Here is a 72,089-nt window from a genome sequence, read left to right on the forward strand (position 1 = left end):
TTTCTCTATGAGTTTGTCTACTCTAGATACCTTATATAAGTGGAATCACACAGAATTTGTCTTTTGTAAATTAGCGTGTTTCCTTACCATACTGTGCTCAAGATTCACTCATGAACCTTGTTCATGAGTTCATTCATGATTCACTCATGAATCTATGTTGTAGCATAGATTAGAAACTCCTTTCTTTTGTACGGCTGAATAACATCTATCATCTATCTTACATTTTTGTTTATTCTTTCATCCATTCATGAATATTTGGGTTTCTTTGGCTATGGTGGAGAGTGTGGCTATGAACAGGGGTATACAAATATCTGAAATTCTGCTTCTGATTCTATTGGCTATATATCCAGAAGTTGAATTGCTCTACTTATATTCATTTTTATTGTGAAGTATAAAACATCTAGGGAGGAGTGCACAAGATAGAAATGAACTCAGAGGAGTTTTCACAAAGTCAACATCTATGTAATTCCTACCCAGTCATGATCATTTTCTCAGAATGTTCTCCAAATCCTACCCCTTCCCTCATACTTGTTAGTAGTCATTCCTAATTCTCTCCTCCACATTCACCTGGGAACAAATCTACTTTCTGTATTTACAGATTTGTCTATTCTTGACACTATATAAATGGAATCATATATGTATCCTTTTGTGGATGGCTTTCCTCATTTAACATTATGTTTTCCAAGGTTTATCCATGTTGTAGTATGCATCAGTACTTCATTCTTTTGTGTGGCTAAATAACATCCTATTATATGGATATACTGCTTGTGCTTACACATTCATCAAATGATGGACAGCAGTTGTTTCTACACTTTGGCCATTATAAATAATACTGCTATGAATATTCATACACAACTTGTTATATGAACATATGTTTTCATTTCTGTTGGATATATACATGCAAGTGGAATTTCTGGATCATGGAATGTAACTATCTGCTTAACCATTTCAGAAACTGCCATACTATTTTTTCCACAGCACCTTACCATTTTATATTTCCACCAGCAATGTATGAGGGTTCTGCCGTATTCTCACCAACACTTATTATTTTCCTCTTTAAAAATCTGCATTCCTGGGGGTCCTGGGTGACTCAGTCAGTTAAACACCTGACTTTTGGTTTTGGCTTCGGTCATGGTCTCAGGATCATGATATTGAGCCCCCCTCTTGGGCTCCGCAATTAGCAGGGCTTCAGCTTCCCTTTTCCCTCCCCGTCTGCCCCTCTCCCTACTCATACTCTCTCTCTTTCTCTCTCTCTCTCTCTCTCTCTCTCTCTCCCTCTCTTAAGTAAATGCATCTTTTTCAAAAGCCTGCATTCCCCTAAGAACTAATGATGTTGCATATGTTTCATGTATTTGTGGTTCATTTGTATATCTTCTTTGGAGAAAAGTCCATCTGGATCCTTTGTCCATTTTATGATTGTGTTGTTTGAATGCTTATGGTTGAGTTGTAAGCATGTTCTGGATAGAAATCCCTTATCAGATAAATTATGAGCAAATATTTTCTCCCGTTCTATAGGTTGTCTTCACTTTCTTGATAATGTCCTCTGATCAGCTCCCTGGTGGTCTAGTGGCTAGGACAATGTCCTTTGAAGCACAGAAGTTTCCAATTTTGATGAAGTCCAATTACCTATTTTTCTTCTTTTATTGATTGCCCCTTTGGAGTCATAACTAAAAAATTGTAAAACTGTAAACTAATCCAACATCATAAATATTCATATCTGGGTTTTTGTCTAAGATTTTTGTAGCTTTAACTCTTGCATTTAGGTCCATTTTGAATTAGCTTGTGTCTATGGTGTGAGGGAGGAATTAAAGTCCATTCTTATAGCACCATTTGTTGAAAAGTCTATTCTTACCGTCACTGAATTGTCTTGGCACCCTTGTTCAAAAGCAACTGATCATTGTTGTATGAGTTTATTTACGGACTTCCAATTCTGTTCCATTTATCTGTACATCTATCCTTATACCAGTAACACACTGCCTTGATTACTACAGGTTCACAGTAAGTTTTGAATTGAGTCTTCCAACTTAGTTGTTGCTTTGGCAAGATCTTTCGGGCTATTTAGGGTCCCATGTATTTTTGTACGAATTTTAAGATCAACTTATCATGTAGGCAAATTATTTACACCTTAGATCAATTTTGGAAGTATTTACACATTTGAAATACTAATCTTCCAGTCTGTGAACATGATGTATATCTCCTTTTCCTCTGTTTGCTTCTAAGATATTCTCTTTCTTGTTGCCTTTGAGCAGTTTTATTAAATACTAAGTGTGTATATTTGTCAGAGTTCTCCAGAGAAAGAGTATATAAATATAAATATAGATCTTAAATACCTACATATCTCTATATAGATATCTATATAGATAGATATCTACCAAGAGAGATTTAAAGAGAAAGAGAAAAGGAGAGAAAGGTGAGATATTTATTTTAAGGAATTGGCTCATATGATTGTAAGGGCACATAAGTATGAAATCTTCAGGACAGGCTAGCAGGCTGGATACTGCAGTCTTGAGTTCAATGTTTCAGAACTACAACAAAATTTCTCCACTACAGTCTGAAGGCAGAATTATGTCCTCTTCAGGGGACCCCAGTCTTTGCTCCTAGGGCCTTCAATTGATTGGATGAGGCCCACTCACATTATGATATGTAATCTGTTTTACTCAAAGTCAACTGATTTCAATGTCATCACATATAAAAAAAATACCTTCATAGCAACATCTAGGTTAGATGTTGCTTGACAAGACAACTTGCCATTACAAGCTATCCTAGGTGGACATATAAAGTTAACCATTTCATTGTGATTTTCTCTTTTTTAACATTTCATTGGGCCTTTAAAATCAATGGCTCAATGCTTTTCATCAGTTTTAGAAAATCTTCAGTTATTATCTCTTCAAAAATTGCTTCTGCTTCATTTTTTTCTCTTTTTCATATGAGACTCCATTATCATAAGTGTTAGACTTTCGGTATCTCTTATGCTCCCTATATTCAAAAAATTATTTTGTCTCTATTCTTCAGTCTAGTTATTTATCTGACATATTCCATTTCACTAAGTAACTCTTCAGCTGAGTCTAATCTTCTCAAGCCCATCCATTGAGTTGATTTAGTTCACTGTATTTTTTATTTTTTTATTTTATTTTATTTTATTTTATTATTTTCTTTTTTTTATTGCTGTTCAATTTACCAACATACAGAATAACCCCCAGTGCCCATCACCCAATCACTCCCACCCCCTGCCCTCCTCCCCTTCCACGACCCCTAGTTCGTTTCCCAGAGTTAACAGTCTTTACGTTCTGTCTCCCTTTCTAATATTTCCCACACATTTCTTCTCCCTTCCCTTATGTTCCCTTTCACTATTATTTATATTCCCCACATGAATGAGAACATATGTTTGTCCTTCTCCGACTGACTTACTTCACTCAGCATAATACCCTCCAGTTCCATCCACGTTGAAGCAACTGGTGGAGATTTGTCATTTCTGATAGCTGAGTAATATTCCATTGTATACATAAACCACATCTTCTTTATCCATTCATCTTTCAATGGACACCGAGGCTCCTTCCACAGTTTGGCTATCGTGGCCATTGCTGCTATAAACATCAGGGTACAGGTGCCCCGGTGTTTCATTGCATCTGTATCTTTGGGGTAAATCCCCAGCAGTGCAATTGCTGGGTCGTAGGGCAGGTCTATTTTTAACTCTTTGAGGAACCTCCACACAGTTTTCCAGAGTGGCTGCACCAGTTCACATTCCCACCAACAGTGTAAGAGGGTTCCCTTTTCTCCGCATCCTCTCCAACATTTGTTGTTTCCTGCCTTGTTAATTTTCCCCATTCTCACTGGTGTGATGTGGTATCTCATTGTGGTTTTGATTTGTATTTTCCTGATGGCAAGTGATGCAGAGCATTTTCTCATATGCATGTTGGCCATGTCTATGTCTTCCTCTGTGAAATTTCTGTTCATGTCTTTTGCCCATATCATGATTGGATTGTTTGTTTCTTTGCAGTTGAGTTTAAGAAGTTCTTTATAGATCTTGGAAACTAGCCCTTTATCTGATATGTCATTTGCAACTTTCTTCTCCCATTCTGTAGGTTGTCTTTTAGTTTTGTTGACTGTATCCTTTGCTGTGCAAAAGCTTCTTATCTTGATGAAGTCCCAATAGTTCATTTTTGCTTTTGTTTCTTTTGCCTTCGTGGATGTATCTTGCAAGAAGTTACTGTGGCCGAGTTCAAAAAGGGTGTTGCCTGTGTTCTCCTCTAGGATTTTGATGGAATCTTGTCTCACATTTAGATCTTTCATCCATTTTGAGTTTATCTTTGTGTATGGTGAAAGAGAGTGGTCTAGATTCATTCTTCTGCATGTGGATGTCCAATTTTCCCAGCACCATTTATTGAAGAGACTGTCTTTCTTCCAATGGATAGTCTTTCCTCCTTTATCGAATATTAGTTGGCCATAAAGTTCAGGGTCCACTTCTGGATTCTCTATTCTGTTCCACTGATCTATGTGTCTGTTTTTGTGCCAGTACCACACTGTCTTGATGACTACAGCTTTGTAGTACAACCTGAAATCTGGCATTGTGATGCCCCCAGCTATGGTTTTCATTTTTAAAATTCCCCTGGCTATTCGGGGTCTTTTCTGATTCCACACAAATCTTAAAATAATTTGTTCTAACTCTCTGAAGAAACTCCATGGTATTTTGATAGGGATTGCATTAAACGTGTATATTGCCCTGGGTAACTGACATTTTCACAATATTAATTCTGCCAATCCATGAGCATGGAATATTTTTCCATCTCTTTGTGTCTTCCTCAATTTCTTTCAGAAGTGTTCTATAGTTTTGAGGGTATAGATCCTTTACATCTTTGGTTAGGTTTATTCCTAGGTATCTTACGCTTTTGGGTGCAATTGTAAATGGGATTGACTCCTTAATTTCTCTTTCTTCAGTCTCATTGTTAGTGTATAGAAATGCCACTGACTTCTGGGCATTGATTTTGTATCCTGCCACGCTACCGAATTGCTGTATGAGTTCTAGGAATCTTGGGGTGGAGACTTTTGGGTTTTCTATGTAGAGTATCATGTCATCGGCGAAGAGGGAGAGTTTGACTTCTTCTTTGCCACTGTGAATGCCTTTAATGTCTTTTTGTTGTCTGACTGGTGAGGCTAGGACTTCAAGTACTAAGTTGAATAGCAGTGGTGAGAGTGGACATCCCTGTCTTGTTCCTGATCTTAGGGGAAAGGCTCCCAGTGCTTCCCCATTGAGAATGATATTTGCTGTGGGCTTTTTGTAGATGGCTTTTAAGATGCTGAGGAATGTTCCCTCTATCCCTACACTCTGAAGAGTTTTGATCAGAAATGGATGCTGTATTTTGTCAAATGCTTTCTCTGCATCTAATGAGAGGATCATATGGTTCTTGGTTTTTCTCTTGCTGATATGATGAATCACATTGATTGTTTTACGAGTGTTGAACCTGCCTTGTGTCCCAGGGATAAATCCTACTTGGTCATGGTGAATAATTTTCTTAATGTACTGTTGGATCCTATTGGCCAGTATCTTGTTGAGAATTTTTGCATCCACGTTCATCAGGGATATTGGTCTGTAATTCTCCTTTTTGGTGGGGTCTTTGTCTGGTTTTGGAATTAAGGTGATGCTGGCCTCATAGAAGGAATTTGAAAGTACTCCATCTCTTTCTATCTTTCCAAACAGCTTTAGGAGAATAGGTATGGTTTCTTCTTTAAACGTTTGATACAATTCCCCTGGGAAGCCATCTGACCCTGGACTCTTGTGTCTTGGGAGGTTTTTGATGACTGCTTCAATTTCCTCCCTGGTTATTGGCCTGTTAAGGTTTTCTATTTCTTCCTGTTCCAGTTTTGGTAGTTTGTGGCTTTCCAGGAATGTGTCCATTTCTTCTAGATTGCCTAATTTATTGGCGTAGAGCTGTTCATAATATGTTTTTACAATCGTTTGTATTTCCTTGGTGTTGGTAGTGATCTCTCCTTTCTCAGTCATGATTTTAATTATTTGAGTCTTTTCTCTCTTCTTTTTAATAAGGCTGGCTAATGGTTTATCTTTCTCATTAATTCTTTCAAAGAACCAACTCCTGGTTCTGTTGATCTGTTCCACAGTTCTTCTGGTCTCGATTTTGTTGAGTTCTGCTCGAATCTTTATTAACTCCCTTCTTCTCCTGGGTGTAGGATCTATTTGCTGTTTTTTCTCTAGCTCCTTTATGTGTAAGGTTAGCTTCTGTATTTGAGTTCTTTCCAGTTTTTGAATGGATGCTTGTATTGCAATGTATTTCCCCCTTAGGAATGCTTTTGCTGAATCCCAAAGATTTTGAATGGTTGTATCTTCATTCTCATTAGTTTCCATGAATCTTTTAAAATCTTCCTTAATTTCAGGGTTGACCCTCTCATCTTTTAGCAGGATGGTCCTTAACCTCCACGTGTTAGAGGTCGTTCCAAACTTCTTGTTGTGATTTAGTTCTAATTTCAAGGCATTATGGTCTGAGGATATGCAGGGGACAATCCCAATCTTTTGGTATCGGTTCAGACCCGATTTGAGACCCAGTATGTGGTCTATTCTGGAGAAAGTTCCATGTGCACTTGAGAAGAATGTGTATTCAGTTGAGTTTGGATGTAAAGTTCTGTAGATATCTGTGAAATCCATCTGGGCCAGTGTATCATTTAAAGCTCTCATTTCTTTGGAGATGTTGTGCTTAGAAGACCTATCGAGTATAGAAAGAGCTAGATTGAAGTCACCAAGTATAAGTATATTATTATCTAACTATTTCTTCACTTTGGTTAATAATTGATGTATATATTTGGCAGCTCCCACATTCGGGCATATATATTGAGGATTGTTAAGTCCTCTTGTTAGATAGATCCTTTAAGTATGATATAGTGTCCCTCTTCATCTCTCATTACAGTCTTCGGGGTAAATTTTAGTTTATCGGATATGAGGATGGCTACCCCTGCTTTCTTTTGAGGACTATTCGAATGGTAAATGGTTCTCCAACCTTTTATTTTCAGGCTGTAGGTGTCCTTCTGTGTAAAGTGAGTCTCTTGTAGACAGCAAATAGATGGGTCCTGCTTTTTTATCCAGTCTGAAACTCTGCGCCTTTTGATGGAGTCATTAAGCCCGTTTACGTTCAGAGTTACTATTGAGAGATATGAGTTTAGTGTCATCATGATATCTATTCAGTCCTTGTTTTTGTGGATTGTTCCACTGAACTTCTTCTTAAAGGGGAATTTTAAGAGTCCCCCTTAAAATTTCTTGCAGAGCTGGTTTGGAGGTCACATATTCTTTTAGTTCCTGCCTGTCTTGGAAGCTCTTTATCTCTCCTTCCATTTTGAATGAGAGCCTTGCTGGATAAAGTATTCTTGGATTCATGTTCTTCTCATTTAGGACCCTGAATATATCCTGCCAGCCCTTTCTGGCCTGCCAGGTCTCTGTGGAGAGGTCTGCTGTTACCCTAATACTCCTCCCCATAAAAGTCAGGGATTTCTTGTCTCTTGCTGCTTTAAGGATCTTCTCTTTATCTTTGGAATTGGCAAGCTTCACCATTAAATGTCGAGGTGTTGAACGGTTTTTATTGATTTTAGGGGGGAATCTCTCTATTTCCTGGATCTGAATGCCTGTTTCCCTTCCCAGATTAGGAAAGTTTTCAGCTAGAATTTGTTCAAATACATATTCTGGCCCTCTGTCCCTTTCGGCGCCCTCGGGAACCCCAATTAAACGTAGGTTTTTCTTCCTCAGGCTGTCGTTTATTTCCCTTAATCTATCTTCGTGGTCTTTTAATTGTTTGTCTGTTTTTTCCTCAGTTTCCCTCTTTGCTATCAACTTGTCTTCTAGGTCACTCACTCGTTCTTCCACCTCGTTAACCCTCGTCGTTAGGACTTCTAGTTTGGATTGCATCTCATTCAATTGATTTTTAATTTCTCCCTGATTAGCTCTAAATTCTGCAGTCATGAAGTCTCTTGAGTCCTTTATGCTTTTTTCTAGAGCCACCAGTAGCTGTATAATAGTGCTTCTGAATTGGCTTTCTGACATTGAATTGTAATCCAGATTTTGTAACTCTGTGGGAGAGAGGACTGTTTCTGAATCTTTCTTTTGAGGTGAGGTTTTCCTTCTAGTCATTTTGCTCAGTGCAGAGTGGCCAAAAGCAAGTTGTATTGGGAAAAGGGGAAAAAGAGAGGAGAGAAAGAAGGAAAGAAAAGAGAAAGAGGGAAAAAAAAGGAAGAAAAAAGAGAAGAAAAAGAGAAAGAAAAAGAAAGAAAGGAAAAAAGGGGGTGGAGTAAGCAAACAAATCAAAAAGCAAAACAAAACAAAACAAAACAAAACAACAACAAAAAAAAAGAAAAAAAGAACCACGGGGGAGTATCTTCTGATTCTGTGTACTTTAAGTCCCTTGGCTTCCCCTGGAAATTGTCTGTCTAGCTGGTCTTCTGGGGGAGGGGCCTGTTGTGCTGATTTTCAGGTGTTAGCACTTGGGGGAGCTGCTGTGCCCCTGCCTGGTGCAGGGCTCAGTGGGGGTTGTTTACCCCGTGAGGCCCCAGAAGGAACAACCACAGTGGCGCCAGCCAGCTCTGGAGCCCTGGATTCAGTTCCCGCAGTAACTCCGGAGCTCTCCGTCTGCAGGGCCTGGAGGCTCCGGGGCGGGGCCGCTGATCTGCTCAGCTGGGGCAGGAGCATCCTTGCTGTCCTGGGCCCTCCCGGCCTCTGCCTGTCCCGGGGAAGGCCGGATCCTGGGCTGTGTCCCCGGTGCCCTGGGCTCCCCGTCTGCGCTGTTGGATTCGCGCTCCCGCCCCGCAGTCCCCTCCGCGGAGCCGCCGCCCGAGCCCCTCCGAGCTGCTCCTGGAACCGCGCAGCGCCCTCTGCACGGAGCCTCTTCCTCTGCCGGAACCCCTCCGAGCTGCTCCGGGTCCCGCCGCGCGCGCTGCAGCCCTTAGGGAGCTCGGCGCACTCTCCTGGGCGCGCAGTTGCTGTTACTGTCCCGGGGAGCCCGAGGGCATCCCCTCCCTCCTGGGTCCTGCTCCAACTCCCCGCGAGCCCCTTTCCGCCCGGGAAGGTCGGTGCAGCTCCTGCGTCTCCGGGACGGGGCTCTCCTGTCCTGGGGGCACTCGCCCCGGCCTCAGCCCGGCTCCTCGCGGGGCCCCTCCCCCTTGGAGGCCTTTTGTTTCTTTATTTCTTTTTCCCCGTCTTCCTACCTTGATAGAAGCGCGAACTCTTCTCACTGTAGCATTCCAGGTGTTCTCTCTTTAATTCTCAGGCCGAATTCATAGATTTTCAGGATAATTTGAAGGTTTTCTAGGTAATTTGGTGGAGACAGGTGATTTGGGGACCCTACTCTTCCGCCATCTTGCCCCTCCTCCCCTAGTTCACTGTATTTTTTAAATTTAAAATGTTTTATTTGGTTCTTTTTTGTAGTTTTCAGTTTTCTGTTTATGTTTACTGCTTATATTTCTTTATCTTTATAGGCATTATTTTAAAGTTTGGTTTTCATAATTTTATGATCAGAATTTTCTGTTTCTCACTTTGTTGTGTATTGTTTTTCTTTTGTTAATTTGTTTGGTTTTGGTCACCTAAAATGTGTGCTCAACTTCTCAGGCTCTCAAACAGCCTCTTCCAATATCAGCAGATATACTCTGGGGAAAAGTTGATCCAAAACAGAATTGGTTTGCTTTTTTGCCCTCTCAGTTCTTGACTCTACAAGTCTTCAATATCAGTTAGCTTTCTTATGTCTCCAAATAGATTTTTTTAAAAATATTTTGCTCACATCTTCTAGTTTTCACAGTAGAAGAGTTGATCAGCATTAGCTAATCTGCCACACAGAAGGTGGAAGTTTTCCTAAATATGACTTTAATGAAAATTTTCAAACTTCTTCCAGCCACTGTGTTGGAACTTGTTTTCTCCTTTTTCTGCCCTGAAGTTCAATTAATACCCAAAATAGGCCAAGAGAGAAAAGAGAAAAATGAAAAACAATGCACAACCTGGATAAATCCTCTGAACAATCAAGAACTAAGTCATTTTGCATTAAAAATAAAATGTGCATTAATTAAACTGAGGTAATCACTATGATGAATACTGAACACTAATTATTTCAAAAATTTGTTTTATTACTAAATTTTTATTGGTTAATCCTTCCTTTCCCCCCTTGATCTAAGTGTCACTTCTGTCATATACCAATTTCTTATTTATGTGTACTTCTGTTCTACTGATTAATTTCCCTCTCTCTCTCTTTCTTCTATCTCCCTCCACTCCACTATTACACAGTTTTTGTTTTCATTTTTATAATAACCTAAAAACTAGTAGCTACACTGGATCCTTATTTTCCTTTAAATTGCTTTGATAATTCTTCACTGTTTTCTGTGGATTTGTGAAAAACCTAGTTGTCATTTGGAGTGTAATTGCACTGAATTTTATAAGTAAATTTGAGATTTATACCCTGATAGTATTGAGTCCTTGCTTTCCACCACTATGTATATCTTTAATTTACACTATACTTTGAACATTTAATGAATAGATTTTTGGTAGATACCATTCATGAAATTATAGAATTTCCTAGTTTTCTATGATTTTATATTAATTTTATTAAAAGCTTTTTCTGGGGCAGCCCGGGTGGCTCAGCGGTTTAGCACTGCCTTCAGCCCAGGGCCTGATCCTGGAGACCCGGGATCGAGTCCCACATCGGGCTCCCTGCATGGAGCCTGCTTCTCCCTCTCCCTGTGTCTCTGTTTCTCTGTCTCTCTGTCATAAATAAATAAATAAAATCATTTAAAAAAGTTTTTCTGTATCTATTAAGATACTATTTTATTTCTCTTCCCCTCTATTAATTTTATTAATAGATTTTCTAATATTAAACCATTCTTAATTTCAAGAATAAAACTTACTTGAGTTACTTTTAAAAATATGTTGCTGGATTATGTTTGTTAATATACTACTCAATATTTTTGCATATATGTTTCTGATATTGGCCTGTTATTGTTGTTTACTTTATTCTTCTAATCAATATTGTATATCAGGGTTATAAAATTATCATAAAATTAGGAGAAACACTCTTTCTATTTTCTGGCAGTTTTAATAAGAAAGGAATTATCTGTACATGGAGGGTTTGCAAAACATGCCTTTTTACATCCTCTGGACCTGGTACATTCAGGAAAGAAGAACTTCATAGTGTTATTAATTCAGTAGATTTAACGTTTGTAGGACTATTCTGAGTCTTTGAGTAAACTGATTTTATTTTGTAATACATATTTACCTGGAAAATTTTCTCACTTTATCTTGGTTTTATAATTTAGCGGAATGAGAAATATTCTATTATTAACTTCAAACATCCCTATCAAAGTAATACAATAGCCCCTTTTTCATGCTAATACTATTTAATTATGTCTTCCATTTGTTCAACAATATTATCAGAAGTCCCTATATCTTAATAATTATTTCAAATATTTAGTATTTCAATTTTTAGTCCTGTTGTTTGTCTTTTTTTAAATTTAATATCTGCTTTTCTATTTATGGTTTTCTTCTTTCTATTTCTTTTGGCTTTATACTAATGTCCTTTGTCTCACTTTTCAAAGTGAATGCTTGTCTCAGTAATTTTCAAACTTTCTTCTTTTCAAATACATTTATTTCAGGCTATAAATGTCCTTCTAAATACCGGCTTTTTCTGCATTCTACAAAGTTTTGATTTAGAGTTCTTCAGTTATAAGCATTTGATAATCTACATTATAGTTTCTTATTTGGATCTTATTTTTAAGATTTTATTTATTTATTCATGAGAGACACAGAAAGAGGCAGAGACATAGAGGAAGAAGCAGGCTCCTTGCAGAGAGCCTGATGCAGAACCCGAACCCAGGACCCTGGGATCACAACCTGACCTGAAGGCAGATGCTCAACCACTGAGCCACCCAGATGCCCCTTATCGAATCTTTATTTAAAATTTTTCTTTACATGTTTCTAATCCCCATATATGGCAGTTGCACATGTAAGCTTTATTTGGTTCACAAGTTGACACATTCACTGGCATGCAGGGAACTCCCTCACAGTATGAAACTGCCGGAAGGCTTTGGTGATAATGGTGGCCACCATCTTGAAGGGATGAGGGCAAGGGAACTCCAGGGTGAGTGGGAATCAGAGATGGGTCTCCTGTGTCTAGGTGATGTACCTCATCCTCACTGTAGGGAGCCTTTGAGTCAGAGACCTCTAAAGGACAATAGTGGCTAAGAGTTCTACAGTTATAGGATTTTTCTTATCAATGGTTAACATGTCCTGTAGTTTCACAGGGTATGCAAAGCAGGAAGACTCTAAATGGCTAAATATCTACTTATTTGGGCTATGTTTAAAACAATTAGATGTGTAAGAGCACCTGGGTGGCTCAGTCAGTTAAGGTCCAACTCCTGATTTCAACTCAGGTCATGATCTCAGGGTGGTGAGATTGAGCCCCACATCCTTAGTGGGGAGTCTGCTTGAGATTCTCTCTCCCTTTCCCTCTGCCCCTCCTCCCACTCTCCTTCTCTCTTTAAAATAATAAATAAATAGTTTTTTTTTTAATTAGATGTGGGGGATCCCTGGGTGGTGCAGCGGTTTGGCGCCTGCCTTTGGCCCAGGGCGCGATCCTGGAGACCCGGGATCGAGTTCCACATCGGGCTCCCGGTGCATGGAGCCTGCTTCTCCCTGTGCCTGTGTCTCTGCCTCTCTCTCTCTCTCTCTCTCTCCTCTCTCTCTGTGTGACTATCATAAATAAATAAAAAAATTTTTTAAAAAAATTAGATGTGTTAAAATTTGAGTTTAGTGCCAGAGAGAATTTGGGTTAATGGATTTCACCCTGCTGTACAGGAATAAACAACCTAGAGGCCAATATGCAGAGGCCATCCTTGGTTCATTTATATAACATGTAAAATAATGGCATGTGCACTAGTTCAGTATAGCATGTTCCCTGAACTGCTAGGCTCAGTTTTGTTTTGTTTTCTTTTGTTTTTTTAATCAATGGACCGTTATGCTGAAATAGTTTATATTACAAGAATACTGGGCAAATTCCTAAAGAACCCTTTTAAACTCTACTACTAATTTCACAATAAATGGTAATAGAGTAGTACCTGGAAGCCTATGGTCAAGACCTGGTCTTCCTATATGAGCCAAAGTCACTAAAATGTAAGATGTTTGAGGGGAATAAAAGTTGGAGCTAGATCATCTGATCCAATGCTTCATTTTAAATATGAAGATGAGTCATAGAAAGTTAAATGAATTATTTATAGTCACATAGCTAATTAGTGACAGTAGCACAAGTATAATCCAGATCTCTTTAGTTCTTAGTTTAGTACTCTTCCTATTGTGCCATAACAAGGCAAAGCTACCAGTTGTATTAAAAATTTCATAAATAGCATCTACCAATTTATTTTGCTCCTATAATACTCTACTTATTTATTTAAGCTACATTCCTCATTTTTTCTTTATCAAACCTCATGTTACAAGTAATGGAAGCAGAGTATAAGTGTAAACACATACAAAGCCAGGGTTCACATCTAGGTGTTGGCTCCCCAAGCTCTTCCTCTTTGTGCTACACAATAGTAATAGTGAGGATATAGTGATAGTAGAGATACAGTTAATGCTATATTGCTATGCTGAAAATCCATAATGACCAGCATTTTTTTCTTACTAAATCAGTTATATCAATGTGTTCTATGAAAAGAGCAACACTGAACAGGCTTATCAATTCCAATTATTTCTTAGCAATGGGTGGTCATTTCAGTAGGTGTTTTTCTGAGTACAAATTTCTGCTTGCTCCCTTACAACTCTAACCTCACAAGAAAGAGATGGTGTATTATGAGATATGAAGAATATATACAGTGGGTTTTATTTTGTTGTGCTCGTTGCTGTTTTGATTTCAAACAAAGTATAGTAATAGCATTTACCATGTACTCTTATCACTAACTCTTGTCACTCAGATTTTTAAACATATCAGTCTTTATGAGCATGTGTGTTTGTTTTACTATCTCGAGTTATGAAACTGAAGTTGGGAACGCTTACAAGTTGCTTCAATGTTCTTTTTAAGTTTAGACACATTTTCCTCTTCAAGCGACATCTTAAAGCTAATTTTGGCTACTAAAATTTTGAAAAGCTGAGTATACAGTAAGCACAAAATTTACATTTACACACAAATATAAGAAAAGCAAGAGGATCTGCTATGAAAGGTGAATATTTCAGAAATACTTGAACCATGCATATTTCAAAGTAAGTTATGCTGATAACTTGTCAATCTTTGAACATAGATCATCTGTAACTAAAGCACTTCACCTGAGTCATGTTAATTTTATAGAATAAGGTATTCTCTTAGTTTATTAGTCCTCTTTTATTGCTTTTAGTACAAAGCGTTCCACAAGAAAAATAACACTGATGACCAGACAACAGCATTTCATAAGTGTCTCTGGCATTAATCAGTGTGCTTGAATCCAAGGAGCTATTATTTTATCCACATTTAAATCCTGATTGCATTTTATTCTGTCTTGGCAACGCTCACAATGTGATCTTCATTAGAATGTATTTTAAGCTTTCACATGCTGGCATGGCCATTATTTGTATCCTGCACTGTGAGCAGTAAATCATGTGGAAGATGCCTAGATGCAGAGTTCCAGGCTCCAAAATTTGCCTTCTTTTCATTTTGTTCTTAGTGTTTTTCAAGGACTGAAAGGGGGTTTAAAATATAATTATCTCTGGAAACTAAGCACCTTAACTGGAGAACCTCAGATCCCTATATTTGCAGATAAAGATATCTACATTGAAAAAAAAAAAAGATATCTACACTGTTCCCCTAGTACCTTCACTCGGGTGAGTAAACATAAAGTACTTTGGATATATCCAGGTGTCTTAGTCCATGTCAGAACTCTGCAGAATTATTTCAACTTTTTTGGGTGTTTGGAGCAAATGTGAATGGGCCTGATGTTCTGAAGCCCTTCCTATACCACCTGCATACTTGTGTCCCCACTCTGGAAGCTCTTTTAATTCTCTTCAAAACAGGCTTCAAGTCCTCACACTTTGTACAATCCCCTTCAGCAGTATGAAGCTCAAATATAAGAAGCCATTTATGATGAGTTTTCCAATATTTGTGGGTTAGATCAAGTTTGGCATCCAGATCTGACTTCTCATACCATATACCTTTTTATTTTGCTTGCCATTCACGGCTTATCAATGTCACATTCAATAGGTACAGTTTCATATAATGTTGAAAATCATGAGATTCTGAATCAGATAGACTTGAGTTTGAGTTCTTTATCTCCCTACCTTATAAGTTTCTGACCTAAGGCAGTGTTTCTCAACACAAGGTAATGTTATACCCTGCACATGCCTAGAATACTTGGCAGTATCTAGAGATATTTTTGGTTATCAGAGCTAGTGAATACAACTAGAATCTACTGGGTAGAGACTAGAGACGCTATTAAACATCTCAAAATGCACAGAATAGCCCCCTAAAGCAAAGAATTATCTGAGTCAAAATGTCAATAATGCCCAGGTTAAAAAATCCTGATATAAGGCAAATTATTTAACCTTTTTGAACTTCCTCATATTTAAAATGGGAAGAATAGAGCCAGCTCTCAATTTATGGACCAAATGGACTATTTGAGCATTAACTTTGATTAGGGTTCAGTGAGTGACTCAGAATGTACACCATTTGGGGAGGAGATTTGTTAATTTTGTCTATTGACATGTAAAAGAGGAAGAAAAATAGCCCTATAGTTAAGCAGGAATAGAGGAAGAGGGCCACAACTCCTCCTGCTAGGCCTCTCCATCTTGTACCATTCCCCAATATAATCAGGTTTATGTCAGGCTAAATGTCAGAAAATAACAGTCATTTCCTGGTAACTTGAGTTAGTGTACTCAAGATAGTGCCCCCTCCTTCTCATTGTGTTTCCCATCAGTGACTCTCTAATGGCTAGAATTTCAAATTAAGAAGGAAAGAACACTATGAAAGTGCATTACAAGAGATAGTTTTCTTCTAGTTGGTCCTCTCAGTACCTTACACAGCATACCATGGAGGCAGCTAGCTATCCTTCTGAAACAAAATATACCCTGTAGTTGATCACATGAGACAATTATAATAACTATAACTTGTTTAGCATTATGTGCAAGGCATTATGCTATCTAAGTGTTTTGCATTATTCATTCATTTTAATCCTCACACAAACAATATGAAGTTACTAATAACTTCTTTTTACAGATGAAGAAATCTGGGCACTGAGAAGCTAAGTAACTTGCTCAAAATTATTATACAGCTAACAAAATAGAAAGGCCAAGTTTCCAATCCAGGATATCTGGCTCCAGAGACTCCAGTGCTATTAATCACTATACAAATCAGAGTCTCAAGTAAGGAATACAGAAGAAACATGGAGTATAATGATCTGTATTCCAAATAAAACTTGCTAAAAAGGCAACTGGAAGGGAGGGGTGTCTTGCTGGATCAGTCAGAAGAGCATGTGACACTCGAGCTTGGGGATGTGTGTGAGAGGTCCATATTGAGAGTACAGATTACTAAAAAAATAATAAATAAACAAAAAAGGAGCAATTGGAGTTTCACAAATTGGGTGGGAAAAAGGTACAGGTCAAATGCATAAAAGCAAGTCAAATTTTAAAGTGGAAGTTAATGAACAATTAGTGAACTGTACATGGGCTTTGAATTCAGAAAGATTCTGGGCTTAAATTCAGGTTTTTTAGATAAAAGAATTTAGTGACCTTGGGCAAATTACTATGGTCAATGATCCTTACTTCTTTGTTTTATATACTTCATTTAGTCTCCCTTTTTACTTTTTTCCTTTTTAGTATATTTTTTATTGGAGTTCAATTTGCCAACATATACCATAACACCCAGTGTGCAACCCGTCAAGTGCCCACCTCAGTGCCTGTCACCCAGTCACGCCATCCTCCCTTCCACTAATCCTTGTTCATTTCCCAGAGTTAGGTGTCTCTCATGTACTGTCACCCCTCTGATACTTCCCACTCATTTTCTCTCCTTTCCCCTTTATTACCTTCAACTATTTTTTATAGTCCCCAATGAATGAGACCATATCAATGTTTGCCCTTCTCTGATTGACTTACTGCACTCAGCAGAACACCCTCCAGTTCCATCCGTGTCAAAGCAAATGGTGAGAATTTGTTGTTTCTAATGACTGAGTAATATTCTATTTTATACCTACACCAATCTTCTTTATCCATTCATCTTTCAATGGACACCGAGACTCCTTCCACAGTTTGGCTATTGTGGACATTGCTGCTATAAACATTGGGGTGCAGGTGTTCTGGCATTTCATTGCATCTGGATCTTTGAGGTAAATCTCCAGTAGTAAAAATGCTGGGTCATAGGGAAGTTCTATTTTAACTCTTTGAGAAACCTCTACACAGTTTTCCAGAAGGACTGTACCAGTTCACATTCCCACAACAGTGCAAGAGGGTTCCCCGTTCTGCACATCTTCTCCAACATTTGTTGTTTCCTGTCTTGTTAATTTTCACCATGCTCATTGGTGTGAGGTTGTATCTCATTGTGGTTTTGATTTGTATCTGCCTGACGACAAGTAAGGAAGAGCAATTTCTCATATGCTTGTTGACCATGTCTGTCTTCCTCTGTGAAATCTCTGTTCATATCTTTTGCCCATTTCATGATTGGATGGTTTGTTTCTTTGCTGTTCAGCTTAATAAGTTCTTTATAGATCTTAGATACTAGCCCTTTATCTGACATGTCATTTGCAAATATTGTCTCCCATTCATTAGGTTGGCTGTTAGTTTTATTGACTGTTTCTTTTGCTGTGCAGAACTTTTTTACCTTGAAGTCCCAATAGTTCATTTTGCTTTTGTTTCCCTTGCCTTCATAGATGAGTCCTGAAAGAAGTTGCTGCAGGCAAGTTCAAAAAGGGTGTTGCCTGTGTTCTTCTCTAGGATTTTGATGGATTCTTCTCTCACATTTAGATCTTTCATCCATTTTGAGTTTATCTTTGTGTATGGTGTAAGAGAATGGTCCGGTTTCATTCTTCTGCACTTCACTGTCCAATGTTCCCAGCACCATTTATTGAAGAGACTGTCCTTTTCCCAGTGGATAGTCTTTCCTGCTTTGTCGAATATTAGTTGACCATAGAGTTGAGGGCCCATTTCTGGGTTCTCTATTCTGTTCCATTGATCTAGGTGTCTGTTTTTCTGCCAGTACCACATTGTCTTCATGACCACAACTTTGTAGTACAACTTGAATTCTGGCATTGTGATGCCCCCGGCTCTGGTTTTCCTTTTCAATATTCCCCTGACTATTCAGGGTCTTTTATGATTCCACACAAATCTTAAGATGATTTGTTCCAACTTTCTGAAGAAAGTCCATGGTATTTTGATAGGGATTGCATTGAACATGTAAATTGCTCTGGGTAGCATTGACATTTTCACAATATTAATTCTTCCAATCCATGAGCATGGAATATTTTTCTAACTCTTTGTGTCCTCTGCAATTTCTTTCAGAAGTATTCTGTAGTTTTTAGGGTGTAGATCCTTTACCTCTTTGGTTAGGTTTATTCCTAGGTATCTTATGCTTTTGGGGGCCATTGTAAATGGGATTGACTCCTTAATTTCTCTTTCTTCTGTCTCATTGTTAGTGTATAGAAATGCCACTGATTTCTGGGTATTGATTTTGTATCCTTCCACGCTGCCGAATTGCTGTATGAGCTCTAGCAATCTTGGGGTGGAGTTTTTGGGTTTTCCAGGTACAGTATCATGTCATCTGTGAAGAGGGGGAGTTTGACTTCTTCTTTGCCAATTTGAATGCCTTTTATTTCTTTTTGTCCGATTGCTGAGGCTAGGACTTCCAGTACTATGTTGAATAGCAGTGGTGAGAGTGGACATCCCTGTCGTGTTCCTGATCTTAGGGGAAAGGCTCCCAGTGTTTCCTCATTGAGAGTGATATTTGCTGTGGGCTTTTTGTAGATGGCTTTTAAGATGCTGAGGAATGTTCCCTCTATCCCTACACTCTGAAGAGTTTTGATCAGGAATGGATGCTGTGTTTTGTCAAATGCTTTCTCTGCATCTATTGAGAAGATCATATGGTTCTTGTTTTTTCTCTTGTTGTTGTGATCTATCATATTGATTGCTTTATGAGTGTTGAACCAGCCTTGCATCCCGGGGATAAATCCCACTTGGTCACAGTGAGTAATCTTCTTAATGTACTCTTGGATCCTATTGGCTAGTATCTTGTTGATAATTTTTGCATATGTGTTCATCAGGGAGATTGGTCTATTATTCTCCTTTTTGGTGGGGTCTTTGTCTGGTTTTGGAATTAAGGTGATGCTGGCCTCATAAAACGAGTTTGGAAGTATTCTGTCCCTTTCTATCTTTTAAAACAGCTTTAGAAGAATAGGTATGGTTTCTTCTTTAAACGTTTGATAGAATTCCCCTGGGAAGCCATCTGGCCCTGGACTCTTGTGTCTTGGGAGGTTTCTGATGACTGCTTCAATTTCCTCCCTGGTTATTGGCCTGTTCAGGTTTTCTGTTTCTTCCTGTTCCAGTTTTGGTAGTTTGTGGTTTTCCAGAAATGCGTCCATTTCTTCTAGATTGCCTAATTTATTGGCATATAGCTGTTCATAATATGTTTTTAAAATTGTTTCTGTTGTGATCTCTCCTTTTTCATTCGTGATTTTATTAATTTGAGTCTTTTCTCTTTTCTTTTTATATAAGGCTGGCTAATGGTTTATCTATCTTATTAATTCTTTCCAAGAACAAACTCCTGGTTTTGTGGATCTGTTCTACAGTTCTTCTGATTTCTATTTCATTGAGTTCTGCTCGAATCTTCATTAACTCTCTTCTTCTGCTTGGTGCAGGTGTTATTTGCTGTTCTTTCTCCAGTTCCTTTAGGTGTGAGGTTAGCATGTGTATTTGAGTTTTTTCCAATTTTTTGAGGGATGCTTGTATTCTGAAGTATTTCCCTCTTCGGACTGCTTTTGCTGTATCCCAAAGATTTTGAATATTTGTATCTTCATTTTCATTAGTTTCCATGAATCTTTTTAATTCTTCTCTTTCCTGGAAGAATTTTAATTCTTCTCTATTTTCCTGGTTGACCCTTTCATCTTTTAGCAGGATGCTCTTGAACCTCCATGTGTTTGAGTTTCTTCCACATTTCTTCTTGTGATTGATTTCAAGTTGCAAAGCATTATGGTCTGAAAATATACAGGGGACAATCCCAATCTTTTGGTATCAGTTGAGACCTGATTTGTGACCCAGTATGTGGTCTATTCTAGCAAAGTTCCATGTGCACTTGACTAGAATGTGTATTCATTTGCTTTTGGAAGTAAATTTCTGTAAATATCTGTGAAATCCATCTGGTCCAGTGTATCATTTAAAGCTCTTGTTTCGGGCAGCCCGGGTGGCTCAGCGGTTTAGCGCTGGCTTTGGCCCAGGTTGTGGTCCTGAAGATCCGGGATCAAGTCCTACATCGGGCTCCCTGCATGGAGCCAGCTTCTCCCTCTGCCTGTGTCTCTGCCTCTCTCTCTCTCTCTCCCTATCATAAATAAATAAATAAATCTTTAAAAAAATAAAAAAAAAATAAAGCTCTTGTTTCTTTGGAGATGTTGTGCTTAGAATATATGTCATTTGCAGAAAGTGCAGTGTTGAAGTTTCCCAGTATTAGTATATTATCTAAGTATGTCTTTACTTTGGTTATTAATTGGTTGATATACTTGGCAACTCCCACATTAGGGGCATTAATATTCATGATTCTTAGGTCTTCTTGTTGGATAGACCCTTTAACTTTGATATAGTGTTCCTCTTCATCTCTTACTACATCTTTGGGATAAAGTTTATCTGATATGAGAATTGCTACCCCTGCTTTCTTTGAGGACCATTTGCATGGTAAATGGCTCTCCAACCTTTCATTTTCAGGCTGGAGGTGTAAAATGAGTCTAAAATGGGTCTAAAAGGAGTCTCTTGTAGACAGTAAATAGATGGGTCTTGCTTTTTTATCCTGTTTGAAACATGTGTCTTTTGATAGGATCACTTAACCCATTCACATTCAGAGCTACTAATGAAAGATATGAATTTAGTGTCATCATAATACCTATTTAGTCCCTGTTTTTGTGGATTATTCTTTTGGGCTTCCTCTTTCTTTTACAGAGTCCCTCTTAATATTTCCTGCAGAACTGGCTTTGTGTTCACATATTCTTTCAGTTTCTGCCTATCTTGGAAGCTCTTTATCTCTCCTTCTATTTTGAATGAGATCCTTGATGGATAAAGTATTCTTGGCTGCAGGTTCTTCTCATTTAGGACCCTGAATATATTCTGCCAGCCTTTTCAGGCCTGCCAGGACTCTGTGGAGAGGTCTGCTGTTAATCTAATATTTCTCCCCATATAAGTTATGTCTCTCTTGTCTCTTGCTGCTTTAAGAATTTTCTCTTTATCTTTGGGATTTGCAAGTTTCACTATTAAATATTGAGGTGTTGAACGGTTTTTATTGATTTTGGGGGGGACCTCTCTATCTCCTGGATCTGAATGCCTGTCTCCCTCCCCAAATTAGGTAAGTTCTCAGCGTGGTTTGTTCAAAAACACTTTCTGGCCCTCTGGTCCTCTTGGCGCCCTGTGGAACCCCAATTGTACATAGATTTTTGTTTCTTAGGCTGTCATTTATTTCCCTTAACCTTTCATCATGGTCTTTTCATTGTTTTTCTCTCTTTTCCTCAGCTTCCTTCTTAGCCATCAACTTGTCTTCTATGTAACTCACTCTTTTTTTCTGCCTCATCAACCCTTTTCATTAGGAACTCCAGTTTGGATTGCATCTCATTCAATTGATTTTTAATTTCTGCCTGATTAGATCTAAATTCTACAGTCATGAAGTCTCTTGAATCCTTTATGCTTTTTTTTTTCAGAGCCACCAGTAGCTTTATCATTGTGCTTCTGAATTGGCTTTCTGACATCGAATTGTTTTTTTTTTTTATTTTTTTTTTTACTGGAGTTTAATTTGCCAACATATAGCATAACACCCAGTGCTCATCCCGCCAAGTGCCCCCCTCACTGCCCATCACCCAGTCACCCCAACCCACTGCCCACCTCCCCTTCCACTACCCCTTGTTCATTTCTCAGAGTTAGGTGTCTCTCATGTTTTTTCTGACATCGAATTGTAATCCAAATTCTGTAACTCTGGCAAAGAGTACTGTTTCTGATTCTTTCTTTTGTGGTGAGTTCTTCCTTCTAGTCATTTGCCTAGTGCAGAGTTGCTGTATGAGTGGGCTGAATCAAGAATATCAACCACAACCTAAGTAAATTTCACCCTAGATGATTCTGCCGAAGTCAGAGCCCAGAAATTGAAAACAAAGATCAGAACGAAATAAAACAAAAGGACCACCAAAGTGAGAAACAAATTTTAAAACAAAGTAGTAAAAAATAAAAGGCCAGGAATCTTAAAGAAGAGAAAAAGAGAAAAAAAAGGAGAAAAAAGGGGGGGACTGGGAGATGGTGGTGGTGAAGAAGCTATAGTGGAGGGGAATGCAGTCTACCTGAGGGGTTCTCGAGGGTGATCCTCTTGTTTCTGAGTATATTAAGTTCTGTATTTTAGGAGATGCTAATTCCCAAATTTATATAAACCAGAAATACTTGTAGAGAGTCCCAACATTGACCACCAAAACATAAATGAGATAAAGGAGGGGGGCTGAATTGGAATAAGGAATCTCACAGAATGAACCAGCACCGTATACCACTTGGTTCTGGGTGCATACTGGTCATGTTTTAGAAGGTATTAACTTCCACCATTGTAGAACAAAATGAGGCAGAGAAAACAAAAAACACAAAGCAAAAATAAATTATATCTCATGAAATTAAGTTGAATATGCTAAAGGGAGTCTAAAAGTGGAAAATATGTATAGGACCTGAAATTGTAGAAATATGAAAGTCAAAAAGGAAGGAACTTAAAAATGAATAGGTGGTAAAATATTGTAGTTAAGGTGGGAAAATAGAAAAAAATTGGAAATTTACAATCTGATATAAAAATGAGTTGCACTGGAAAAAGGAAGAAAAAAAAGGGGAGGGGTAACCTCTGGTTCTACTGTGTATCCCTTAACTTCCCCTGGAGCTTTCCAGCGCTGCTTGGTCAAGAACTTGCTCTTCCCCTGCCCTTCCAGCTGGTCTTCTGGGGGAGGGGCCTGCTGTGCTGATTCTCAGGTGTGTGCATCTGGGGGAGCTGCCCCGCCCCATGCCAGGTGCATGGCTCAGTGGGAGATGTTTACCACGTGAGGGCCCTGTTCCCTTGTGTTGCCGCTCCATCCCAGGCACAGGGTGACACCAGGAGGGACAACCCCACTAGCAGCGACCAGCTCTCCAGCCCTGCAGTCAGCTCCCATAGTAACTTCTACAGCTCCCAGTCCACAGGGTTCTGGATGCTCCGGGGGTGGGGGCCGCTGACCTGCACAGCTCGGGGCCCCGGCGACAGGAGCGTCCTCGCTGTCCTGGGCCCTCTCGGCTTCTGCCTGTCAGGGGGGGCGCGGGGGGCTCCGGATCCTGGGCTGTGTCCCTCAGCGCCCGGGGCTCGGGGGCCTGCGTGGCAGGAATCGCTCCCGAAGCCCCGCTGCGCTCGAGCTCCAGCCCTTTACCGCTGGGCCCACGGGGTGTGTGGCGCTCTCCCCTGGGGACACCTCCTCTGTTAGTGACCCCGGGAACCTGGGGGCTCCACTGCCCCTCTTGCGGTTCTGCTCAATTTCCCTAAGGGCTTTTCCATCTGGGAAGAATCTGGTGAGCATTTTTACATTTCCCACCTCTCCGGGGCTGGGCTCTCCTGTCCTGGAGGCTCTACCCGCCCCCCTTAGCCCGGCTTTTCGTGGGGGCCCCTCCCCCACTGGATGCTTTTTTTTTTTCCTCCTTCCTACCTTGTTAGAAGCAAAAACCCTTCTCTCTGTAGTGTTCCGGCTGTTCTCGCTTTAAATCTCAGGTCAAACTCGTAGGTTTTCAGGATGATTTGAAAGTTATCTAGGTGATTCGGTGGGGCTGGGTGACTTGGGGTCCCTACTCCTCCGCCATCTTGCCCTGCCCCCCTTTTTCTAAGGTTTAAAATCCTAGCTTCTCCTGGCCAGAGAAAAGGTGACCAAATAAACAAAAATTTTTTCTGCTGTAATATTTTACAAGTGTGCATAACATTCATTTTTTCTTGATCTCTGTTGTTTGGACTTGCAATATTCTGTGAGATAGTATAAGATCAAAATAAAATTTATACTGTGGAGTAATAATCATGAGAAATTGAAGGGATATTTGAAATTATATTTATCATCTATAGTATGGAAGACAGCATATGATGTTATAAGACTGCCTCTTTTTCCTCTAAAAATTAAATTAAATGCAAAAATGCATAAGATTACCAAGATAAGAAAAAAATATATATTGGGGCATTTGTGTTTATTCAGTGTTACCATTTTCTGTTAATTTTCAACATTTATAGCTGCAACTTTAAACTATACAAAACGCATCACTCCTGGAAATCATTTATTTATAAATATGTATACTCATGCAGATAAAATTTATATTTTGGGGGTCACCTGGGTGGCTCAGCGGTTAAGAGTCTGACTTGAGCTCAGGTCATGATCCTGGAGTCTGGAGATTGAGTCCCACATCGGGCTCCGTGCATGGAGCCCGCTTCTCCCTCTGCCTATGTCTCTGTCTGTCTTTCTCTCTCTGTTTCTCATAAATAAATAAAATAAAATCTTAAAAAAATTTATATTTTGATTATGTAATATTTTAAATATCTGTATTTCATGATGATTGTATGTTATGATATACCTTGGTATAGCAAACTGTGCTATAATGTGTTAAAGGATCCCTTATTGCCTAGTGGCTATATAGTTGTTCTCCAGAAGCAATGATAAACATGATTAGGAATATAACAATGATTTAAACCATTGATGACATGATTATTGAAACCATTCATTTTATTTGGGGTGCTTTTAAAAACTCTTTGTTTTGACAAGTGGTCTGCCAAAACAGACAACTCACAACAAAGAGCCTGTTCAGGGGAATTTATAAACAAATGGTAAAAATTCAGCAGTGCTGTGGTAATCCAGCTTTTTGATGATTTACATATTTTTTCTGTTCTTTTAATGATTGAATAATCTAAAGACTATTATCTTATTAAGAATGTTCCTCCGAGGATTTTTCTTTACAATTAAAAAAGCAGTTTGCCAAAATGGGCAGTATTTGAACTAATTCTTCTATTTGCCAGCCACCAAATGAATAGAGGAACATCTGGATGCCTGTAGCCTATTCAAATTTGCTTCCAGAAAATCAGTCTGCAACCAGGGATTCAGGTTCCATTTATCTAACACCAAAATAAAAAATGAGAAAAAGGTCTGCTATATCTTTAGTTTTATGTGTGAGAACAAATGTACAGTTATTTTAAAAATAGTTGTCTATAATTTTGTCTCTTTTAACTTGTTAGGCATCAGAGAGATATATTAGTTTTCATCTAATTACTTGCAAGTCTATCATGGAGCTTCTTATATTTCTTCCTTAAAAATAAACATCTCTACTACAATTTTCAAGTTTGCTTGGTGCCAAATTTGAAAGCAGTGTTAGCTAATATGTATTATGTAAAAGGTGTGATATAGAACTTCTAATCTTGTGGAGTTTTAATATTCTATCTTTTTATTATTATTATGATTTAGGGAAAATCATTGGGCCACAAAATGATGTATAATATATATTGTATTTATTTTTTAAATTATTTACTTTGAAAGATAGAAGGGTCCTTAAAGTCACTAGATATCAGACCATTCTAGTACTATAATCCTATCTGCAACATTTCTGCAAAGTGACTGTTTTTCAAATGAATACTTTATTCCATCATTCCATCCATCAATATATAACCTCTGGAGACAGCAGTTTTTTATTTTTTTTAAAGATTTTATTTATTTATTCATGAGAGACACAAGAAGAGAGAGAGGTAGAGACATAGGCAGAGGGAGAAGCAGACTCCATGCAGGGAATCTGATGTGGGATTTGATCCCAGGACCCTGGGATCATGCCCTGGGCCGAAGGTAGATGCTCAACCACTGAGCCACCCAGACATTTCAAAGTTTTTTTCTTATACTGAGATGAAAGCTGACATGTGTCTCAATTTTTATCCAGTAGTCCCAATGTCTTCTTTTGGGAGTTTACAAAAGTAATTCAGTATCCTTCCTTTGGCTTCTCTTTTTAAGATTAAACATTACTAGTTCTTTTACCTGTTCTTCATATGAAATGGTTTTAAGTTCTGTCATCAGTTTGACTGCTTTCACATAAACAAATTCTAAAATACAGTTCTCAGAACTGAGTGCCATATTCAGGTGTGGTCTGAGCAAGGTGATCAATTCTCTTATTTAAAATCTATGCTTGCATCATAATATAATATAAATTGTAATACCTTTTTTGAAGGTTGACTCATTTTGTATTCACTTTAAACTAAAAATTCCAAGTTTTTTCTTTTTTCTTTTTTTAATGTGTATCATTGTTAAACCATGTCATTCTCATGCTGCACCTGTATAGTTGGCTTTTTGAATTTAATTCGAGGACATTATACTTGTCCTTGCAATAATTTACCTTGTTAGAGAAGAGAACTTCTTTGGCATGTTGTTGGAGATCTCCTTTTAGGTTGTCATTATTCCTCTTTAAGTTGATGTTACTTTGTTAAATTGCATGCTTTGTCTTAGCTTTTCAACCAGTTATAATTTCCTTTAATATTAGTATCATCTGTTCCACATTTCTCTATCCTGTTGTAATCTGGTAAAAATCTAATATCTAGAGACACAATTGTGGGGCATATCCTTGGACTACCAATTATTGACCCTGTCAGGATAGAAAATGAAACTGAAAATGAATTTTCTTTTGCAAAATTTGTTGAGCCAGTACAAAAAATCTTCTGTGGCTGCTTTAGGACACGGTTCTGAAACTTCTAGGTACTACTTCACGTGTTACTGCATTGCTTCATGAAAGCAAATCAGTTGTTATTTATTGACTTCTTACTCTATTGGGAGTACCATGATAGGCAAGTAGGACACCAGGAAATAACTATATTAGCCCTTTTACTGAGACACTTATATTGTATTTTCACGGTCACAGATTGTCTTACTCCAATGTTAGTTAGACACCTTATAATTCCATGGCCCTGATCACAAGGGGGATTTTCTGTGAGATTATGAACAGCACATTGTGAACATATCCTGTCAGATTAAAAACAACAACCCAAACTCTAATGTAGTGCTTTTCAATTTTTTTTACCATGAAAGAAATACATCTTACATTGAGGATTATTATCTATCTATCCATCTATGAATGTAGATGTATATGTGTACACACATAAGTATGAATGACAAAACAAATATTTTAAAACATAATATTTACCCTCATTGTTGGGTTTTCTTAGCCTGTTTATTCTATTTTATTTAAAAAGTTTATTTGGTGACCACTATATTGCTTTTCTGATCCACTAATAGTCTGTGACTGTTCCAAGGTAGAATCTCTGATGTTGATGGGTCCACCACATCATATTTGTTCCTGAGGTAGGGAGACATATACTCAAAGGTTGTAGAAATTTACCACTAGTCTAAGCACAATGAGTGTTTACAACTCTCCATATTGTCTAGAACACAATCTCCTTTGTGTGATCTAGCATATATTTTTTTGTAGATTAGGACTCTCCAAGGAAGACATTTATTTGTAGTGTCTCCCTCAGGAAGAAGAAATATAAGTCGAATGTTGGGGACAAGGATGCAAATGAACATTTCTAAAGTGCCTATTATGTCTCAGGTGCTGTTTAAGGTATTTTGAAAATTTGTTTATTTTGGCCTTCAAAAAGAAGTAGGGATCATATGCCAAAATAATGGGATTGTCCCCTGCATACTTTCAGACCATAATGCTTTGCAAATTGAACTCAATCACAAGAAGAAATGTGGAAGAAACTCAAACACATGGAGGTTCAAGAGCATCCTGCTAAAAGATGAAAGGGTCAACCAGGAAAATAGAGAAGAATTAAAATTCTTCCAGGAAAGAGAAGAATTAAAAAGATTCATGGAAACTAATGAAAATGAAGATACAACAATTCAAAATCTTTGGGATACAGCAAAAGCAGTCCGAAGAGGGAAATACTTCAGAATACAAGCATCCCTCAAAAAATTGGAAAAAACTCAAATACACATGCTAACCTCACACCTAAAGGAACTGGAGAAAGAACAGCAAATAACACCTGCACCAAGCAGAAGAAGAGAGTTAATGAAGATTCGAGCAGAACTCAATGAAATAGAAATCAGAAGAACTGTAGAACAGATCCACAAAACCAGGAGTTTGTTCTTGGAAAGAATTAATAAGATAGATAAACCATTAGCCAGCCTTATATAAAAAGAAAAGAGAAAAGACTCAAATTAATAAAATCACGAATGAAAAAGGAGAGATCACAACAGAAACAATTTTAAAAACATATTATGAGCAGCTATACGCCAATAAATTAGGCAATCTAAAAGAAATGGACACATTTCTGGAAAACCACAAACTACCAAAACTGGAACAGGAAGAAATAGAAAACCTGAACAGGCCAATAACCAGGGAGGAAATTGAAGAAGTCATCAGAAACCTCCCAAGACACAAAAGTCCAGGGCCAGATGGCTTCCCAGGGGAATTCTATCAAACGTTTAAAGAAGAAACCATACCTATTCTTCTAAAGCTGTTTTAAAAGATAGAAAGGGATGGAATACTTCCAAACTCATTTTATGAGGCCAGCATCACCTTAATTCCAAAACCAAAGACCCCACCAAAAAGGAGAATAATAGACCAATCTCCCTGATGAACACAGATGCAAAAATTCTCAACAAGATACTAGCCAATAGGATCCAAGAGTACATTAAGATTATTCACTGTGACCAAGTGGGATTTATCCCCAGGATGCAAGGCTGGTTCAACACTCATAAAGCAATCAATATGATAGATCACAACAACAAGAGAAAAAACAAGAACCATATGATCTTCTCAATAGATGCAGAGAAAGCATTTGACAAAACACAGCATCCATTCCTGATCAAAACTCTTCAGAGTGTTCAGAGTGTAGGGATAGAGGGAACATTCCTCAGCATCTTAAAATCCATCTACAAAAAGCCCACAGCAAATACCATTCTCAATGAGGAAACACTGGGAGCCTTTCCCCTAAGATCAGGAACACGACAGGGATGTCCACTCTCACCACTGCTATTCAACATAGTACTGGAAGTCCTAGCCTCAGCAATCGGACAAAAAGAAATAAAAGGCATTCAAATTGGCAAAGAAGAAGTCAAACTCCCCCTCTTCACAGATGACATGATACTGTACCTGGAAAACCCAAAAACTCCACCCCAAGATTGCTAGAGCTCATACAGCAATTCGGCAGCGTGGAAGGATACAAAATCAATACCCAGAAATCAGTGGCATTTCTATACACTCACAATGAGACTGAAGAAAGAGAAATTAAGGAGTCAATCCCATTTACAATGGCCCCCAAAAGCATAAGATACCTAGGAATAAACCTAACCAGAGAGGTAAAGGATCTACACCCTAAAAACTACAGAATACTTCTGAAAGAAATTGCAGAGGACACAAAGAGTTAGAAAAATATTCCATGCTCATGGATTGGAAGAATTAATATTGTGAAAATGTCAGTGCTACCCAGGGCAATTTACATGTTCAGTGCAATCCCTATCAAAATACCATGGACTTTCTTCAGAAAGTTAGAACAAATCATCTTAAGATTTGTGTGGAATCATAAAAGACCCTGAATAGTCAGGGGAATATTGAAAAGGAAAACCAGAGCCGGGGGCATCACAATGCCAGAATTCAAGTTGTACTACAAAGTTGTGGTCATGAAGACAATGTGGTACTGGCAGAAAAACAGACACCCTAGATCAATGGAACAGAATAGAGAACCCAGAAATGGACCCTCAACTCTATGGTCAACTAATATTCGACAAAGCAGGAAAGACTATCCACTGGGAAAAGGACAGTCTCTTCAATAAATGGTGCTGGGAACATTGGACAGTGAAGTGCAGAAGAATGAAACCGGACCATTCTCTTACACCATACACAAAGATAAACTCAAAATGGATGAAAGATCTAAATATGAGACAAGAATCCATCAAAATCCTAGAGGAGAGCACAGGCAACACCATTTTGAACTTGGCCTATTGCACTACTGGGGATTTACCCCAAAAATACAGATGCAGTGAAACGTGGGGACACCTGCACCCCAATGTTTATAACAGCAATGTCCACAATAGCCAAACTGTGGAAGGAACCTCGGTGTCCATTGAAAGATGAATGAATAAATAAGTTGTGGTCTATGTATACAATGGAATAGTACTCAGTCATTAGAAACGACAAATACCAACCATTTGCTTCAATATGGATGGAACTGGAGGGTATTATGCTGAGTAAAGTAAGTCAATCAGAGAAGAACAAACATTATATGGTCTCATTCATTTGGGGAATATAAAAAATAGTGAAAGGGAATAAAGGAGAAAGAAAAAATGAGTGGGAAATGTCAGAGAGGGAGACAGAATATGAGAGACTCCTAACTCTAAGAAACGACCAAGGGGTGGTGGAAGGCGAGGTAGGCGGGGGGATGGAGTGACGGGGTGACAAGCACTGAGGGGGGCACTTGATGGGATGAGCACTGGGTGTTATGCTATATGTTGGCAAATCGAACTCCAATAAAAAAAATAATAAAAAGGATTCGTTTAAAATAATTATGTATATCTAATTACATTTATTGACTTAGAGCCATAAGATATTTTTAAGGGAAAAAAAGGTTATAGAACAATATGTATAAAATGCCATTTTATAAATAAATAAATAAATAAATAAATAAATAAATAAATAAACCTCAGAAAAAGATTGGTCTTATCTTCCACATACAGGAGATCACACACACATATATACACACAATTATAAATTATTTTAGTCAAAGATAAAGCACTGAATGAACATACACACATAATTACAAATTATTTTAATTAAACAGAAAACATTGAATGAATGCATTGAAAGCATTAAATCAAATTGCAAGCAAAAGAAAAAGTGGGTCAATCCAAGTAGTAATGGATATCATATTCTTCTTTTAAAAGTGAGGAATATAGTAAAAGGCCATGCTGTAAATATATTTCTTCTAAATTACAATATGTTTTTCTTTTATTATCTTAGCTCAAAGCAGCTTTATAAAGCACTCATATCCCTGCCCCCCGGGATAGAAAGTGATTATATGTGAATTATTATTTGCTAGTATTTTAGCTTGTCATGTAACTCATTATTATAAGGAAATCAAATAAATATGCTCACTTTGCTTTTCTTATAAAGGCAAAAGGATGTCCAATTTGAATCATTTGCAAGGTGTCATTTTTTTCAAGAAAACTCAGAGCATATCCTTCACTTTCAGTGTTCCTTATAACAAATCTTCTTACTTATTATAAATCAGGGGAAAAGTGGTTTTTCAGTTGAGACTTGTTTCTACATGTCTAAATATGGAACCATACAGGGGCATGATAAATTCCATAAAAAATAGCTGAAGGTCTTAGACACATGTATGACTTTTCTGTGCATGGATTTTAAGAATTATTATTTCAAAGTTCTTTTTTTAATAATAAATTTATTTTTTATTGGTGTTCAATTTGCCAACATACAGAATAACACCCAGTGCTCATCCTATCAAGTGCCTCCCTCAGTGCCCACCACCCAGTCACCCCCACCTCCTGCCCTCCTCCCCTTCCACCACCCCTAGTTCGTTTTCCAGAGTTAGGAGTCTTCCATTTCAAAGTTCTGTTGCCATGTATCCCTCATAAGAGGTTAAAACATGTTTCTGTATTTGAAAAAAAGAGAAATGTGGGGCAGCCTGGGTGGCTCAGTGGTTTAGCGTCGACTTTGGCCCCAGGGCATCATCCTGGAGACCCGGTATTGAGTCCCACGTAGGACTCCTGCATGGAGCCTGCTTCTCCCTCTGCCTGTGTCTCTACCTTTCCTTCTCTCTGTTTCTCATGAATAAATAAATAAAATCTTTTTTTTAAAAAAAGAGAAATATTTCTGTATTTTCATAATAAATTTTAATTCATTCTAATTATTTTTCCAGTGAAATCTATGATCAACTTATTCTTTAGTGAAAAATAATGTTGTGGTGCTTGGCTCACTGACTACAGAATGTGATTTGTATTCAACAAAAAGTAAGTTAAGGGCCAAATGCACATATCAAAATTAATGTGGGGCTTTCAGAAATGTAGAAAGTTTTATCTTTTAATTTTTCAAATAATTTCATAAGATTAATTTTAATTTTGATAATATATATACATATAAAATATGCTTATTATAAAACTTTAAAAGACCAGTAACATTTTAAACAAACTATCTGTCTAAATCCTTTCTTCACCAGATATCATATTTAATATTTTTTCACTTTCTTACCATATTTCTATATATTAACATACATACATATTTAACATATATTTTAAAAGAAATTACAGCAGATGAGAAAGAGAACTAAATAGAGTAAGAACATTGAATTATCAGGAATGTCTCATGATTTTAGAGCTAAGGAAAATACTGTGAGTATTGTTTCAGTCGCTTGTGATAGGCAGGTTCTAACATGAAACCCAGTCCCTGTCTCCTGCAATTCACAACTTTGTGTGATTTCCTCTCCTCTATGCCAGGCTGAACCTAATGACGCTTCAACAAATATAATACACCAAAAGTGATGAGATATCACTTATGTAGCTAAGCTACAAAATACTGTGACTTCCATTTTTCTAGCACCCTCTCTGTCTTATTCTTGCTCTTTCTGAGTGTTTGCTCTGATGAAGCAAGCTGGAGAGATCTGCATGGCAAGGGACTGAGGATGGCCTCCAACCAGTCATAAAGCAAGGAACTGAGTGAGGCCCTCACTCCAATAACCAATAACCCTTGAAAAACTGATTCTTGCTACATTTGTTTACTATTGTTGCTATAACAAATTATCAAGCGCTTAGCAGTTTAAAACAACACAAATTTACTATCTTATAGTTCTGGAAATCAGAAGTTTGAAATTAATTTCACTAGGCTAAAATCAAGGCACCAGCAATGCTGCATTCATTTCTAGAGGTTCTAGAGAAGAATCCATTTCTTTGTATTTCCAGCTTCTAAAGGCTGCCCACATTCTTTGGCTCTCACCCCACTCATTCTGTCTCCAAAGCCAGCAATAGCCAGCTGAGTCTTTCTCACATCATCTCACTCTCACGGTGATTCCTCTTCTGCCTCCCAGTTCCACCTTTTCTTTCTTTTTTTAAATTTTTTTATTTATTTATGATAGACACACACAGAGAGAGAGAGAGAGAGAGGCAGAGACATAGGCAGAGGGAGAAGCAGGCTCCATGCACCAGGAGCCCGATGTGGGATTCGATCCCGGGTCTCCAGGATCCCGCCCTGGGCCAAAGGCAGGCGCCAAACCACTGCGCCACCCAGGGATCCCCCAGTTCCACCTTTAAAGCCCCTTGTAATTGCATCGGATTTACCCAGATATTCCAGGATGATCTCCTTATTTCAAGGTCAGCTGATTAGCAACCTTAATTCCATCCACAACTATAACTCCTTTTTGCCATGTGAAATAACATAATTCACATGTTTCAGGGATTAGGACATGGACTTCTTTAGAGAACCATTATTCTGCCTACCACATTTATCAATGTGAGTAAGTGAGCTTAGAAGTGGATTCTTCCATATAAAGTTTAGAGACTAAAGTCTCTAAACCCCGGCTGGTACTTGGTTTGCAACCTTGTAAATGACCACAAAGCAGAAGACCCAGCTAAACCATATCCGGGTTCCTGACCTGCAGAAGCTGTGAGATAATAAATGTACGTTGCTTTAAACTGATAAATTCTGGATAATCTGTTACCCAGCAATAGGTAACCAATATACTACTTCAAACTAAATTATTGCTTTTATTTGCACATTTCCCCTAGATTTTATTTTGGTAGCCATTTAATTAAAAATAAATGGAAATTGTGGAAATTACAGGTTACATTTAAGTTACTCTAACCAATAGCTAAAATGATCAATTGTGAAAATCTCCAATTTGCTACACTCACACAGTAATTCTTTGGATCAACAATACAAATCACTCTTCTTTTAGCTACAGACTGATCCTCAGAATAGGATTACAGTTTAGGAAGATGATCAATCAGTAGAAAAGGCGTGGTGGCCCAGTTACCACAATGCTTGCAATTATAAGGAAATTGTGATGCATTCAACAGAAACTTTAGCTGCCGGAATCAAATTAATGTGTTTGTACTTACAGTTTTTTCTTCTTCAGAAATTAAGGATGGCTTCCCTTTTTTGTAAAACAAGGAACGCCAAGAGATGAAATTACTATAAAAACTAAGAAGCTGACTTATCTTTTAAAGCTTTTGGTATAGTCAATGGGTGATATCTATACTAACTGATTTTAACTGATCCACTTAATTAAACCATAGATAATGATTGTAGCTAATTGCCCCAGGCAAAATAGAACTCGAGACTTTGTTTCCTTAGCTTTATCTTCCCATCAGCCAAATAAGCACTTTTTAAAAAAATCACTATGAATATTGGCAGAAGCTTTGTCTCTCACTAGCAAGATAGTTTAAATTATACATTTCCAAATACTTATATTTTATTTGGTAACTTGTCAGAGAAATTCCTTATTTAATGCCTATCAGTTGGGTTTCATTGTTTCTTCTAAGAGTGGAGGAGTAAACTGCACTGGGGAAAAAATTATACAACTGCTTCATAAACTGAAGGTGGCACTGTTCTAAGTGTGTTTTCATATATGACTTCATTTAATACTTACAACAGCCCCTATTCAGTACATGTTACTACTTCCGTTTTGTAGGTGGGAAAATTGAGCCTCAGAAATAAGCAACTTGCTTAATATTACACAGCCAACAATCACCAGTGCTAGAATTCAAACCTAGTTTACATCCTACACTAGAAAAGAGTTCCAAAAGCTTAGTTTTAACTATTCCTAAATTTGAAGTCTAAGTTAAAAAAAAAAAGTACATTTAAGAGTCTTATGAGTTGAAATGTATCTCTTAAAAATTCAGATGATGAAATCCCAAACTCCAGAACCTCAGAAAGTGACTTTACTTGGAAATAGGATCATTGCAGATGAAATTAGTTGTGGTGAAGTTATTAGGATGGGCCCTAATCTGACTGATGTCCTTATAAAGAAGGAAAATACAGACACAGAGACAGAGACTCATACATCAAGGAAAGACCATTTGAAGAGGCACTGGTAGAAGATAGCCATCTCTAAGCTGAGGAGAGAAGCCTGGGGCAGGTGTTTCTCTCAGGGCCCTCACAATCCAACTTTGCTAACACCTTGATTTTGTACTTTTGGCCTCCAGAACTGCAAGACAGTAAGCTGCTTTTTGAAGACCACACAAAAGCAATAGATTGAAATTTGAGATGTTAGAAAACTCTGCCTCCTTCTAAAAGTTCAGGAAAACCAATTTCATTTAAAAATAAGTAACAGAAAATGATAGGATGAAAATTCCAAACTGTGGAAGGAGCCTCGGTGTCCAACGAAAGATGAATGGATAAAGAACATGTGGTTTATGTATACAATAGAATATTACTCAGCTATTAGAAATGACAAATACTCACCATTTGCTTCAACGTGGATGGAACTGGAGGGTATTATGCTGAATGAAGTAAGTCAGTCGGAGAAGGACAAACATTATATGTTCTCATTCATTTGGGGAATATAAATAATAGTGAAAGGGAATATAAGGGAAGGGAGAAGAAATGTGTGGGAAATATCAGAAAGGGAGACAGAACGTAAAGACTCCTAACTCTGGGAAACGAACTAGGGGTGGTAGAAGGGGAGGAGGGCGGGGGGTGGGAGTGAATGGGTGACGGGCACTGGGGGTTATTCTGTATGTTAGTTAATTGAACACCAATAAAAAATAAATTAAAAAAAATAAAAAAAATAAAAAAATTAAAAAAAATAAGTAACAGAAAATGATAGGATGAAAATTCCAAACAAAGTTATTATACAGGAAAAAGAGAATAAGAAGTAGAATGACATCTCCCCTGTCAGTGTGGGTTTGTCCTGGAAGGGAGCTTTGGCTGCAGTTTTGAGAGCTCATAATGCCTAGGTAATTCAACCCCTTCAATCTTACCACATATCACTTGTACTCATTCTAGTTCCACTTGTTTTTCTCAAATTAGTCCACTGTGTTATCTAACTAGTACTTTGTATTTTAATTTGTCGAGTATTTTAGGGTTTTCCTATTTTCTGATCTGTCAGATGATCCATTGTTTCTTTACGCTCATGCCCACACAGATTGCTCGGGTCTTATAGATGTGAATTGCCCCCAACCTCTTGTATTTAGAGTTCATGGAAATATGTTATTACTTACTTTTTTGTAGATGTTGTCCATGGATTAATTAATTAATTACTACATTGCATGCACAATTCACTTACTCCTTATGGCCTCCATGGCTCTGCCTCTGCACAGCCTCAAAGGCCTGAGTGCAGACCCTGATGCCTAGCCTAGTGCCTAGCCTTCACCATGGGGTGAAGCACCACTGGCAGAGAAAGGCGTGAAGGAGAAGTGATGTTTGCTTGATAAGTGGCCTGAGCCAGACTCCTTATGGACAAGTTTGGGATAACAAGGATCCATTATCTGGGGTGATACCCAGCTATTTCTCTATCCAGGACTCCTCTGCCAGCCCCCGTAGATCTCCTGAGATCCTGGGAGATTGCTTTCCTCTGGGAAGAGTGATGGAAGAAATAGCATCCTCGGAGCCACCCTTAACCCTTAGTCTATCCTAGCCCATCCTCTCCTCATCCTAGCCCTCCATCTGGACTCAAATTTACACCGTTATATACATCCAAAGCTATAGAGCATATCTGGAGGGCTCCAATTGCCTTATTTGTCTTTATCTAGGTAGACCAGACTCCAGCAGATAGGAGTTCCTCTTAGTGTTCAAAAGAGGTGAACAACTCCTGATGGAGGGGCTTAGGTGAAGGGAGCCATCACTGGATGCTGGCAGTTGGACTAGGGCAGAGAGAGCAATGCCTTGAGACTGTACTTTGTGGTGAGAATCTGGAGGTACAGGCAGCAGTGGTCTCCTGGGACAAATTCTTTAATCTTTGCTATTGCCAAGAGGAACAACTGGCCCCAAGGATGTACAATGAGACAGTGTGTTTGGGTTGTTTCAGCCTTAGACCTTGGCAGATGTCAGATTGGCCTCAGGGTTTTGCAGCAGAGGCCCAAGTTGCTGCCCAGGGACCTTCAGCCTCCAGGAAGACAATAGACTTGCCACCAACCAGTCCTTGTGCAGTTTACTCCTCCACTCTGGCCTCAGGCAGTTCTGACCCACACAGCCTTTAGTCTATTATCTGGTCCCTGACACCTGGCCATGGGCCCCTGCCCTGTGACTCTGAGTGGGATGGGGTAAGGCACTGACAAGGATTGGGGTTTTATAGGTGGTGTGATGGGGCCTTCACCTGGCAAGCACCAAGGTGTGAAAGGGAAAAAAAATTAATGAATATATTAATTAAAAATAAGCTTATGGGTACAAAGTTTCAGTTATCCAAGATGAAAAAGCTCTAGGGACCTGCTGTACAACATTGTGCTTATAGATAGTAATGTAGTAAAATTTCAGTTAAAATTTTAAGAGGGTAAGATCTCATTCTGTCTTTTTAACCACCATAAAAAATAAGGTCATAAAATATTCTGTACAATTCTATGTAAAGGATGTTTAAAAAACCTATCACACCTATCTCTGTGTACATACATGGAATTAAATACATAAAAATGTACAAGTGGTACTTCTCTCCAGTGGTGGGATTATGGTTAAATGTTTTTTTTTTCTTTTTCTGCATTTTCTGATTTTTCTAAAGTGATATCAAGCTACATTTATGATCAGAGACATACTCAGAAAATGCTTTCTTCTGTTTTAGATCTCCTTGGTTCTCTCTTGCATTTCTGAAATCAAAGAGGACTGGCCCCATCAGAAGACAAACCTCCTGTCCAGGATCACACATCTTCAGTTGAAGCATGGTTTTATCCTCAAAATAACAATGTTTTATCACTTCCCCCATCCTAGTCCCTTGGTCTTTACCTCATACAATTCTCTTATCCCTAAGGGATCTTGAGGAATGCTGAGCCCTTTGTTCCTGTCCTTTCTGTCCCCTGAGGCTACTGCCTCCTCTTGCCTTATCACAGGAACCTTTTCCATATCCCACACCTGTCAATATGCTAGCTGCAGATGCTCCCACAGGATCTGCTCTTATTAGAGCCACTTCTTCTGATTCTGCTTTTGCTAGTGGAAGTGGAAGGGGATAAATGATAGGTGGTATATTAATTGTGGAAATGGGAATGGGATTTTAAGGCGCTGCTCCTGTGAAGGTCTAGTAGTGGATATGAAGTTAAGAAATGGGTGAGAATGTGGAGAAGAGGAGGATATTGCTATGATTCTCCACTTGCTCCACACAGAATTTTGCCTCTCCCACACTGAAGATCTCACAGAATCTGAAAACCTTCTTCCCACATCCCCTACACTTTCCTGTTCAGAGAAATACCATATTACTCTTCCATCATAAGTGCCTGTAAGGCTGCGGTACTAGGCCCATCCCTACCATCAATAATAGTAGTAGCTGCTGCAAGCCCTGGTTCTTTTTCCTCTTTCTCCACCACCATTTGAACTCTTCCTATACTGTGCTCACACTAAATTTAGATCCAGCAGGAAAAATATCTGCACATGCTCATCTTTCCAAATGCACAGGGGACATTAGGATCTATAGTATATCATAGTATCTCCTCTACTCCCCTTCCTTTTTTTTAATAATAAATTTATTTTTTATTGGTGTTCAATTTGCCAACTTACAGAATAACACCCAGTGCTCATCCCATCAAGTGCCTCCCTCAAAGCCCGTCACCCATTCACCCCCAACCCCCGCCCTCCTTCCCTTCCACCACCCCCAGTTCATTTCCCAGAGTTAGGAGTCTTTATGTTCTGTCATGTGTTTGTTCCCCATAACAGCTCTCTTCTATTCCTGCATTCCTATCTCAGGTAATCACGGCCCTCTCTGTTAGTCATCTCTGAAAGAAGAAAGATTTCCAATATGACAGGATCATTTTTGTTGTCCACTCCCTCATCTCACTATCCCAAAAAGGTGTCCAGATCTTTGTTCCCCACTTATGCCAAAGGAAATTGATGCTGTCAGCCTATTTTTGGTTTTCTATAATCCTGATCATCTTGACCAAATTTTTCTAAGGGAGCAAAGAATGACTTAGAGAACAGAGAGAATAGAGAGAGATCACTGTTTATTATATCTAAGCCCTCTTTACTCCCTACCAGGACCCCAGGGAGAAGGTAGGGCCCTAGAGTGGAATGGCTGCTTGGTGTATGTAGGGAAATGGACCCTAGGCATTAGGGCTTCCAACATTAGCAGATACCTCCAAACCTCACTGACCCTGGAGAAGCAAACAGGCCCACCTTCAATGTACCATCTGGACTTGGCCAGTAAGGGTAGCAAGGTTAATCACACAATGTACTGAAGGTCCCATAAAAACCCCTTACCCTTCTCATTCTTAGGTAATTTTCATTATGACAGAGACCCTCTCATTGAATGAGACTGAGCTTTCCTTTGCCTCAGTGGGATAGGAGGAATATACAGATTTAAGCTGCCACTTCTGACCAACCTGCCCCAAGATACACATTACATAGAAGACATAGCAGACCAGTGCACACTCTTTATTACTAATTAGGATCAGAAAAACCCTGGCAGAGGTTGAGCTTGGTGATCTGGACAGATCTCATGGGGGAAACTACAACATTTTTGTTCAGACTAAGGTTCCCACACCTTCTCACGCCCTCTGCTCCACCTTGGCTGTCTTCTTACTTATAGCAGCTGCCTTAGAAGAGCAGAGAGCCTTGAAGAGAATACACCAAGTGGAGGAGAAAGGTACCAGGTGCATTCTCCAGAATGCTTGTCCCAGTCCAGTATTATTTTTAATTCAATCCAAGAGAAGTATGATGTCTGTCCTTGGACTCCATCTTGTTCTTCATCCACTTTTGACTGGAAATGGGCTTAGGATGGAGGTAGTCAAGACTGAGGGTTAAAAAAAAAAAAGGAAAGACTGAGGGTTTAAGTGTGTGGCCAATACTCCCTCAAGCATTATATTTCAGTCACTCAGTCGTCTTTCAGGCAACCAGAAAAATAGTTTTCCCTCTCAAAGGAAGAAATTAGACTTTCAGAAAAGTCCTGCCTGCACTTTGTGATGCCACTTTCCCGATCTTTGCCACTGCTAGTTTGTTTCACCTAAGAGCAATGAGATGAGAAGTCTGGTAAATCTTCTCATGAAAGTCTCTGATATTGCTCCCAGAACTGCAAAAATATCTAACTTGTTTCAATTGGGTTTACCCAAAGGCCATGCTATACACAAGGCAAATAAATTACCTCTGATCTCAAATTATGCTCTCTCCTATCATATAAGCAAACTCACCAAAAAGTTATGATGTGTGCACTAAATATTAACATATGGTTCTAGTTCCCAATATACATTAAATAATCAATAACTATGTTTAATGAATTAAATGTGATTCATCAAATTTGCTATTATCTATAGAATTTAACACTGCAACACCCTCTCAACTCTTCCAAATTACTCCCTTGTATCAACAGAGAAATTAAATTCTAACAAAATCGTTTTGTCTTCCTTCCCCCCTTATGAGCGCCAAAGCATCTCTTCTTCCACGACTCCCTCTCACTCTTCTCAGCTCCAGCCAATGAGGGTCTCCATGAGGTTTGGGTGAGCCAGAATCAAGGTGTGATTTCTTTAGACTCTTGGGAGATCTCCTAATGGGATGGATTCAACTTCTTCAGCAACAAACAAGTTCTGTGGGGCTCAGAGATGCAAAAACAGGCCCTCACCTATAAAACTTAAAAACAAGAAGCAAACATGAACGCTGTGGTAGTTTACAAATGAATAATAGCATTTTCAAGGCAAAACAGTGCTCCTAAAATTCAATATGGTTATAACTTGAAAAACACATGGTTGTTCATAGCCAATGACATAATATTTTCAGGAAAAGGAAGTTAATAAGAAAACAGAAAGGACTGAAAAAAGGAAAAGGCTTCATGACTTTAGCCTCTCCAAGGTGTCAACCAATCAGCATCAGCTATCCAGAATCTACCACCTGCAAACCTAACTGCAATTAGGAGAAATCCTCTATTTATTTTTATTTTATTTTTTTTTAATTTTTATTTATTTATGATAGTCACAGAGAGAGAGAGAGGCAGAGACACAGGCAGAGGGAGAAGCAGGCTCCATGCACCGGGAGCCCAACGTGGGATTCGATCCCGGGTCTCCAGGATCGTGCCCTGGGCCAAAGGCAGGTGCCAAACCGCTGCGCCACCCAGGGATCCCGAAATCCCCTATTTAAAATGTGTGATACTCAAAAAGTAATCTATCCTTGTTAAAATAAAGGTATAAAATAAAAACATAGGTACATATGTGCTTGTGTGTATGTAATCAGAATGATGAAAAGTGATTAATTTGTGTAATGGGATGATGGACAATTTAATTTAATTTTCTATATCATAATTTTGATTTTCAAATTTTCTGTGAAGTATATGAGTTACTTTTTCATGAGGGGGGTCTTAGGAAATTGGTTTTTCTTTGGAGTGTTTCCATTTTTACTTACCTTCCTAAAATTAGTGAGTCTGTACTGGGTCCAGGCCTCTACTCTCACCAGCCACACAGACTTTCTTACATTTATAGCAGGCCTTGCGCCACGAAAAATTAATGGCTTTACACCATGGGCAGTCCCAATTCTTTGGACTGCATACTGAGGCAGGCTTCCCCTGGTGTTGGGAATCCGAGGCTTTTTCCCCTTTTGGTTGCTTGGCCTTCTGCCCCTGAGAGTGCTGTTTCTTGGGGCTTTTTCTGGCACCACTGCTCCTGCTGCTTCTCAGTGGGGATGTCCCCTGAGGCCTCTCTGGATCTTCTTGGCTGTGGTTCTTGCTGTTCTCCGGGGAGTACTTCTTCTGGGGCATCACTGGACGTTTCTTCTGGCTGGAATTTCTGTCTCTCCGGGGTGCTGTCCCCTGAGGTCTCTCCAGATTTTCTTTCTGGCTGTGGTTCCCGATCTCCAGGGAAGCCATTCCCTGGAGACACACAGGACCTTCCTCTTGGCTGTGACTTCTGCTGCCCCTCAGGGGAAATCCCCCCTGGGGGATCTCGGAATATTCTTCCTGGTCATAGCACCTCTGGTCACAGAGTGGGACCATCTGTTTCTGGGCCCTCACTGCAGCCCATGGACCAGGTGGGACCAGAGGAGGCATCTGAGGCGAGCCTACTGGTGCTGCTGTTGTTGCTGCCACTGCTGCGTCTGCTTCCACGACTAGTGAGTGCGGTAGAGATGCCGAGTATGGAAATCCCATAGGGAATGATGCAGAGAATGGAAATGCATGTGACACCTGCACTGGCAGAGAGGATTGCATGACCTGGGCCCAGGAGCTCGGGGGTGCCTGCACACGAAGCACAGTTGCTGGAGCTGCTTCTGGAGCTGCCGCTGGAGCTGCCATCTGGCCCTCCCAAGGCTGCACGGCCTGTGCTCCTGCAGCCATCATCTTGCACTGCTCATCCACATCCACCGGCCATGCTCTGGCTCCACGCTGTTTGGCTCGTGACTCAGACATGACTTCCTGAGGTGGCTTGTCAGCCAGGGCCGATTTCTCTGCCTGGATCAGCCGTCGGCGCAATACATTCCGCTCATTCGACACCTGCTGCAGAGCAGCCCTCGCGCATCGAAGCTGTGCAGCCATCTCCTTGCGCTCCCCTCGCATCCGCTGTAGCTCGGAGGCCAGGGCCCAGGCGGCGGTCTCCCGCTCCTCCATCTGCTCCTGCAGCCTCCGGATCCGGCGCCCCTGCTGCTCCCGCTGCCTTGCGGCCCCGCGCACGCCCAAGGCCAGCGCGCTCCAGGCGCAGGCTCTCTGGTGGGCGCGCGGCACCCGCGGGTCGGCCAGGACCCCCCGAAGCCGGTCCTCCACCTCACTCCACGGCCGTGAGCGCAAGGCCGCGTAGAACTCCGGGCCGCCGCCGTTCAGGAGGACTTCGTTGTTGATGAACCTGACCACCTCGGCGTGACGGAACCCGCTGGCGTGGTCCCCGAAGTCCACTGCCATGGCCGCCGCGGCCCAGCTGACCCCCGCCTCGCGGACTCCGCCGCCCCTGCCGCCGCCAGTGAAGGTGGGTCCGCCCTTCACCTCCACACTCAGCCCTACTGAAGTCCTTTCCCAGTCCTGGCCTCCTCCTTCATTTCTTTTCTCCTTCACGCCTTTGTTTCTCCAAGAAGAAGAAGAAGAAGAAGAAGAAGAAGAAGAAGAAGAAGAAGAAGAAGAAGAAGAAGAAGAAGAAGAAGAAAGAAGAAAACAAGTGAATTCTCTCACCACACCAACCCCCAGTGCCTGAAGGGGGACGGTGGCGTGATGCGTCAGACGTAAGAGCTCTGAGCCACGTGCCACCGCAAGGTATGCTGGGACCCATCTCCCGGGGCCACGTGCCCCCTGGAGTCTGAACCGGGTGAAGGGCTGCGCTGTGTACTACAGTGAGCCCAGACAGTGACAGAGCACATTAGATTCGTTGGAAATCATAATACTTGTCACTCATGCACAGAAGGGCTTGGATGGGACTTTCAAACACACACACACACACACACACACACACACACACTCCCAGTCTAAAAGAAAGGGTCGGTCAGAAAAGGTCAGAGAACTTCTGAGGGTGAGAGGGAGAGAGTCAAGGAGGAAGCTGGGGTTGCAGGACCCTGTTCAGGGAGATAAATAGGGTGCAAGCCTGGGGTCTACCCAGAAAAGGAGCAAGATAGTGTTGAGTGAAGGCTGTGGTTGCAGTACTGCTGTGGGGAAGGGAATGAAGCTGCACCTTGGGGCAGCAGGGGGAACTAGGTGAAGAAAAGAAGAATATGCCACCCCAAAATATGCCACTTTGGCACATTACTTTGAGTAAAAGTTACTTAAGAAACAGCTGATCTAAGCAGGACACTCTAATCCTCCTTTGTTCCCCTGAAAGGAGGAAATAAATCGCCCATGTGAAGTGTACCCTCTCTCTACCCAGAGAATAGAAGGCACCCTTGCCACCATAAATAGGGAATGAATTTAAGGTTGAGAAGGCTGCATAAAACACCTTATTACTTCTTCACTAATTTATAATCCCAAACTCAAACCTCTTTGCCTTGTCAATTCTTTACAATTTTTTTTGTCTTGAGGTTATAAAAGCTGCCTGCTTTAGTCACTTTTTTTAGTCTCATATTTATATAGAGTTTCTGTATGTATGAAATTAAATTTGTTTTTCTCCTGGAAATCTGTCTTATGTTAATTATTAGGCCAACCAAAGAACGTTGAAGGGAAGAAAGGAGTAGTTCTTCACCTCTACAGTTTTGGCACCTGACGTGGGGCCCTCCACTACCTAGACGTTGCTCACTCTGAAGCTGCTGAAGCTGTGAGATGCTGGGAGTCTGGCAAGAGCCCACAGAAGGTAAGAATTCTTACCACATCAGTCTCCTGGATCTCTACTCACAGAGTCTGGTGGAAGTGAGAGTGGTGAGAGTCCTTTTCTTTTTCTAAATTTAGTTTAACAGGAGAATATATATATATATATATATATATATATATATATATATATATATATATTTGTGTGATCAAGTTCTTGGATATATTTACTTGTAAATATTCATTATGAGTACTCTTGTTATCTATTAATCTATTTCCTCTCAGAGATGGTCATTGTTTTCTTTTGTCTCTGTCCCTTGTAGTTTTTGTCATAAGGAGAGAAACCATAGGGTAGGATGCTTCACAAAATGGTGAGTTCACAGTTCTCACCAGACTGGCATCTGTTTAGACAAACTTGGCTGTGGGTTCTTTATGTAAAAATCAGATGAGGTTTTCCTTTCATCTTGTTCTGTCCTGAGAGTATGGCATTGTGACCAGTAAGAATATTCTCTCTGGTCTCTGGCAGCCAGAAGGTACAAGTACTGACTTGCATTTGGTAGCTAGCCAAATAGGCTGGGAATCCAACCTGTGAGGTCACAGGCAGCATTCTCTTTGTCCAAATGTGCCAGGTCTCAGGGGAGTTTGTCATAAGGTGTCCCAGTTCATAAGCAGCCTTTGTTGTCTAAACCACAGTTTTCTTGTTAGTGCTGGAAAAGTATCATTCTAGTTGCACCTGCTCAGTGGCACAAATTAGTGGATCTGCAACTGGAGGCATCTCACATCTCATGGAAAACTGGATATACCATTTTCACTACACCACTCTTACTACTGGTGACAACAAAAGTTTTGCTTTCTTAGGCTAACTCTGGGAGTGAACCCTTTGGATCTTGTGAGGGCTGCATCTTTTGTACTCTCTTTTGGGATACCTCTTATGGTCATGGTTAAGCTATAAAATGTCTTATTGGTTTGAGTCTCTATTGAAATTAATATGAGATCATACTCATCAATGCCAGATAATAAATCCTTTGAATTAGAAAGACTTCTGTATTTGAAAAAAAATTAAAGAGCTCTCATCCTAAACAACTGCCTTATTGGTACCTATGGAAAGACCAAATTATAAAGTGGATATAGAAGAGGATAATTACTAGCCTTAGGGATTCCCCTAACAAGATTAAAGAACAGAAATTAGACATAGAACAAAAATTAAAGTCCACATTCAACATAAATTCCTCTTTTTAAAATCCAGCTTGTCGCTAAATTATATACCAGAAACAAATATTACATTGTATGTTAACAAACTGGAATTTAAATAAAAACTTTAAAAATCAAATAATAAAATCTAGCCCTGTCTCCTTAGCTCCTAAGACTCCTCTACCTTTCCCAGAAAATCCCTTAAACATCAAGCTGCTTGTTTTAACCTCTCTTTCCCTATAAGATTTACAAAGAGCACTCTAGTCTGATCTCCAGGTGTAGGCTATACATGTTATTCCTGTAAAGGAGGAAAGCCAGGAAGTGAGTTTAGCAGAAACACAAAGATAGGTGGTGGGATTCACTTTACCCTGTCCCTTACAACTACTCCTGCTCTCCAGGGTTCTCAAATGGGGATCATTTGTATTTCCAATGGGTGCAGTAGGACAAATCATATTTAAATAGGAAAGAACAGATTGGATTTCTGGTGACAGATTCAATGGTCAGAAAGGTTTTCCTCTTTGGCAATAGACAGGGCCAAGAAAGAAAGGGAGGAAATAAGCTAAGAAGGTACAGTGAGAAAAAGGTATACAGGTCTGGTCATTTTCGGAAAGCTGCCTCCTTCAGCTGTCATCTGCTTCAATTCTTATAAATCTTAATTTTCAGGTCATTACTTGGTGTACAGATCTAATCAGGGTTTGATGCTTTCTGTAGATGTGACATATGGATTCAAAGATCTGTTCTTGGGAGTTTGGCAGCACAAGGGTTGGTTAACAGTATCTGATAGAGGTCTTTCCATCAGGGTTGAAGAGAGTGTTTCTGGACATGTCTTTTCCAATGATGAAATTTCTGGGCTGCATGGTGTGATGTTTGAGGTCTTCGTCTCTGGGGAATGTTCTGTGGAAAGACTGTTCTTCTGAAGAATGGTTATTTTCAACAGAAACAATTAGGCCTTTGCAATATTAAAGTATATTATATCCCCCTTTATTAACTGGATCCAAAGAAGCAGGAGCCAAGTACATTGACCATCCTGTGATTATCTCAAACAGTGAGAGTTTATGAGGTCCAAAAGGAGTAGACTTGAAATTTAGAACCACTAATGGCAGTGCTTTTGGCCAGGATATTTGAAGGATCTCTACAAATTTTGCCTAAATGCTATGTTAGTGCATTCAATTAGCCCTAAGGATTGAAGACAGTAAGCAGAGTAGAAGTGTTGTAACACAGGCCAAACTGCACAGACCTGTTAAAGTGAGTTCCCTGATCACAGAACAGACCTGTCAAAGTGGAGTTCAAAGGGGATTCTCCAAGTAGGGATGATCTTTTCTAGTAACATTTTAGCCACAAAAGTAGCAGTCCAGTAAGAAAACATACAAACAATTAGCAAGACATATTTATATCCATGAGATGAGGAAAGCTAAGTAAAATACATCTGCCAAACCTCAAATGGTCCATTGGGAAATTTAAAGTGTGTAGGAGCAATTGCAGACAGCTTTTCCTGAATTATATTTCAGGCAGGTAGGGCAAGCAAAGTAGGCACTCTGTGACCTTATTAATATTTAGCCACCAGTATTGCCTCATAAAGGTTTTTGGTTTATCAGTAGACCAATGATTCATTGCATGTACAGTACTCAGTAATGGGAATTTTAGAGTCTCTGGCAGCACTGGATTATTATTTGGCCTAACCCCAGAATTTTCTTTTTTTATCGAACCAACATTTAGTAGATTTTCAAAGTGTTTTTCCTTTGCTGGGGCCAATTATTGGACATCTTCAGTCAATTTTTCTATATTATTATTTGGGGGAACATCCCTTTGGCCCAAGACAAAGGTTTAGTTGTTCCTTCCTTTGAAGCAGCATTCTTTGCAGAAATAATCATCAAGGTGGTTTCCATGAGTTTCCAGAGAATCAAGTTTGGAATGTGCAGGGACCTTGACACTGACCAAAGTGTCTGCAAGAGTATGACATCTAATAATTCCTGGATATAAAGGCCATTTTTAATTTTGTCCCAACTAGGAGTAAGGAAGCCTTGCTGTTTCCATAGCATTCCAAAGTCATGAGCTATTCCAACATACCTACTATTAGTGTAGATATTTACAGTTTTGCCCTTAGCTAAAATGCAGTTCTGATCAAGAGTGTACAATTCAGCCTATTAGGCCAGTTCAGCCAAGGGCAAAGGTGTTGCCTCAGTGACTTCAAAAGGAATTGCAATAGTATACCTAGCATATTTGTAATTTTCACCTTTTAAATAAGAACCATCAGTAAACCATGGAGAGTTAATGTTATACAAAGCAGTTTCCTGTAAGTCATCATGAGGAGTCAGGAGGTGATCTGTGAGAGTCATAGTCATGAGAAGTATTGACCATAGAGAAGTGAAGAAGGGTGACAGTGTTAATAATATTACACTGAAAAAAAAGAGTTTGGAATCCCATGTTGACGGTAGCCAGCTAGTCTGAGAAAACCTTGTAATTAGCATTCAGTTTTGGGAAGTTCAGGATGCCATGAAACCTATTTGAAACTAAATGCAGCCCTTGTTCTGAAATCAGGTGCCACAAATATTGAACCTGAGTTTGAGTAAACTGCAGTTTCTCCTTGAAGATTCTATGTCCATTTAAGGCTAAAAGTTTTAACAGGTAGATACTGCCTTCCTGCAAAGAGGCCTGAGATAGGGAGTAGAGAAGCAAGTCAACTACATATTGTAATAAAGTAGAGCTTCCAGATAACTTTATATCATTTAAATCCACTTTTAAGATTTGGGAGAAGTAGGAAGGATTTTTTTAAGTAAAAAACCCTGGGGCATTACTGTCTAGGTACACTGCTTTCCTTCCCAAGTAAAGGAAAGAATTATTGACTAGCTTTATCCAAAGCAAAATCAGTCACTGAAAACTTTGATGGAGCAAATAAAAGATGTTGAAACATCATCTGATTTATCTGGTTGACTATTTTGGTTGCTATCAAATTCTAGAATAATTTTCCTCTTTCAGGAGAAAAATTCCAGCATGATATTTCTCTAAGGAATTTCAGATTAATAAATGAACAGGGGTGGAGAAACTAAGAAGAAAAGTATGAGAGTCTCCTAGCGGCCCTAAATGAAAGGGAATAGGTTTAGAGATAGAACCAGTTTAGGTTTATTACAGATCCCCACTCTTTGAACTGTTTCAGTACTTTGAGGTAAGGGCTATTTAATAACAGCAGGGTCAAGCATCAAGAGTGTAGCTCCGGTGCTGATAAGAATTCTCTAAGCCATTTAAGAGGAAGGATTGGGAAAAGCCCTGTAGTTCCTCAGACTCAGAGTTGTATCATTGGGAGTTTGGAGGGCATTGGAAAGGCTGGTTGGAGGGCTGAACACGCCTGAAATGCTTACATTTGGAACACACTTTCTTCTAGTGTCTTAGTGTTTAGCAATAGTGGAGAGACCAGGAGGGTTTGGTTTTGTTTAGGGCGTCTATTTGTTAAATCTGAAAATCAAAGATTTTATTGGTCTTCCTTTTAGTTAAATCCTCTAGGGTGTAAGTGAGCTGATTTGCTAAAAACTGAATCCGGAGTGTAGTTTCCCATTCCATCCTAGTCCTTTTAAAAGAGAAAGATCCCAATTCTGCCCTTTAATGAACATAGAGTTGAAGGCTATCTGAGTGGATTCAACATCTATAAGGAGGCCAGAATTTTCCTTAAAAACAATTTGGATATGATTGTAATAGTCATGCATAGTTTCTAAATGGTAGCAATTGCCCAGCATGGTCATATAAAAAGGCATGGGGTTGGTCTCTCATTTAAAGTTCTATAGATTTGTTCAGGATCATCCTAGTTAGTTGTTTTCATCCAATGTTGGGCTTGGCCTTCACCGCTAAGCATGTGGACTAGCTGGTATGAATCTGAGGAACCTGAATGGTAAGTCTGATTGATTATATTAAATTCCTTGGCAAATCTATGAGGATCTTCAATAACTCCAGGAAAATTTTTGACTATGGCTTGCAGTTCAGTCTTAGTCCGGGGGACATGGGAAATTAGGGGATTAGCATTAGGACTCTCAGAAGGTCTAATTTTAAAGATGTAGTTTCTAATGGGTTCAGAAGAAGAAGGAGCAAGAAGTTCCGAGAAAAAGAGAAGTTCGTTGAGAGAATTAAAATAAGGAAGTAAAGGGTAAAAAGAGGTGGGAATGGGGAGAAAGATACCTGTGAATCGTTTTTGTCTTCTTTCAGCTATTGACTTGTTAATTTAGAAATGGTAATTTGTAAAGAGGTGATTTTAGAGTCCTGAGTATACCTGGAAGCCTTAAGAAATATGTGTCCCATTCAGTTTGTTTTATTTTAGAGCCATGGTTCTAAGAAAAGTAAGTTTGGTTTGATCAAAAGTACCCCATAATAACCATTGGAGTTCTAAAATTATTTTTAGTTAAATTGGTCCAATTAGTTGAAAATGTACATTAGCGGTGCCTGGGTGGCTCAGCTGGTTAAGTATCTGCCTTTAGCTCAGGTCATGATTCCAGGTTCCTGGCATCGAGCCCTGTATTGGGTGCCTTGCTCAGTGGGGAGTCTGCGTCTCCCTCTCTCTGCCCCTCCCCCTACTCATGCACTCATTCTTTCTCAAATAAATAAATTCACTCTCAAATAAATAATTTAAAAAATGCACATAAGTAGGGACCATAGGGTGTTTTTGTAAGATTTATTTATTTATTTGAAAGAGAGAGAAAGAGCTAGGCAGAGGTACAGAAGGAGAGGGAGAGAAGGCCTTAAGCAGGCTCTGCACTGAGCACAGAGCCTGACTCAGGGCTCAACGTCATGACCCTGAAATCATGACCTAAGCCAAAACCAAGAGTCAGACACTGAACTGACTACACCACCCGGGTGCCCCAGGACTAGTTTTTAAACATAAAACTAGCTTAGGTAATAGAAGGAAGTCCCTCCTGAAAGAATTTAGCAGATTGAGATCCCATTACTCAAAACGAGAGGTTCAGGAAACAGAAGAGTACTCAGCAAGAAGGACAATGGCTTCAGAAAAATAACAAAAACAAGAACAGATCCTGAATAAAGTCAAAGAGCTCAATCAGAAGGAAAGAGCTCATATCCAAGAGGAGATTTACTTAATGGAAAGGAAAAACATGACTCAGAGAAGCAGAGAGCACAAGGGACTCAAGTGGGTACTTCACATGGTTTCAGGGTCATTAGTTTCTAATGGGTTTGTCTCCTTTGGGTCCCTTCCTGGTCACCGTGTAATTTTGACCTTAGAAAACAAAAGATCAAGTTACTTTAGCAGCAATTTAGTGTATTCAGGAATAGCAGAAGAATTGTTACTCAGGACCAGCAAACTATGGCAAACCATTGGCAAGTCTGGAGAATAGAGGAGAAGAGCCTGCTGAATGGGAAGAAATCAGAGAGGGAGACAAACCATAATTGACTCTTAACTCTGGGAAATAAACTGAGGATTACTGAAGGGGAGGTGGGTTGGGGAACGAGGTAACTGGGTGATGGGCATTAAGGACGGCATGTGATGTGATGAGCACTGAGTGTTATACACAACTGATGAACTTTTGAAAACCATCTGAAACTAAAGATGTACTATATGTTGGCTAATTGAATTTAAATTTAAAAAAAAAGAAGAAGAAAGGAGAAAGCTGGAAGGGGCTGTTTTGCTGAGTTCTCATTGGCTGGGCTGTTGCAGGTCAAGGAGAAATTCTTTCTCCTGCTGGCCTATGTAAAGAAAGCTTCTTTACGTGGGGGAATGTGAGGTATGATGCTCTAGAAGTAAGTCCAAGTCCACCTAATTTACCAACCCCAAATCTCCCCTATTCATCTCAACATGTGTATATATTATAAAAGATCGGGACTTTAGAAACAGAACCGTCCTGTACTTAAAAAGATGGAAAATTTTAAATAGTAATTACCCTACACTTCTGATAATAGAGAAATGTACCATAAAACTCCTAGGAGAGGGATCCCTGGGTGGCGCAGCGGTTTGACGCCTGCCTTTGGCCCAGGGCGCGATCCTGGAGATCCGGGATCAAATCCCACGTCAGGCTCCCGGTGCATGGAGCCTGCTTCTCCCTCTGCCTGTGTCTCTGCCTCTCTCTCTCTCACTGTGTGCCTATCATGAATAAATAAAAATTAAAAAAAAAAAAAACTCCTAGGAGAAAGCATACATTTTTTTTCTCCATCCCTTGAAGATGTAAACATTAACATGTCTTTGAAATGTAAATACCCCGGGAAATAAAACACTGCCCCCAATCACCTGAGACTGAAGAAAAAAGGGAAGAAAGAAGTTTTTAGTATACAAACTTCTTTAGAGGCTCCTTTGCCCAAACACTAGTCCACAGCCTTCATAAGATTACTTACCTGGGGCACCTGGGTTGTTCAGTGGTTGAGCATCTGACTTTGGCTCAGGTCGTAGTCCCAGGGGTCCTGGGATTGAGTCCCTTGTCAGGCTCCCCACGGGGAGCCTGCTACTCCCTCTGCCTATGTGTCTGCTTCTTTATGAATAGATAAAATCTTTTTTTTAAAAAAGATTACTTATCAAAGACAAATACAATTCTTAAGAGTATTCTCCACAAATATTAGTAAAAAGTTCTAGCCATCTGAGCAGGTACACAATTTACTCCAATTGCAGAAGCACAATTTAAGCCCAACTGTTATTTATAAACTAGTGAGTTCTATATTACTATACCTGATTCATGACTAAAATTTTAGAATGAAAGTTATAAGGACTCTGTATGTTTATGTATGCTATAAATGTGTCATGTATATGTGATATTTTCCTACCTCAGGATGATATTGCCAAAATTAATTTTTTAAAGGTTCCATTTAATTGGCTTAAAGAAAAATAAATGATGATCAAAATAAATATTTCTAAGCTCTCAGAAATATATTTGAAACTAACTGAAATGTTTTTCAAGTTACATGATTCAGAATAATCTTCAGTAAATAAAAGCTAGTTTAGTTTTATTGGTTTAATTAAAAAAGGAATGTCTTCAGAGTTATAAGCATTAAATATAATGTATACATACAATTTTTATTCTATCTGGGCTTATTAGTCAAATAAGCTCATGTTACCTCTGTTACAAAATTTGTCAGCAAGAAAAGTAACTTAAGATGATAGCTAGCTGCTTTAATGTCTCATGAAACTTTCATGAGCAATCTAAATATAATTGTTTAAAACAAGGATTTAAATAGTTGGAAATGAGATAAATGTTTATAAGTAAAGTTTCCAATAATAATTATATTTTATAATAGGTCTACTTAAATAGTTTCCAAAGACTTTTTTGGTAACTTTAAACCTTAGGTTAAATGATGGAAATTCAATGACTATCTAGAACATTTCCAAATAAGATAAAATACTGAAACATTATTTACTAAACATAGGCTTATCTACTTTTGGCTTCTTATTACAGAGAAACTAAAGATATTTTGATCTGTCAGTAAACATGTCCTGTGCCACATTGAAAAATTATAGTATAAAAAAGTATATGATTCTAGAAATCATGAATTATATTCATAAATTTGCCAATCTGAAGAATGTTGGTATAACAGTTCACAATTGCTTACTTCTTAGCTCTTACTAGAACTTAGTTTCTAAGTGTTAAAAATTGTTTTTTTTTTACAGATTTTATTTATTTATTTATGAGATACCCACAGAGAGAGAGAGAGAGAGAGAGAGAGGAGAGAGAGGCAGAGATACAGGCAGAGGGAGAAGGAGGCTCCCTGCAAGGAGCCTGAAGTGGGACTTGATCCTGGATCCCAGGATCATGCCTTAGCCGAAGGCAGACACTCAACCACTGAGCCACCCAGGCATCCCTAAGGATTAAAAATTGTAATTATTTTAATAATTAGTTAATTAGTGGGTTAACGTAATAAGTGTACTTAAAACTCCCAGAAATACTAAGGGAAACATCTCTGTGCAAAAAAAAAGTAAGATGTATTTTTGACTAAGAAAAGGTATGAGGTATGGACTGTGTTTTGTTAAAGGAAAAATAGTAATTTTGTGTAAAGTAGAAAATCTGGTTATTTCTGAATAGTGGAGAGGAAAATAAAGAACAAACTAAATGGGTATAGAAAATTGGGAAGGGAGAAGGAAAAAAAATCTTCCTTTGTATAGTCAGGCTGGCTAAAATTAAATTTATTTAAGGGCTTTAAAAAATAAGGTTTTTAAATTTAAATTTAATTTGCCAACATATAGAATAACACCCAGTGCTCATCACATTACGTGCCTTAATGCCCATCACTCAGGTATCCTATACCCCCACCCACCTCCCCTTCTGCAACCCTTTGTTTCCCAGAGTTAGGAGTCTCTCATTGTTTGTCTTCCTCTCTAATTTTTTCCCCACTCAGTTTCTTCTCTTCCCTTATGGTCCCTTTCACTATCTTATATTCCACATATGAGTGAAACCATATGATAATTATCTTTCTCCTATTGAGTTATTTCACTCAGCATAGTACCTTCCATTTCCAACCATGTCAACATAAATGGTAGGTATTCATTCTTTCTGATGGCTGGGTAATATTCCATTGTGTATATATACTACATCTTCTTTATCCATTCATCTGTAGAAGGACATCATGGCTCCTTCCACAGTTTGGCTATTGTGGACATTGCTACTATGAACACTGGGTGCAGATGTCCCATCATTTCACTACATCTGTATCTTTGGGGTAAATGCCCAGTAATGCAATTGCTAGGTTGTAGGGTAGCTCCATTTTTAACTTCTTGAGGAACCTCCACAGTTTTCCAGAGTGACTCTACCAGCTTGCATTTCCAACAACAGTGCAAGAGGGTTCTCCTTTCTCTATATCCCCACCAAAATTCGTTGTTTTCTGTCTTGTTAATTTTAGCCATTCTGACTGGTTTAAAGTGGTATCTCATTGTGGTTTTGATTTGTATTTCCCTAATGACAAGTGATGTGGAGCATTCTTTCATGTGCTTGTTGGTCATGTGTAGGTCTTCTTTAGAGAAATGTCTGTTCATGTCTTCTGCCCATTTTTTGACTAGATTGTTTGTTTTTTGGGTGTTGAGTTTGGTAAGTTCTTTATATATCTTTGATACTAGCCCTTTATCTGATATGTCATTTGCAAATATCTTCTCCCATTCTGTAGGTTGGCTTTTAGTTTTGTTGATTATTTCCTTCACTGTGCTGAAGCTTTTTATCCTGATACAGTCCCAGTCGTTCATTATTGCTTTTGTTTCCCTTGCCTTCATCGATGTGTCTTGAAAGAAGTTGCTGTGGTCGAGATCAAAAAAGTTGCTGCCTGTGTTCTTCTCTAGTATCTTGCATGATTCCTGTCTCACATTTAGTTCTTTCATCCATTTTGAATTTATCTTTTTTATGGTGTAAGAGAATGGTCCAGTTTCATTCTTCTGCATGTGGCTGTCCAATTTTCACAACACCATTTATTGAAGAGACTGTCTTTTTTCTATTGGATATTCTTTCCTGCTTTGTCAAAGATGAATTGACCATAGAGTTGAGGGTCCATTTCTGGGTTCTCTATTCTGTTCCATTGATCTATGTGTCTGTTTTTGTGCTAGTACCACACTGTCTTGATGATGATCATAGTTTTATAATACAGCTTGAAATCAGGCATTGCAATGCCTCTAGCTTTGGTTTTCTTTTTCAACATTCCTCTGGTTATTTGGAGTTTTTTCTAGTTCCAAACAACTTATAAGATTATTTCTACGAACTCTGTGAAGAAAGTCCTTAGTATTTTGATAGGGATTGCATTGAATTTGTAGATTGCTCTGGGTAGCATAGACATTTTCACAATATTTATTCTTCCAATCCATGAGCATGGAATGTTTTCCCATATCTTTGTGTCTTCCTTAATTTCTTTGATAAGTGTTCTGTAGTTATTAAAGTACAGATTCTTTACCTCTTTGGTTAGGTTTATTCCTAGGTATCTTTTGGTAAAAAAAAAAAAAAGCTTTAATAAAAATTGCATACTTATGCTTATATAAAACTAAAACTTAATATTTTTTCATCTGTTAAAAAAACAAAGTTTTCTTGAACTGTTGATCTACTCCTGATAAGAGATTGTGAAAGGCTTTTCTTTACCTTTTAAGTAATCTGATTAGAAAACAAAGATTCTATGTTTTATCAAAATAATTTACCGTCTTTCATGCTGTCTTCATCAGGTCTTTGATTACTTAAAACTTAGTCTTCTCAATGTTAAAAGAGCTAAGTTTTGCTTATGACTATGTAACCTTTTGTATCTGCCTTTAAACTGTCATTTGGTTAAATGAATAATTAAGTATTGTTTCACAGTGATCTGCAATCCTAGTTAATCAAGTATTTTAAAACCTTATGATTTTTGACAGACTTCCCCAAAATCAGATTCTAAATGAAGTCATTTTAATCTGGAACAAACTTTGAGATTTCCAGAGGGTCCGTGGAACATCTCAAAATTTTGTTATCTCTCATTCTAATAAAGGAGATATTAAACCTTAGCCTTGTTTATATTAAATTACATGGGAAGCATTGTCAAGGAGTGATGTTTAACCTTCTTAGATTATATTCGTATGGTAGAAGTTATTAATACAAGTGTCACAGAAATTGTATAAAATTCCTAAAACTGATATGAAATGTTATCAGTTATAATTCCAATTATTAATATTCCATATTAAAATGTGTGTCACAGAAATAAGCAAATTTCCTTGTCAGTTGCATTATAATGAACTCTCATCAGATCTTTAATCATGGTCATTTTTAAGTCCTTTGCCATTTTACACAGTTGTTAACTCTGATGCTTTTGCAAAAATGTTCCTGCAAAAGTTTTTCATCTTCAAGGAGACCCATGGAAGGGACTCTAACAAGTACATGTTTCTGATAACTTTCAGACCATATTACTAAACTGAGTAAGAATTTACAGAATTCTAATGAAGAACCTGACAGATTCATTAAACTGCTAATAAAAGTTTAATACAAGAAGAACTAATTACATGGGACTGAATGAACTGATGAAGATAACTATATAATTTAAATGACTTTTTGAATCATTTTTGGTTATTTAATGTTATGTTTTTCTAGATTTAAGGAAGCTATTTTCTCTTAAACTATTAGCAGTTTGATAAAATACACCTTTGTGAACAAAGATAAAATAATTATTTTATTTCTTACCTAATCTCACCAGAATTCATAAGCTCTTAGTAAGTTTTCTTATTTTTGTGGTAGTATAGTTATTTGCATAGTTCCATAAGAATCTGTTCTCCTTGTAACATGACACAATTGGAAACATTGGTTATATTACAAAAGCTTTGACTGGAATGTCATATTTGAAAAAGATGTACTGCATAGACTCAGATAGGACCAGAAAGCTTTAAGGAACTAAGGTTGACTTTCAAAAGCAAATAAAGCCACTTGGAAAAATAGCCTAGTAACTTGCTTACAGGGTTCTGGACAACCTTACCAGGTGAGTAAGGAAAGCTTCTTCCCGCAGGCTTAAGAAACTTAGGATATTTTGGGAACCTCAATAAGAGAGGAATTAATCCAAATGTGTAGGTATTGCAGGTCATGGCTGATGTTGAGTCCTTGGCTTGGCATCGTAGGCTCAAGAGGCTTTTAAGAGTTCAATCTGAAGGTTTTATTTTATTTTTTTTTAAATTTTTTTTAAATTTATTTATGATAGTCATACAGAGAGAGAGGGAGAGAGAGGCAGAGACATAGGCAGAGGACGAAGCAGGCTCCATGCACCGGGAGCCTGACGTGGGATTCGATCCTGGGTCTCCAGGATCGCACCCTGGGCCAAAGGCAGGCGCCAAACCGCTGTGCCACCCAGGGATCCCCAATCTGAAGGTTTTAATGAAAAGTTCCAGTGAAACAGACTTAAAAGAGCCTATTTAGTCAATCGCTATTCTTGTACTTAAGAAAATAATCAGGCCAAGTTTAATGAGACTAGACTTGTTTTGCAAACAAATTAGTCTCACTTTGATTATCTCTAATAGAAATGGGAGGTGACTGTACAGAGAAAAATTATGTTTTCAGTAAAATCTATACCTTCTTGTGGATATCAGATTCTAGCCTTATTCATTGTCTTTGAGGTTTTGTTATCTACCTGTAAACTGGACTAGACTATCCTGAATTCTTCCAATTTTCTCCAACATATGACCACAATCCTCCAAACTAACGTTTGTGCCTCTCTCCCACCCTTCTGACTTGGAATGATTGAAAACTAAAACTGCCCTTTTCCTGAAGCCATGCAAGATAAAACTGGGCAACTTGATATAAATAAGAGAAATTACACTTCACCTATGGACAATCTTCATGTCTGTTGCTATGTGGGCCACTCAGAAAGATCACCAGAGACATTCAAGCTGCAAACTAGGAAAATCTATAAAAATTTCCACCGCCTGCCTTTATTCCAAGATGCTTTGAGCTAGACAGCTAGAATTTTTTTTGACTGGCTGTCCTCAGGATTCAGACTGATTTTTTAGTCCATTCCAAACATTAACCATTGTTTTCCTTTTGTTTCCATAGAAATACCTCTTATTAATACTTGATGTAGATATTTACACCATAGAGGCCTAACTTTGGGAGCATACCTACATCACTGCCTCCTGTAATGAAACACAGTTGTTTAACTGAACTGATCTATTTTCAAGACTAAAAGACTAGGTCAGTTAAATGGAGTGATCTACCAACTCAGTTTCTGAATTGTGAAGTTTCTTGCAAGTTTCAGAGGATGAACTAAAGGAGAGCAGAATATAGCACTTCAAAATATGCCACTTTGGTATTGATCATTTTGAATTCAAGTTACATAAGAAACAGCTGGAACAAAAAGAACTCTCAACTCCTCCTTTGTCTACTCAAAAAGAGGAAATAAATCTCCCATGTGAAAGGTACTCTTCCTGAAACAGAAGGGTAGAAGGCATCCTTATCACCAGAAATGGGAAATTTAGGCCCGAGAAGGCTGTATAAACAAACTTTGTTACTTCTTCACTAATATACTACCCCCAAAATAAACCTTCTTGTATTTTTAATTCTTCACAAATTTATTATTTATTTATTTAGAAGGTATAAAAGCTGGCTGCTATGGACACTTCTTTGAGTTTCATATTTTTATGGAGCTCTAGGACATATAAAATTAAATTTTTCTCCTATTAACCTGTTTTATGTCCATTTAATTACTAAGTTAGCTACAAACCTAGAAGTGAAGGAAGGAGAAAGTGTCTACCCATACATAGGCTCAGTTGTGTACCCTGTATATGAGTAAAGGGAGAACCTGGCAGCTATGGAGAATTACAAGGCTTAAATCATTGGGTAAGGCTGTAGGGAGGAAAAGGAAGCCAGACCAAAATGTTCTGGAAAAATAGGGAGCTATCAAGGGCACCAGGTTATAGTGGGGATGAGTGACCTGATTCTGTGAAGAAGAGGAAAAGACGTTTCTGATTTCAGCATTCCAAACTGGAGTACTCTGATGGATGATGAAACAATGTTTGTGAATATCTATAGGAAAAGTGAATTGTGAATATCGAGTCCCATGTTTCTGGGGGCTTCTAGAGGACATGACAAGCCATGTAGGGTGGTTTACAAATATGAAGTGGAGGAAAGGGAGCTGCCCTTTGCAGAGCTCCTTCTCTTACCTCTCAGTTGCCATACTGTCCTCAAACTTCCTGCATAGTTCCTGCTTTGTTTGCTCTCACAATAAACATAGTTTCTCTTCTCAACGTTAAAGCTAACTCCTTCACTTATGATTTAGATCCCATTTAGATCTCAGCCTCTCCCATCTCTTCAGGAAGTTCAGTCCAGTCATGGTCCCCTCACTCTCTTCTCTATTTCAGTCCCTTCCTCTCTGCTTGCTCCTTCCCCATCATGGTATGAACATGTTCAAACATTTTCTATGCTATATAATGTTCTTGTCTACATTTCCTATACCTAAACTACAGAAAGTATTCTAAGGGCACCACGAGTGACCCTCTCTCTTTTCTTAATCCAAATTTCTTCTAACTTAAAATGTCTGTGGCCTTTGACTATATTGAAAACTCCCTTTCTGAAATTCAATCCTTCCTTTTCTTGTGGAACACCAGACTCTTTCAGTTTTTTTCCTGTCTTTATGGCCGCTCCTTCTTAGTTTCCTTTTGCTGTCTGCTATGTTTCCATTCATTTCTAGATCCTGGCATCTTCCTGAGTCTCATCCACAGACCCCTTTTTTCCCAGGCACTTTCTCTCATGTCAGATACTCTATCTGATCTTATCTCTTCTCTTGTTCTCAACTATCATTATTAATTGCTAAAGACTCACACAACTTTCAGGTCCTTCTATGTCCTAAACTTCAGATTCATCTAAACAACAACTTCCTAGAAAGCTTTACCCAGATTTTCCATAGGCACCTTATTCTCTACAAGTCCTAAAGTCATCATCACTACTTTGGATGAATGGCTTGCCAACTTTCTTAACATTTCTGAGGATCTGCTTCCTCAAAGAGTTGTTGCAAAGATGAAATAAGAAAATATATATATATATAAATATATATAAATATATTTACAATTTATGATATAAATATATATAAAATATATATGATAATGCATCATGTATGTATCTGTATTCTTATATATATTCTCATATATGTATATGTATTCATATATAGTCTTACAAATTGGTATGTATATGCATTTGTGTATATTTAATTGTCCCTTTCATTATATCATCTTCATTAGTGCTAAAGAAGTATTGATGCAGAAGGTGGGATTTTATCTAGAAAGTGTGATTTGAACAACAGGTAGAATTTTTTTTTTAACAGGTAGAATTTAAATGAGGATAGTGAAGGGGAAAACAAACCTGAAACTGACAAAAGATGTTTCACTGTTATTTAGTAATCAATTGCTTGGCCAAGATTTGTTCCCGGTCACCCTTTTGAATTATACTTCTCAATTCATTTGACAACTGCCTCTTGTGCTTTCATTCTATTATGTTTTTAGAAGCTGTCATCTGGTCCACCACCTACCTGCCTTCTACATTTCAGCTATTTCCATGGATGCTCTTTGCTAGAGATACACATCTAATACCACCAAAGAGGCACCATGTGTGTACTGGCATTTGTGATATTTGCAGGATCTATATTGCCTTCTGGGTGCTGAAGGCATCGTCTGCCTCTGATTAGAAACAAAACATATTCTGTATATGAAAGTAAAAACAGTAGGGTTGTTGAAGCATAGAATTAAGACTATACTTGGAATATTCAGAAAAATAAAAATACATATCAAGGGGACAATTATGAGGGTAAATGATTTTGTATATAATAATCATCTCTTCTTAGGCCTGTAATAGGAAAATAAAAAGAAAATAGAGCATTCTGGCATGACCCTAAAATATTAAAAAAAAACACATTCAATGTGTTTATCTAGTTCTTTATTTGGATAAGCAGATAACATCTTTCCCTAAAAATAAAAACTTTTTCATGCTTGGGCCAGTTCAACTTGCCAAGTGTTGAGTAAATATTATAAGTAGCAGCACTGTTTTTACTAGCTATATAAAAAAATCATTCAGGTGTAAGAGGAGCAATTATCAATATTACTAGCTCTAATTTTCAAATTGGCATTAATCATTGTTGCATATTAAGTGAAGGTAGAAGTGATTCCATTTAAACTAAAAGTAAAGTTGTTCACTGATGATCTTTTCAATAGTCATTTGCATATCTATGTTATAAACAATAATGGTGCCAATAAAAAGTTTCTTTTCTGGGCTTTTTATACTGTAATAAATAATAGGTAACTTTTTAGTACTTTCTATGTGCTACATGCTGTGCATATTTAGTGCGCTTTATCTTATGCAATCATCACCACAACCATGTAAGTTAAGTAACCGTATTACCTCCCTTTTTTAAATAAGTAAATTGGGGCTTAAGGAAGCTAAATAACTTTTGAAGAGCGCACAGCTAGTGTGTAGGGAAGCCAGAACTAATACTTTGATTGTTTCAGCACAAAACCCATGCCTAATATTGCACATACTGCCTGCAATGACATATTTCCCCAGAACTCTGAGACCCAAACAAATAAAATCAGTATGTGATATATGTGATAATACATGTGCAAAAGTCATACAAAAAAGAAAATGTCTTTCCCGCCACAAGTAAGAACAAAGCTTGCCTATAACCTATTAGGTAGCCTAGAAGTATTTTTTAAATGAATCAAATGGAGAGGAATGAACAATTTGAGACATAGGAAAGCAGGAATCAGAGAGTACACATTGAAATTTCCATTAAAACATGTCCAATGTAAAGGGTCTTCTAACCAATGGATGGTAACATTCCAGTCTCTTGGTCAGATATATCACTGTAGTGGACACAGAGGCACCAGACCACAAAATTTTAATGACAAAATACTGTGAAAATTATCCAACTAACTCCAGTTGTTTTCACTACATGTTCAACAATCATATTTGGACTTCCAGTATAACTTACAATTCTGGAGGAAACTCCATGATCATCAACCTAAGTGTTGCAGTCTGCTTTATAGTTATGCTTACCATTATAAACAAATAAACCAGTGCTCAGATTTTAGACATTGATATCTTTTGAATTAAGCTAATGTGTAAGCAAGTCTCTGAGAAGTTGGTAATATTTAGTTACCAAACCAGATTGAACATCTGATCTACAGAACTGAGAAGCATTATCCTGGAATGGGATCTCCACAAAGATATATCCATCCTAGGTGACAACTCTGTGTCACGACTCATGCAGCCACAGGTTCACTTGACCTATACTGTTCAACATAATCACTAAGTTCATGGAGAATAATATATATGGAACCATTTTTAATGTTTCTCATAGTCTGAAATCCCTAGAAAACAATTGAAATTACAAATAGTCATAATCCAATATGGCAACAGGCAACAGAGGAAGATGCCGAACCTACCTCCTTTCACAGGTACTGTGTACTGATGGCTGATTGATACTTCTGCACAAGAAATAATAGAAACCATATAGAGAAAAGTAGGAAAAACAGAGACACAGTGATGATTAGAAGTCCATGCCCAAGGACTTCAAAACAACAACAACAACAACAACAACAACAACAACAACAATAAAACACAGCTGTTTAAAGAGCAGCTACACTATAATTGAAGGAAATCAATTTTCTAACACTAGAGGGTGTGATAACAGTTGGGGAATGACTAGAGCTCTCCAAGATTGAAAGTGCAGGCAAACACCATTGTTTATGTTTTCCCTCCACCTTGACAGCACAGATTGGAGCTGGGACCACTCTGGCCCTGCTTTGTCCACCATTGTGAGCCCCAAGCCTTTAACCCATGCCAGTTCCAGCTGTCCCTGCCTAAGGTGACCCTCCATCAGTTCCCTTCCCAGCTCCCGTAGTCCCAAGATGGCCCTAGTGTAGTATGCCCTAGGACCCCTAAAACCCATGCACAATCCAGCTGTCCCATCAGGACTATCCTAGCACAACATGCACCAGGACACCCCTGGTCCATACCCTCTCGAACTCCAGCTGTCCTACCAGGTAGCCTGGGTGCAGCAGTTCAGGACATGCCCAGGTCACTCCCACTCCAGCTTCAGTCATTTCACCAGGGTTGCCTCAGTGTGGTATGTCCCAGAACAACCTCATCCCAATTCATCCTTTCTCCAGCCCCAGCCAACCAGCTAAAGCCACCAGAACGTTCAGTCTAACATGAGGAATGTTCTTATATAAGGCCATTCCTTCAAAAGCAGGAGAGGTAGCTTTTCTGCCTAGTTTATAGAAACAAACACAGAAAGTCAAACAAAATAAGACAGAATATATTCCAACAAAAGAAAAAAAATGAGACCCCAGGAAAAAACCCTATGGGGTTTTTTGAAATGGGGATAAGTAATTTACCTGATAAAGAGTTCAATGTAATTATCAACATGGTGCAACACAGTGAGAAACTCAAAGAGAAAACATAAGAAAATACCAAACAGAAGTCACAGAGTTTGAGAATAGAATAACTGAACTAAGGATTACTGGAGAGGAGGTGGTTGGAGGAAAGGGATAATTGGGTGGTGGGCATTAAGGAAGACATTTAATGCAATGAGCACTGGGTGTTATATGCAACTGATGAATCAGCAAATTCTACTTCTGAAACTAATTTTAAAAAAAGAATAACTGAACTGAAAAATAGACTAGACAGAATCAACAATTCATTAGATGATACAGAAGAATGGATCAAGAGGTGTGGTGGAAATCACACAGAACAGCACAAAGAAGAAAGAACTTTAAAAATGAGAATAAGTCTGCTTTTCCCTCTGACCATGTCTCAGCCTCTCTCTGTGTGTCTCTCATGAATAAATAAATAAATTCTTTTTAAAAAAATGAGAATAAGGGACCCCTAGGACAACATCAAACACACTAACATTCGTGTTACTGTTGTCTGAGAAAGAGAAACAAGTGGAGAACATATTAGAAGTAATAATGGATGAACATTTCCCCAACCTGGGAAAGGAAACAGATGTCCAGGTCCAGGAAGCACAGAAAGTCCCAAACAAGATGAACCCAATGAAATCCACACCAAGACATATTATAACTAAAATGGCAAAAGTTAAAGATAAAGAGATGATCCTAAAGACAGCAAAAGAAAAACAGACAATTACATACAAGGGAAACTCCATAATACTAGCAGCTGAGTTTTCAGCAAAAAACTTTGCAGGGCAGAAAGAAGTGGTAGGATATATTCAAAGTGCTGAAAGGGAAAAATTTACAACCAAGAATACTCTACCGGCAAGATTATCATTCATTATTGAGAGAAAGTGAAGTTCCTCAGGCAAGCAAAAGCTAAAAGAGTTCATCACCACTAAGCTGGCATTACAAGAAATGCTAAAGAGTCTTCTTTAAGGGTAATAATAAGGCCACAACTAGAAATGAGAAAATATATGAAAGAAAAAAAATCTCACTGGTAAAGGCAAAGATAGTAAAGGCAGTAAATCAGCCACTTTAAAAGTTAGTATGAAGACAAAAAGACAAAAACACTGAAATCAATTCTAACTACAAAAAGTAGTTAGGGGACATGCAAAATAAAAATATGTAAAATAAGGTATCAAAAAAAAAAGCATGGTGGGGTGATGAGTAAAAATGTAGTGCTTTTACAATGTGCCTGAACTTAAGCAGCCATCAGCTTAAAATAGGCTGCTGTTTATATAGGTCAATATATGTGAACTTTGTTGTAACCTTAAACCAAAATTCTATAGTAGATACACAAAAATAAAAAGAAAGGAACCCAAACATAACATTAAAAAAAACCATCAAGCCAAAGGGAAGGGACCAATAGAGAAAGAAAGGAAAGAAAGGAATAGAGAACTATGAAAACAGTCATCAAAATGGCAATAAGTACATGCCTATCAGTAATCACTTTAAGTGTAAATGGACTAAATGCTTCAATCAAAAAGCATGGGGTCAGTGAATGGATAAAAAACAAGGCCTATTTATATGCTACCTATAAAAGACTCACTCCAGATCTCAAGATACACACATACTGAAAGGAAGGGGATGGAAAAAGATATTCCATGCAAGTAAAAACAAAAAGAAAGCTGGTGTAGCAATAATCATATTAGACAAAATAGACTTCAAAACAAAGACTATAAGAAAAGACAAGGAAGGGCATTACATCATGATAAAGAGATCAATCCAAAAAGAAGATATAACATTCATAAATATTTATATACACAACATGGGAACACCTAGATATATAAAGCAAATATTAATAGACCTAAAGGGATAAATTATCAATAATATAATAATAGTAGAAAATTTAAACATCTTACTAACATCAATGCATAGATGATCCAGACAGAAAATCAATAAGGAAACATTGGCCTTAAATGACACATTAGACCAGAGTAAGTTAATAGATATATATAGAACATTTCATTTTAAAACTACAGAATACACATTTTTTTAAGTGCACATAGGTCACAAAATAAGTCTCAGTAAATTTAAGAATATTGAAATCATTTCAAAGCTTCACTCAAGCATCTTTTCTGACCATAATAGTATGACACTAGAAATTATTTTCAAGAAAAAGCTGGAAAACCACAAAATCATACTATTAAACAACCAACGGGTCAATGAACAAATCCAAGGAAATAAAAAAAATACCTTGAGACAAATGAAAATGGAAACACAACTTTTGAAAGTCTAAAAGGCATCCAAAATGGAAAGGCAGTAAATTGTCACAATTTGCAGATGACATGATACTATATATAGAAAACCATAAAGACACCACCAAAAACTATTAGAATAATGAATTAAGTAAAGTTGTAGGGCATAAAATTAACATAAAGAAATTGATTGCATTTTTATACACTAATGAGCTATCAAAAAGGGAAATTAAGGAAAAAAAACCATTTACAAATTGCATTAAAAAATAAGATACCATATTTAAAAATAAGGTACCATTTAAAAAATAAGATAAATTTAACCAAGGAGGTGAAAGACCTATACTCTGAAACATGAGACACTGATGAAAGAAATTCAGGATGACACAATTTTTTTAAAGATTTTATTTATTTATTCATAAGAGAAACAGAGAGAGAGAGAGAGACAGAGACATAGGCAGAGGGAGAAGCAGGCTCCATTCAGGAAGCCCGATGTGGGACTCAATCCCAGGACTCCGAGATCATGCCCTGAGCCAAAGGCAGAAGATGCTCAACTGCTGAGCCACCCAGGCATCCCAGGATGACACAAATTAATGGAAAGATACACCATGTTCACAGATTGGGAGAATTGATATTGTTAAAATGGCCATACTACCCAAAGCAATCTACAGATTCAGTAAAATTCCTATCAAAATGCCAGTGACATTTTTCACGGAACTAGAACAAATAATCCTAAAATTTTTATGGAACCACAAAAGATCCTGAATAGCCAAAGCAATCTTGAGAAAGAGGAACAAAGCAGAAGATATCACACTCCCAGATTTCAAACTACACTAAAAAGCTATAGTAATAAAAACAGCATGATACAGGCACAAAAATAGACATACAAATCGATGAAACAGAAGACAGAGATCAAAATTAAGTCCACACTTATATGGTTAATTAATCTATGAGAAAGGAGGCAAGAATATAAGAATATAAAATGGGGAAGACAATCTTTTCAATAAATGGTGTTGTAAAAACTGGACAACTTGCAAAAGAATGAAACTGGATCACTTTCTTACTTCATACACAAAAATAACTTCACAATAGATTAAAAGACTTTGATATCAGACCTGAAGCCATAAAGTTCCTAAAAGAAAATATAAGCAAGAAGCCCTTTGATATTGGACTTAGCAATATTTTTTGGACCAGTTTTCTCAGACAAGGGCAACAAAAGCTAAAATAAACAAGTAGGATTACATCAAACTAAAAAACTTTTGCACAGAAAAAAAATCAACAAAGTGGAAAGGCAACCTACTGAATGGGAGAAGCTTTTGCAAATAATATATCCAATAAGGAGTTAATATCCAAAATATATAGGGAACATAAACAACCTAATATAAAAAAACCCTCAAATAGCCTAAATAGACATTTTTCCAAAGAAGACTTACAGATAGTAAGTCACATACATATGAAAAGAGGCTCAACATTACTAATCTTCAGGAGCATGCCAATCAAAACTATAATATTGTAATAACTTTGTATGGTGACAGATGGTAACTAGACTCCTCATGGGGGCCATTTCATAATGTATAAAAATATCAAATCACTGTGATGTATACCTGAAACTAATAGGATACTGTATGTCAATTATACTTCAATTAAAAATCAAATGAAAGGTAAAAGAAATTACAAATAACATTTGTTTTTAAAAAGTTTAATTACATGTTATAGTAACTGCCAAAATTCCACTAAGGCAACACTACTCCCTGATGTTCTACTTCAAAAATTGGCCTTCTATAGCTAATGAGAATTAACAATTAATTTTAGATAGTTCTAATAGAATAGTATTGCTTTTGATCCACCTATTTAGGTCTGCATTGTTCATATTTATAGTGGCAAGCTTAGTGTATCTTATTTTCTGGAAAAATTATTACTCTACTCTTGTGGTCTTGTTTCTGTTGTTTTCTTCTCAATATTCTTTGTCAAAGAACTAAAAATGTTGTATTACCCTCCTCAGATTGCATTTTAATTTGACAGGAAAATTAGGATACAGTCATGTTTTCCCATCCCTGCTCCTATAGTGTATGTCAATAGAGCAAATAAAGCTATGAGCGATAGTAATCCATTTGGTATCAGTCCAGACCACACTACAAATGGTCCAGTGGGTAAGTGTTATGGTAAAAACATAAGAAATGCCTTTATATCTATCCATTTCACAGGTTAATAATGCCCCCACAAACAATCTTTCTTTTATTAATAAATACTATGAATTCGCAAGTCACAGAATTATCTAATAATCTTTTTCAATCTGTATTCTGTTTTAGAAGTTAGAAATTCTAATGCTCTATATAAGCTCTATATAAAGGAAAGGAGAGAAACATCCTTCTATCAATCTTAATATTGCCCTCTTAACTTCCCACTAAATTCTCAATTTCCTTCATTCTGGGCCCTATAACCTACTACGGTAACATAACATTTTGTTAAGGTCACAAATGGCTTCCTAATTGTAAGATTCAAGGGAGATATATTTTAACCCTTACTTTCCTAGACCTCTTTACTGTACATAGTAATGACAATAACTCCTTTCCTGAAGTTCTTCACTCTTGACCTCCAGGTCACCAAACTCCTATAGTTAGTTTGGTATATCTCCAACCATTTTTTCTTTTATGTATTCCTTTTCTTAAATTTTCTCAGTAAATATTGATGTTTCCCAGAGTCCATATCATTTCTCTTCTCACTTTACACTTTTCCACATATGATAAAATTAATGATCAAGTGTAAAAAAAAATTTCTATGTATTCATAACTTCTACATCTGTATCTCTAAACTAAATCACTCATTCAGGCTTAAGACTTGTACTAAACTGCATGCTAAGTGTCTTATAGAAATCTTAATACCATAACTGAATTCATCTCTAAATTCCATACCACATACTCTCCTCCCTCTATAATTATTTGGCATCTGTCATCATCTACTCAATCACTAAAACCAGAAGTTTTAAGTCATCTGGACTCCTTTCTCTCCTTCCCTCCTCCTTTATCCATTTGGTGACTATATCCTCCTTAATATTCCTTGAGTCTGTCATCACTTTAACATCCACACTACCATTACCTAAGGCAGCCATCATCATTTGCCTAGACTAATACAATCACTTCCTACTGTTCTCCCAACCTCTTTTATATTCTCTTTCAAATTTATCTACCAAAAAAATTCCAGTCCAAACAATTTAAAACTTTACATATAAGCACCGTACTTAAAAAGCATTTGATGTCTATATTTCTTATATATTAGTGCCCAAACTCTTTCATATGTTATTTAAGCTTTAATGATTGTCCCTATTGTCCTTGACAATTTCATTTTTCTTCCATTCCTCTATCAAATGTTACATTCAAGCAATGCTGAATTGCTTGTCATCCTTCACATGTCTTCTTGTTTCTTGTGTATTTCTTTTGTTTTTCTTATTTAAGTTCAATTAGCCAATATATAGAACATCATTAGTTTCAGATGTAGAGTTCAGTAATTCATCAGTGGCATATAACACCCAGTGCTCATCACATCATGTGCCCTCTTTAATACCCATCACCCAGTTACCCCATCCCTCTACCGACCTTCCCTCCAGCAACCCTCAGTTTCTTTCCCATAGTTAAGAATCTCTCATGATTTGTCTCCCTCTCTGATTTCTTCCCATTCCATTTTCCTTCCCTTCCTGTATGGTCCCCTGCACTGTTTCTTATATTCCTCCTATGAGTGAAACTATATGATAATTGTCTTTGTCTAACATATACGCTCAGCATAATACCCGCTCAGCATAATACCCTCCAGTTTCATTCACATCGATGTAAATGGTAAGATTTCATCCTTTCTGATGGCTGAGTAATACTCCATTGTGTGTGTATATACACCCCATATCTTCTTTATCCATTCTTCTGCCAATGTACATCTTGGCTTTTTCCATAGATTGGCTATTGTGAACATTGCTGCTATAAACATTGGGGTGCAGCTACTGCTTTGGATGACAACATTTGTATCTTTGGTGTAAATACCTAATAGTGCATTTGCTGGGTCATAGGGCAGCTCTTTTTTAGCTTCTTGAGGAACCTCCCTTCTATTTTCCAGAGTAACTGCACCAGCTTGCATCCCCACCAACAGTGCAAGAGGGTTCTTCTTTCCCCAGGTCCTCTCCAACATTTGTTGTTTCCTGTCTTGTCATTTTAACCATTCTGATTGGTGTAAAATGGTATCTCATTGTGGTTTTGATTTGTATTTCCCTAATGACAAGTGATGTGAAGCATTCTTTCATGTGTTTGTAGGCCATGAGTAGGTTTTTTTGGAGAAATGTCTGCTCATATCTTCTGCCTATTTCTTGACTGGATTATTTTTTGGGTGTTAAGTTTGATAAGTTCTTTTTTTTTTCTTTTTCTATCTGATGTACTTATTTAATCTTTGGTTTGGATTGGAGAGAGGAATACCAAGAAAATAGCCTACTCTACTTGCCCAAATGTATTCCTGACCCCTGACCTCCCATTATGCCAGATCCAAATAGTTTTAGGGACGAGTGTCTTCAAAATTTCAACATATTATTTAAACAATTTCTGTGCATATGGGAAGTAGTTTTCTGCTGCTCCTTTATATATATATATATATATCATATTATTGTATAATTAATACATATTATATAATTAATATGTAATATTATATATTATATTAAATAATATATTGTATAATATATAATATATAATATAATATTAATTATATTATATAAATATTATATTATATTATATTATATTATATTATATTATATATATTATTGGAGTTCCATTTGCCAACATATAGTATAACACCCAGTGCTCATCCTTTCAAGTGCCCCCATCAGTGCCTGTCACCCAGTCAACCCATCCCCCTGCCCACTTCCTCTTCCACTACCCCTTGTTAGTTTCCCAGAGTGGTAAGTTCTTTATATATCTTGGATACTAGCCCTTTATCTGATATGTCATTTGCAAATATCTTCTCTCATTCTGTAGGTTGCCTTTTAGTTTTGTTGATGGTTTCCTTTACTGTGCAGAAGCTTTCTATCTTGATGAAGTCCCAATAATTCATTTCTACTATTGTTTCCCTTGCCTCTGGAGATGTGCCTAATAAGAAGTGCTCCAGCCAAGGTCAAAGAGGTTGCAGCTTGTGTTCTCCTCTAGGATTTTGATGGTTTCCTATCTCACGTTTAGGTCTTTCATCCATTTTGAATTTATTTTTGTTTATGGTGTAAGAAAGCGGTCAAGTTTCATTCTTCTGAATGTTGCTGTCCAGTTTTCTCAACACCATTTATTGAAGAGGCTGTCTTTTTTCCATTGGATATTCTTTTCTGCTTTGTCCAAGATAAGTTGGCTATATACTTGTGGGTCCACTTCTGGGTCTCTATTCTGTTCCATTGATCTATGCATCTGTTTTTGTTCCAATACCATACTGTCTTGATGATCACACCTTTGTAATACAGCTTGAAGTTGGGAATTGTAATGCCTCCAACTTTGGTTTTCTTTTTCAATATTCTCTGGCTATTTGGGGTCTTTTTTCATTCCATACAAATTTTAGGTTTATTTGTTCCAGCTCTGAAAAATGTGGATGGTATTTTGATAGAGATTGCATTAAATGTGTGGATTGCTCTGGATAGCATGGACATTTTAACATTTATTCCTCTAATTCATGAGCATGGAATGTTTTTCCATTTCTTTGTCTTTCTCAATTCCTTTCATAAGTGTTCTGTAGGTAGTAGAGTACAGATCCTTTACCTATTTGGTTAAGTTCTTTCCTAGGTATCTTATGGTTTTGGTGCAATTGTAAATGGGATCAATTTCTTAATTTCTCTTTCTTTTGTCTCATTGTTAGTGTATAGAAATGCAACTGATTTCTGTGCATTGATTTTATATCCTGCCACGTTGCTGAATTCCTTTGTTTCTGCTGTCAAGAATTTTTTGCCTATTTCCACTCTTCACCTGGTTAACTTCTCATTATGTTTTAGTATTCAAATAAGGTATCACTTTATCCAGAGAGCATTTCCTGAGATTCCCCACCTCAGGCTTTTCCCCACTATCATACGAACTACTTTATTTTATTCATTTTTGTATCTCCATCATCTAGCACAGTATCTGTTATACAGTGCATGTCTATTGAATAAATGAATTCCAAAAGGTAACTCCTAACTATTAAATATGGAGATTTAATGAACATCTCTAAACTTACCCTTCCCTTATAATGTGTAACCTTCACCTTTCGTCTTCTCAGTTAAGAAGCCTACTCATTATACCCTACTCTTAAAGATCTTACTCCTCAATCATCCTGATTACTTGTAACTTATGTTTAGAATTTCTCAAACTCAAACATATCTTCAAGATGTGGAGGTAAATCTTTAATTTT

The 72,089-nt window shown here is 38.1% G+C and overlaps 1 protein-coding gene across 2 annotated transcripts; it reads right to left on the reverse strand.

Annotated features, from left to right (window-relative positions):
* Positions 1-39,298: 39,298 nt before the first annotated feature.
* On the reverse strand, positions 39,299-43,569 carry LOC144308211 (testis-expressed protein 13D-like). Of its 2 annotated transcripts, XR_013374791.1 has the most exons (3): positions 41,678-43,569; positions 40,742-40,912; positions 39,299-40,082 (listed from the first exon to the last, which is right to left on the reverse strand). XR_013374791.1 is itself a non-coding variant. In XM_077888562.1 (2 exons), the coding sequence occupies exon 1, from the start codon at positions 43,158-43,160 to the stop codon at positions 41,688-41,690; it is 1,473 nt and encodes a 490-aa protein (XP_077744688.1). In that variant the 5' UTR covers positions 43,161-43,569; the 3' UTR covers positions 39,299-40,912; positions 41,678-41,687. The 2 variants fall into 2 exon arrangements, 1 of the variants encoding a protein (XP_077744688.1); XM_077888562.1 differs by having other exon boundaries at positions 39,299-40,912.
* Between the last annotated feature and the right edge of the window lie 28,520 nt (positions 43,570-72,089).

The sequence above is a fragment of the Canis aureus genome, chromosome X, assembly GCF_053574225.1.
Source record: "Canis aureus isolate CA01 chromosome X, VMU_Caureus_v.1.0, whole genome shotgun sequence".
NCBI lineage: Eukaryota > Metazoa > Chordata > Mammalia > Carnivora > Canidae > Canis > Canis aureus.

Excerpts from the sequence above, each read along its gene's own strand:
- LOC144308211 (XM_077888562.1), bottom strand. The coding sequence starts at position 43,160 with ATGGCAGTGGACTTCGGGGACCACGCCAGCGGGTTCCGTCACGCCGAG.